Source organism: Adiantum capillus-veneris, chromosome 1 (assembly GCF_014529385.1).
Source record: "Adiantum capillus-veneris isolate H3 chromosome 1, ASM1452938v2, whole genome shotgun sequence".
Taxonomy (NCBI): domain Eukaryota; kingdom Viridiplantae; phylum Streptophyta; class Polypodiopsida; order Polypodiales; family Pteridaceae; genus Adiantum; species Adiantum capillus-veneris.
This window is the reverse complement of record NC_140931.1, coordinates 33514306-33586394: the sequence shown is the minus strand read 5'-3', so window position 1 is coordinate 33586394 and position 72089 is coordinate 33514306. Positions and strand designations below refer to the sequence as shown.

At 42.5% G+C, this 72089-nt stretch overlaps 1 protein-coding gene and 1 pseudogene across 2 annotated transcripts; one reads left to right on the top strand and one right to left on the bottom strand.

Moving 5' to 3' along the window:
- The first annotated feature begins 16196 nt into the window (after positions 1 to 16196).
- On the top strand, positions 16197 to 27060 carry LOC147464528 (glucose-6-phosphate/phosphate translocator 2, chloroplastic-like; annotated as a pseudogene).
- A 1379-nt stretch (positions 27061 to 28439) lies between these two features.
- LOC147464527 (uncharacterized) lies at positions 28440 to 70926 on the bottom strand. Of its 2 annotated transcripts, none has more exons than XM_086515394.1 (16): positions 70507 to 70926; positions 69896 to 70133; positions 69676 to 69804; positions 69117 to 69324; positions 68885 to 69031; positions 68732 to 68806; positions 68405 to 68476; positions 68022 to 68093; positions 35773 to 35844; positions 33733 to 33804; positions 33407 to 33478; positions 33249 to 33320; positions 33017 to 33160; positions 32732 to 32803; positions 32481 to 32627; positions 28440 to 28912 (listed from the first exon to the last, which is right to left on the bottom strand). In XM_086515394.1, the coding sequence occupies exons 2-16, from the start codon at positions 70076 to 70078 to the stop codon at positions 28821 to 28823; spliced, it is 1629 nt and encodes a 542-aa protein (XP_086371520.1). In that variant the 5' UTR covers positions 70079 to 70133; positions 70507 to 70926; the 3' UTR covers positions 28440 to 28820. The 2 variants fall into 2 exon arrangements, with proteins under 2 accessions (XP_086371520.1, XP_086371512.1); XM_086515386.1 differs by having other exon boundaries at positions 28440 to 29016; positions 70507 to 70924.
- Positions 70927 to 72089: the final 1163 nt, after the last annotated feature.

Sequence of the window (72089 nt, the reverse complement as noted above, 5' to 3'; positions counted from 1 at the left end):
ATACACTCGGAGAGTGAGACCTTCAAAACTACAAAAGTTGGTGAAGAAGTATGATGGGTCTACGGATCCACATGACCATGTGGCCTCTTTTAGCTAGGCAAGTATTGAGAGCGGAATGAGTTTCAAACTCTCATACTCAAATAGAAGGATTTGGCTTAACTCTCGAGGGAAAAACATTGTTATGGCTTCAGAGCCAGGAATGAAAAGGACTCTCCACAGCTTAAAAATGGACTTTATTGCAGCATTTTCTAAGATGGGTCCAAAGCATAGCACGGTCACACACATTAATGCAGAAAGAGAACGAGTCAGTGGGAGACTGTGTGAACAGGCTTAAGCAATATGTTGCAAGATGTCCAAATGATGAGAAGCCAAGACAAAAGAGATTGGTCTCAATCTTTTTAGCAAGCTTGCAAAACAAAATGTTGCATGCTCATTTATACATCAAGAGACATAAGCATTTCAATGAGTATTGCATAAATGCGATGGACTTTGAGGATAACATGGATAAATCCAGTAACTCAAGTCAAGAGGATGAGCCTAGTGGTCAACAATGGCCAAGCACTGCAATAGAGATCAACCCATTGCATAAATGCGATGGACTTTGAGGATAACATGGATAAATCCAGTAACTCAAGTCAAGAGGATGAGCCTAGTGGTCAACAATGGCCAAGCACTGCAATAGAGATCAACCCAAAGCATATTGCCAACATTGTTTTTGTGAGGAGGATGGGACAATTGTATCATCCTACCACATTAGGTCGAAGAACGTACCTACGAAGAAGTGGTGTGATAATAAATTGTACTATTGCGCACTATAAATATGCACCAACGCCTACACGGCCATGCATCCTCTGTGTGTGTGTGTGTGTGTGTGTGTGTGTGTGTGTGTGTGTGTGTGTGTGTGTGTGTGTGTGTGTGTGTGTGTGTGTGTGTGTGTGTGTGTGTGTGTAAATGAACCCACAAAGGGCCCTTTAAGACATGTATATATATAAAATATCCCCCCCCATGCATTGTGACAACCCTAACGGGGCCCGGTAGGGATATCAAATACCTAGTGAGGTTTTTGTTGGTTACCAGGTTACAAAAATTGGCTAAAATGGTCACATGTGAAGAGGTGAACAAGTTGTTCACATGAGTTATTACCATAAAAATCCTAGTGATCATGTTAATATGCAATTTGATGAGGCACAAAATTCAAAAAATAGGTTGACTACAATGAGAAGTGAATATGATGATATCATGAAGAATGTTACATGGTCTTTATGTGATTTTCCTATTGGTACAAAGTCCATTGGATGTAAGTGAGTTTTCAAGTTAAAACAAGATCCAGCTGGCACTGTTGATTGCTATAAGATGAGACTTGTTGCAAAAGTTTATGCTCAGTCAAAGGGCATTGATTTTGATGAGACTTTTTCACATACTTGTTGTATGACTACCATTCCTAGCATTTGTGCATTGGCAGCTCATAATGGTTGGAATGTACATCAATTGGACATGAAGACTGCATTCTTGAATGGAGATTTACATGAGGAGGTGTATGTTACGCAACCTCGTGGTTTTGTCCAAAAAGGGCAGGAAAACAAAGTGTGCAGGTTAAAAAAGGATTTGTATGGTTTAAAGCAAGCTCCACAAGCTTGGTATGAAAAGATTCATGCATATTTGATTGTACATGGTTTTTAGAATAGTCCAACTGAGAGCATAAAATGTGCGGATGACGTACACCTAATCATTGCTCTCTATGTTGATGACATGCTAGTCACAGGACCAAATGAGAGTCATATTGCTGATTTTAAGGCCTATTTGAATGCCCCTTTTGAGATGTTGGATTTGGGGCATTTGCATCATTATTTGCTTTGCGAGATGGAGGTATTGTTTTGTGTCAAACAAAGTATATTGAGACATTGTTACGTAGATTTGGCCTTGAGGACTGCAAGCCTATTGCTACTCCTATGGAGACAGGTTTAAAGCTTAGTTTTCATGATTTTGGAGATCATTTTGATGTCACACTCTATCAAATAGCTATTGGTTGCCTCATTTATGTATGCATTAGGAGGCCTGATACTCAGTTTTGGTCTCACAAGTGAGGAGGTTTATGCATAGCCCAGGGTCTTAGCATTGGAAGGTAGTCCAATGGATCTTTCACTACTTGAGTGGCACCATACATCTCGGGCTGTTCTATCCCAAGGAGGGATCATTGCCGCCAGATTTACATGCATTTTTTTTTTACTCTGATTGGGCTGGTTGCTATGACACAAGGGTATTCACAAGTGGTTTTTTTTCATGCTTGGTAGCTCATGCATATCTTGGTTGAGAAAGAAACATCCTACTATGGCCACTTCTAGTTGTGAAGCTGTGTACATGATAGCTTTCATAGCTACAGTTGAGTGTGTATGGCTCAGACGACTTATGGATGATTTGAGTGTTGGGGATAGGATTTTGCCACCACTCTCTACACTGACAGTTAGAGTGTATTGGTAGTTGCGTGAAACCCAATTTCTCATGCTTGAACAAAGCATGTTGAGATGCATTATCACTATGTCAGGGAGAGACTCTCAGTGGGAGAGATAAGCTTGGCCTATGTGCCAACACAAGAAAACCTTGTCGATCTTTTCACAAAGGTACTTCCTCTTGAGAAGTTTGAAGCTTTTCGCAAAGCTTTGGGCTTGCTCCCCTTTGTGGACTGATCTACGTAGGGCATGGCACTTCACTATACATGAGTGTGAGCTCTTGTTCATACCATCATTCCCATGGGGGATTTGTTGCCATATATTGGCAGTGATGTCTGTGAACACACTTAGGACCGTTGGGGCACTTTTTCCCTCACTAGGAGGTTCTTCCCCCCATGCATTATATACACGGCGTCACTCTAGGGCTAACTTATCTTTGTACTTGCACACTATCAATACTACTTCATGTGTTGTGTGCTCTAGAGCTTCTTCTTCTTCTTTAAGCTTTGTGTATGCATTTTTGCAATCCTAAATCCAACACTTATATACACATACATTGTTTGGGATACAAACGTAAAATCAACATAAATATAGTTTTTACTAATTATTTCCATGTTTATTTCGATGGTGATGTTGGATTGGAGCATGAAAACTAAGCATTGAAGAATGATGATCCTCTTATAGTCAAGTCAATATTAGATAAAGTTGGAAATATCCCATTCCCATTAAAAAAGTGGGGCCCTAGTATACTTATTAAATAAGTTTTCAAAACCATTGCATGTATCGTATTGTTGGAAATCTCTTAAAAAGTAGAATCTAGATCTATAATGTGCGACAAATTTGAAGTTAGCATGCTCAAGTTATGGACAAAACAATTTCTAAAATTGATTCCCATTTTGTGAGATTTTTCCCAATTTACCAAATGATCTAAGTGCAGAACGCATGGTGTTTGGGTCCTACACAATAAGCGCATCCTTGATATGAAGAGAGAGAGAGAGAGAGAGAGAGAGAGAGAGAGAGAGAGAGAGAGAGAGTAGAAGAGATAAAGAGCGGGCTTTCTCCCAAGGGGAGGGTTTTGTTTTTTCAAACTTTTGAATCTTAGTCACACAAAAGGATGTTCTCACTAGGGCGGCTTGTCGAAATCTTTTTTTCACCAAAACCCAAAAGCTTATCGAGTGGTCACCGAAGCCATGTCAAAGTGCACAAACTCGTCAAACTTTGCCAGACACCCATGGCAAAAAGAATTAAATTTAATTTCGCAATTATCTGAAATGCCAAATTAGTGCGAAATTTAGTCAAAATCCAAAAATTACTCAAAAATCCTCTAAAAATACCAAAAAAAATTTACAACTTTTGAAAGTCATTTGCAATCACATTCAAACACTTTTGACACGTACAAGCAAGCCAAAAATAGCATTTTTTTACAAAAATCCTAATTACGACAAATCATCAATACGGTCCCATAAAATAGCAAAACGAACAAAACTCGACCAATGAGGGCACCAAAGTGCTCAAAATCATACCGCGGTTATGCATCCAAAATAGTTTATCGAGATCATAATTTATGAAATTGCTACAAAATTAATTAAAAATTAATGCAAAAATTTGTCCAAATTTTTTACTACAATTATCCAAAAAAATACCCAAAAACTTGTTGAAAATTCCACAAACATAAGTAAATGGTGCAACCAAATCAAATCTCAACTAGAACCTCAATTCAATTGCCAATCAATTTGAGTAATAAAAATCAAAACTCAGCAATTAAATCAGTAAAATCATGTCAAAAATTAGCACAATTAAAGTGTGAAAAACCCTATTTTGAACTCAAAAAATAAGCAATTAGTCATTACACACATAAAATTTGCAATCAAATATCAAATTAATCATGCACATCAACCAATTTTTATGCATACACACACGAATAATTGATAGCTTTTACCAACTTTTAGGTACACACACACAAGAATTAATCATGTCAAAATTTCAAATTGAACACAAAAATGTCCAATCAGCAATGACCATATCACAAATCAATCATCACATTTGCAAAATCCTTAAGCACACATAGATTTTTTGGGGCGCACATAAGGGAAAATTACACACACCTAAAATTAGGCGTACATACTCAATAAGAGTGCACCCACACTTAATTCTAGTACACACAATTTAAATTGACCATTCAAGCATGCATTAGGTAAATCAACAATGCAAATTACCTCATGAAACCATCAATTTATGCACATTTGATTCTAGAAAAAATTTAGCATTACGATGACATGCAAATGCACAAATTAGAAGTCCACAATCACCAAATTGGCAACGGCTATACAAACCGTACAAATCTTGAATCGAATGGCACCATCCAATTGCCGATTGCCCGATGTCTAGGCCAATTTTGTCAAAGCTCCAAGCCCTAATCTTGCATTTCAAAATCAACAAGTGGTTAAGTGATTAGCACAAATTAGTATTGTTAAAATAAAATCCAAGCCTCTAATTAGGAAAATATCAAAGCATGAGCACAAAATGTTGGTCCAATTAGTAGAAAACTAGTGTGTAAGTTAGCAGAAATTAGTGAAATTAACAAGGGGTTGTTGAAAAATTAGAGTGTGTAGGCACACGATATGGTATCCAATTAGGGGAAATTGAACACAATCCCATGTGCACGCACATCCAAAATCCACAAAATAATAAACACACAAAGAAAACTATTGAAGAAATTAGTGACAAAACTTACTCGATTATGCCATAATTATACAAGCATAGGCCCATCGATCCCCGGCAACGGTGCCAAATGTTGGGGGTACCATCACAGTATAGCTCCAATGACCAACACATAAATGTCAATCCGGAGTGATGAGCTACCCGACTAGGACATGGAAACACACACAATTAGTGAGCTAATCATGGAAACACGATCGATAACTCTACGAGGTGAGCTTCTTGGCCTAAGGAGGAGCTAAGCCACAAAGATTGGCAATCTCCACATCCACTTCTCTTCACCTTAAATCAACCCAATCACGTACACTAACGATTGCAATGACGCACACATCACTAATCCCATCATGCAACACACTAATCACAAGTGCACACACATAGATCTATTGAGCATCCACACTCCAATCAAACCTATATGCACACACAAAGAATAGAGGGCAATCACACAAGATTAGATCAAGATTAACCACTAATTAGTCAAGATCTAGCTAATCAAAGATAATAATAAGAGAGTGAAAGAGGCATCGTGAAAGAGAATTAAGCATTGATTAGTGTTAATCAAGTCACATGAGCAAAGAGAAGCTCAAGGACTCCATAGCCATATACCTCATGAGCTCTAACTAGAAGTGGTCTTAACAAATGAGGCTAAGAACCTAATTCCATTTACACACGGCCTTATGTACCTAGGGTTAAAATATGCAATGCCTGGGTGCCCAAGTCCTTTAGGGATCCACAACTTACTGTATCTGCAACCTAGGCACACTAACCGACATGTACTTCATAGCTTGGAACTCTCATTGAGTCCGTAAAATGTTATTATGATGACTTTATATAAATCAAGAAATTACAATACATGGCCGTTTTGGAAAAATGTGAAAAATGTGTAACTCCAATCTTTACTTCTTTTTTGCATTCATCCTTGATGTGCATTTGCAAGGCTTGGACCTTTAGCACCTTGTCTTAACTCACATTGGCTTAGTTAACACGCTATGTCTATAATAACACACGAATGAATATTCATCTCTCTCTCTCTCTCTCTCTCTCTCTCTCTCTCTCTCTCTCTCTCTCTCTCTCTCTCTTAAATCTTTCAACTCTCTCACACTTAGAACATATCTTGCGTAGTATAGACATCAGCAAATGTGTAATCATTTATTTCTGTTATAATAAGCTATTTTGAATTTTGTCTACCATTTGTTTAATTTTGATTAATCTGTTTATTGTTGTCCATTTTGGAAAAATGTGTGACTCCAATCATTACTGCTTCTTTGTATTCATCATTGATGTACATTTTCAAGTCTTAGACCTTTAGCACCTTTAGCACCTTCTCTTAACTGACATCGGCTCAGTTAACATGTAGGTAGGGGGGGCTTTTTTTCATTTCAAAGAATCTATTTTATAATAATATAGGAATGAATATTCATTTGTCTCTCTGTCTTAAATCTTCCAACTGTAGACATCAGCAAATGTGTACTCATTTATTTCTCTTACAATAAGTTGTTTAAAATTTTGTCTACCATTTGTTTATTTTTCATTAATCCTTCTATTGTTGTCCATTAATCTCTTCTGAAGCTGAATTTTATTTGTGTGTCTGATGCCAAACATTGTTTTAAAAGACATAGCTCTTTTACTTATATCCATTAATTATATGAGATATGAAATTGTTAACCCTCACGGCTCACGGACACCCCATCACCTACGACGAACGTGTATTATGTATTTGGTAGAGTCAGGTACCGGGCTTGTCGGACCGATAAGAAAAGGGTAAGAGTGATCGCCGATGAGAGGCGCACTCTAACTGGGACATTCAAGGGATTAGTTGGCTAAGCATGGGCGCCCAAGTGTGAATGGGGTGAGCTCATATAAAAGCCAACTAAACCTAAAATTCACTCATTCTCTCATTTGTGCAATAGAAGAATGCTCTTGCTCCATCTCCATCTCCATCTTCTTCTTCTTCACCTCCTTGTGTGTGTGTGTGTATGTGAGAGAGAGAGAGAGAGAGGGAGAGTGTGTGTGCGATCGAGCATTACGAAGGCACGACGGCGGTGAAGCGGTTGAGCGCGGCACGACTGCAGCTTCTTCTTCATCGCGGCGAGGAATCCACCACGAAGGCGAGCGTAGAGCGGTGAGTGACACACCCTTTGCTCTCTTGAGCTTGCTAGTTTAGGCTTGTTGTGTGCTTGGAGCCCTCTACGGCTCGCACAAGGTGTATCGGCAAGTCCCTTGCTTCGACAGTGCGGCAAGGAGCGCACATTTTTGGCGCCGCTGCCGGGGAAATGCCCTACACTAAGCTCGGTTAAGCACTTTACGCTTTCTTGTGGTGCAATTTCTATCATAGGAAAGGCAGGGAATGAGTGTGTGTAGTTGTGTGGAGATTTTTGTTTTTTGCGTTTTCTACGTTTTCTGGTTTGCACTACACAGTTAGCATTTCTTGCGTTTTTGCATTTTCTGATTTTGTCAAGTTTCAATTTTTGCATTTTCTGCGTTAAATTTTTTGCATTTTCAATTTCTGCAATTTATGCATAAAATAAAGAAAAAATAATTTAAATTTTTTGAAGAAAAATTCCCGAAAAATAAAAACGCGAGTGAGTGGAAGGTTAAATTTTCGAAAATAAAAAACGTGAGTTATAAAAATGGACGGGTTGGTTTGTATAAAAGATAGATCGGGATAAGCCCAAGCCCAAGCCCACAAGCCCAGGCCCAGGCCTCAGTCCTCAGTCTTATGATATATACTAGATTCACTCTTATATATATACCCTACTCCCTCAAGAGGGAATGAGAGCATGTGGGACAAGTCCTCCACTCTCCTCCCTTCTCTTCCCACTTGCACCCTTAGACTTTCTAGTTTGGGCTTAGTTCCCTACTGGAAATTGACAGTTTTAGGGATTCCGAGGGTATAGAGTGACCAAACGGAGGGCTGTAAAGCACGGCACGACCCTTTGACCGAAACGCTTGTTTTGAGCTATCATACGCTCTATTCTATAGCCGGGTCAGAAAAAAAGGACCAAAAAGTCAAATTAAGGAAAGACTTGGGTTGCAAAACACCCAAAAATACTAAGTGAGCAGCCTTCATGGGCACTCACTGGCACTTCTAGGGGATCAAGTCATATGAACCTACGCTCTGGACGAGTGTTAGAGCACGATCACATTGGTAGTGCCTCTGTTCATACGGACACCCATTACCCATCCACGATAGGCTCTAGACCCTCAGCGGGGACACAAGGTAGTGCCACCCAAGACCCTAAAATAGCCGCTAGTGATTCCTCCTCCGACTCAGAAATCATGGAAGCATACCCTACCCAAAACACTGAGAGAGAAGGCCATGCACCTCCCGAAGCTCCACAGCCTAGTACTAGTATGTTTAGCCGTTTCATGGAAACATTAGGTAGAGCTACTCGCTCGGAACCTGATGCAAATGAAGCACACGAAGGGGGTGGGGAAATGGACTCTCCTTTCACATCGCACGTGGACCCCACACCCCCAAAGAGTGTCCATATGGATATCCTACCTGGGATGACTGCGTCGGACAATGTGGATTGGGTCCACCTAGCAGCAACCATAGACACTTGGGGAAATAGGGGGACGACCTGGGTAACACCTGAGGGGGATGAAATGCCTGTACCCTTAAATATGCTACAAGCAATGCATATCGCTTCCGACAAGACTCATCCTAATGTAACGAAGAAAACATACAAGTGGGTCCCTAAAGCTTCTTTAGTGACCATAGCTAGTGCTAAAAAACAGAAGCCTTGTAAGAAACGTACCACTCGCTCCAAGAAAAGTAAGCAAATGTTGCGATGGATCCCTAAACGACTATTGGAAGCCCAAGGCTACTATCAAGGAAATGATCAAATCTAGGTGCCAAAACGTAGATTGTGCTCTTACCTATCACCTGACCCAAGTGAGCCCAATCCCGTAGCTCCAAAACGGATCAATGATCGTGGAAAGAAAAAAATCACAGAATGCTACACACCCGCTCCCGAGCTAGTTTGGGTACCAAAGAAAGAACGATTTGTTCCACCTAGCTCAGAAACAGGAAAAGCAAATGAAGCTTCTAGCTCCTCATGTAATACATCCATAGAGGTAAAAGCTTCTACACAGCCTCCATCTATAGTACTGGACCTCCATGAAGCTACAAAAGAATCCACACCTCCCAGTGTTCAAGAATCACCTGATGAACCACTTCAATTTCGATCCTGGGAGAGTACCTTACCACCCTTGCAACTCGACGAGGCGCCTAGGGTAATAGAAAACTACTGGCAAAAATCCTCACCTATTACCAACTGGAACAATTGGTTTCAAAGGGTGACAAGCTCATTTCAAATGGTATGATCTACCCCAAGGAAGGGGGGAGTGTTTGTGGACATCCATCATTCACTTGCTTCCCTCTCAACCTTTTTCCCTGACCTCTTAATCTCCGATCTTAGGGAATGTACATATAAAGCTTTATACTCACAAAAAACAAAAAAAATAAAGAGCAAGAGCAATTAGCAAACGAGTATGCACATTAAAAGTCAAAACATTGACTCAGACCTACACATGTCATATCTGGTACAGTGAAACAGAAACCTATGCCATAAAACACCTTTGATCCTCATCACTTGAGTGATGGAGGGTAGGTAAGATTAGTACGATAGGAATGTTTCTGTTTTAGAGTTGAGAGATTAGCAAAGTTCTCTTTTCCCACTAATGTGCCTCCTGGAGGTATTCCTTTTGTTTCCTAGTGTGTACAGGAGCGTGTTGCTATTGATAGGATTTGGACCTTCATGGAATCTTTATCTCGACTCACACTTCAAATCAAGCGCGACCATCAACACAAACAGGTGTTTTATGTCCATTAGCATTGCCCTTATCTTTTTGCATCCATGTTTGTCTGCTTTGATTGTGATTGGTAGCATAATATTCACCACATTTGCTTACTATCAAACATTTAATTCAATGTAATGTTTTGTCATAATCACTTGTCTAGGTGTAAAAATCAAGCAGTCCGACTAAGCTAGTTTGACCAAGCTAGGTATTAGAAATCTTCTCTTCACCCCATGGGGAATGTCTTCCTAATAAGCAATGGTTACTTAGGTTCTTAATCCGATTTAGGCAGCATTGTGTGAAATGTACTAGGGCTTTCTAGTGGGCTTAACCCTATTGACCTTTAGCTTAAGTATTATAAAGGGAGTTTACTAATGTGATGAGCCTGGGGAGGGTAACAATGTTATATGACCCCCCAAAGTTACAAAATTTAAATGATGAAAATGAACAAACAAAAAATCAAAGTGCCACAATGTAAAATTTTAAGCTGGAAGAGAAATCCCTGCTTAAATTGGTACTTCACTCACATGTATCGCCTATGGTACTAGAGCCCTAGAGGTTCCCAGTGTGGGCGCTTTTCCTTGAAAAGCAAAAAACCCAAGGCATACAAAATAAGCACACACATCAAAATTGAATCAATGTGAAAAGACTTTGGGGGGTCAACGAAAAGGTAATCAGTCAGGCGCTGATTTCATGAGAAATTCCTTTTATGGTAGCTTAACTACAAGGTCTTCTAGATATAGCCTCTAGTCAGCCCTCGAACATGAATACTTGGCTCTCGCGATTAAACAACTTAATTGACCACAGATAATTAAGAAGCTTACCCATGGTATTAATATTCGATCTCTAGTGCCTTTCGATCGTCAAATTAGCGACCCCAGACTTGTTTAATTTTTTACCTTTACATCTGTTTATGCATTTGATTACATTGCAATTTAATGTTCATTGCTAACAAATTGTTTGAAATTCTTTGACCAATCAATTTGTCTACCTAAAACTGCATATGCTTTTTAAGAGAATGCAATTACTGTGCCAATGTTGTTTGATTTTGCAGTGACTGAAGAAGGCTAAGGACATTCATCTCAAATGCTCTTCCACCTCGACGAACCAGCTTCAACTCAATAGCTTCCGAGGACGGAATCTACATCAGGAAGGGGGGCATGTTAACCCTCAGGGCTCACGGACACCCCATCACCTACGACGAACGTGTATTATGTATTTGGTAGAGTCAGGTACCGGGCTTGTCGGACCGATAAGAAAAGGGTAAGAGTGATCGCCGATGAGAGGTGCACTCTAACTGGGACATTCAAGGGATTAGTTGGCTAAGCATGGGCGCCCAAGTGTGAATGGGGTGAGCTCATATAAAAGCCAACTAAACCTAAAATTCACTCATTCTCTCATTTGTGCAATAGAAGAGTGCTCTTGCTCCATCTCCATCTTCTTCTTCTTCACCTCCTTGTGTGTGTGTGTGTGTGTGTGTGTGTGTGTGTGTGTGTGTGTGTGTGTATGTGAGAGAGAGAGGGAGAGGGAGAGTGTGTGTGCGATCGAGCATTACGAAGGCACGACGGCGGCGAAGCGGTTGAGCGCGGCACGACTGCAACTTCTTCTTCATCGCGGCGAGGAATCCACCACGAAGGCAAGCGTAGAGCGGTGAGTGACACACCCTTTGCTCTCTTGAGCTTGCTAGTTTAGGCTTGTTGTGTGCTTGGAGCCGTCTGCGGCTCGCACACGGTGTATCGGCAAGTCCCTTGCTTTGACAGTGCGGCAAGGAGTGCACAGAAATCAACCGATTCCATCATCGTCATTCTACTTGCATTCAATGGAACTACTATTGGCATCATTAAGTGAAGCAGCCACTTACATGAGCTCAGGCAATTTGGAATGGTCAACAACAATTTGGGCATACTTTACTATTTAAGCCTATTTTGTTTTGCTCCAACAGATAATATATGTGTTGTCTTTTATGTCTTGCCTAGTCCATTGATCACATGCATGTAGATTCGCCACTTTAAGCAGTGTGCAAATGCTCATCATCCTAGTGTAAATTTGTCAATTTGGGCAACACTAGTTATCGATGAAGATTTGTCCATTTAGGTAGCACACCAAAAAACAATAGAATCACTACTTTAAAAAATCTCAGTGCGGTCCGTCGGTTTAGGCAGCACAAGTGTAGATTCGTTAATTTAGGCAGCACCTTGTCGTGTTGTGGCATGTATATAGTGGGAACGAGTGCTAAGAGATTAATTCTTGACTTTTAGATGCATGAGAATATTTTCCATAATGTACATATGCATTTCTAAGTATAAGTATAAGCTTTCTACCACATCCTAGTATTTATCTTAAGGGTAACATATTTTTACCTTCTCGCTAGTGGGAAAAAAGAGTTGGTGCTTTCATTCTACCATCTCATTGTTATCTCATACTCTAGATAGATACTATAGCTAATGTAATTCTTAATATAAATACATTTCATATGTTTTTCATATTTTTTTCATATTTCTACTAATAGGATTTTATTTTTATATACCTAAAAGAAGAGGAATCTACTCTAGGAGAAGTGGACAAGGCTTCAAGGGCCATCTCTATAATTCAAAGAAAACTTGAGAGGAAGAGGACACACACTTGTCCTCACCTTTGAATTATGGGGATATGGAATGATTATATTTGCCAAGGTGGAAGCACTAGAAGACATTGAAAATATTATTCAATGTACAAGTGGGTGATGACTCAAGAAAATAGGGCCTAATAAGCCATGTGGAGGTGTGGACTACATGCAAAAGGAAGGGCTATGGGACCTAGGGGAAGACACATAAGTCCTCTCCACAAGAGCCAAAGAAGATTTCAAATTTGACTCTCTCTCTCTCTCTCTCTCTCTCTCTCTCTCTCTCTCTCCTACTTTTTGAGGTAACCATTTCTCTCCTCTATTTTTAGTACCAAAAAATGACCCTATGACCAATAAGTATGACCCAAGGGGCTTAAATGGGGTCACTTATGGATCTAAAACACTCACACACACTCAAAATCAACACTACTAACTTTTTCTAACCTTGTTAACAACATCACAACTTTTTCTACCCTTGTACATTATCACTTAGCAATTATCACCTACTTGGATCCTAGCTAAGGTAACCACCCACATAGCTAGGGGCATCTTTTAGGCCTAGTCATCGCTTGGGCATCATGCAAAAAACCAAGGTGGTGGAGAGAAGGCTTCATCATCAGTGCACCATCATCTTTGAAAAGATTAATTGCAATTAGCACTTAATCCCATCCTAATCAAGATTCACCTTCACCTATAAAAAGGACCCTCTTCTTTCTTGAAATTCATTCAAGAAGGAGTGAGAGGATTCATGTCAAATTAGCCTTTAGCCCTACACTTGCCTTTGAGGAAGGCTAGCTAAACTTGTAAACATCAACTCTAAATAATCAAGGCCAAAGTCTTCTATCTCTTGCCATCTTCATCAAATTGGCAAAAACTCTTGAAGGGGTTGATAAGTAAGGTGTTTTTTTCTTTGTTATTTTATTGATTTTTTGTTTTTCATCTCCAAGACTAATCTATATCTCCATGTGTTCTACTACTTCTACCTTTACTCCTATCTCCATCTCTCTTGTGTCCTAATTGTTTCTTTTGAAGGAATGCAAGCAACAACGCTCTATCAACAACCTTCTTGTGAAAAAATACTAGTGCACAAGGTATACCTCTCTCTGCTACAAGTACAACTCTCCCCGAAGTATCCTTATTGTCCACAGATAAGAGTAGGGCTTGGGAGGGAAACTTCTTTTCTTTTCATTTCTCTCATATCTACATTTTGCACATACTAGAGTTATCATAGATGAATAATCCACATGATGCAAATTTTTATCGCTTCCATTCTGTGTGATCTATTACAATTAACATATGGATTAGTCATAAGGTATACTTTCAACAATGTATAGTGTTTCTCTTTGGTCCAGAAAAGCTCAATGAAATACTTTTTTCATCGGATCCCATCATACTACCCCTTATAGACTATAAGTTTTTTTTTTACATAAGTATAGTTATCTTGCTATGAACCAAGAGGATTTGTACACAAAATTAATCCCAATCACTTGACCAAACATATATATTATGGTAAGCATAAAATTACAATCCCAAAGAACAATTTGTAGCATGTTTGGTCGGCAAAGATTGAATGCCATTAACTCATCTGTTAACCCTTTCATATTACCCATGATAGAATACGACCATAGCCTTGATGTTTTTATCTTTGTGTTGTTTTGATGCTCTTTTGTATTCTTTCTTTGTGTGTGTGAATGCAAGAGATAAAGAGTGGGGCATCTTTGATTGCACTTCCTCCCAAACCCTAGACTTCATAGCATCTATGGTATAACTCCTTTATATAGTTTTTGGAGTTCTCTCATAAACTCTCACAGCCAAAAGCCCTCTTTCCTGGCAAGACCGCAAACTTCTCGACAACGTTTGATTGGTATCGATTTGCCAATTTAGGCAACACCAATCACAAAATCTATTTTGATATATTCTATTTCTTATACACAATTTGACCATTGTTTTTGACAAGTTTGCAATATTCTTAATTTAGTAAGCGGAGGCCAGTTACTTCCTAACAGAGAGGTACGTAATGAAAATTGAGACTTATTTATTGTAGCTAGCAGGTGGTAAGAGCATGAGTGAGCTATGGGCTACAAGAAAGGATATCACATTTATGGACATTTCATTAAGTTCTATTTATGAGCTAGGGTCATTATTATGTCCGAGTGAACAATTTGTATCTTTGTTTGAGCATTCAAGAAATCTATAAATAAATGTGTGCAAGAGGAAAATGCTCACTCTTGCACAGGGGAGATTGCACCCAGTGCATGTGTCTTTCTTCTCCTCTATCATCTCTACTCTCTTGTCATTCCGGTGTAGCACTCCACTCTAGGAGGTGCACTTGCACATGCTCTCCTTCTCTCTCTCTCTCTCTCTCTCTCTCTCTCTCTCTCTCTCTCTCTCTCTCTCTCTCACACACACACACTCTCTCTCTCTCACACACACACACATACACACACATCGTGTGGAGCTTCAATTATGAGTATGTGTGGTACGTGAGGTATGCAAGATATGTTCATTTATCGCTTGTAGCGTGTTGTTTTGTGTATCTTCGCAGGCCCTCTACGCTCTCGGTTGTGTAGTTAGTAGGGGCAAAAATATTCATGATGAAACTATTCGCCATTGCTTGTTGGGTAAGGATGTCGTTTTAGGCACTGCCTTGGTTGACATGTATGTTAAATGTGGTCTGCTCTTGAAATCACGAAAAGTGCTAATGAGATTGGAAATACAAGCTCTTGGAATGCATTGGTTGTAGGGTATATTCAAAGCAGTCAGAGGCTAGAGAAGCATTTGATTGTCTTCAATGTATGCAGTGAGGGTCTTTCGTTGAATGCAGCTACTTATGCTTGCATCTGAAGGTGTGTTCCATTACAAGGAAATTTGATATGGGGAAACAGTTCACGATGAAATAGATTGTCGAGGGCTTTGATACATGTTGTAACTTGGGTCCTTCATGATGCAGCAACATCCTAATTGTGATCCCTTTGTTTTTTGCTATGTTTGAAATTTTTTTCTCTCTTTGATCGCACTCTTGAAAGAAGAATTTTGGTTGTGGTCTGTTTTTTTTATAAGTGACTCTGTTGGCTTGGTATTTGTGGCTAGGTAAATTATTGCGACTATGTCTGTGAAAGAATTTGGAGGTTTCTCTACTATCAATGCTCAAAAAACATTTAGTTGTAACTCATGCCTTTATGATTTGCATCTTGTATTTAAATGTTCTTTTTATGCCATTTTCCATGTAACTTCTTTATGCAAGTAAGTTGCAAAGCTGTCTTACATACACATCTCTTTTGATATGAAACAGAAAGTTGTCAAGGCAAGCTATACTATAACGATGGGGGAGACACTCAATTCAAATGGATCATTTTCAGCCCATGGAAAATCTTGACCTCAACCCAAATTACTCCTCAATCTAACTTGTTATCGAAGCCCTTGCTTAGAAACATGTGTATTGTTGTGGATCAAAGTTTGTGTAACTTGGCTCGCAAATCTTTTCTAGCACCTGATGTCATGCAAGGGTGTGATCTCTTGTGAGAACATGCTTGGCACTTCACATTAAAAAATCTTCAAAACATGTGCAAAAGCTTATAAAGCGGGGAACTCATATGCATTTTTTGAATGGTCATTTGAAACTATTACTGATGCCAAAGAGCGGGTCCGATCAAGAAGGAAAACAAAGGGTGAAGAATGGTATCTATTTTGCAACATGGTGGGCATTGAATGCGGCCTTCAATATATATAACAAGAAGGTGGTGATTGCTTTTCCTTACCATGGCTTCTGTCAACACTCTCGCTTGCCGTCGGCTCTGCAATCATGCTTGCCTCGTGGGCAACAAGTCTTTGTCAAAACTCTTGATGTTGGCAATGAATTTTGGAAAATTCTTGCTCTTGTATGGAGGAGATCAAAGATACCACGGTTGACCATGTGCTAAAATGCAGAAGGAAGACGAAGAAGATGTTTCGGATGAAAGTGCTAAATATAGGATTCTTCCAATCAATATGTTTTGATCATAAGGTGTGTTATGTATTTCCTATGGATGTGTGGATGCAACTGTATTTAGAGCTATGGAAAGAAGCTATAGAGATCAAGGAATTTGTGCTAACATTACTTTTTTGAGGGTGGGTGCTTGTCAATTATATAGAGTGTATTAGCTTGGATCACATCAATGTTTAGATTTGTAGTGGTCTACGGTTCATGTGTGTGCATAAATTCTTATTGTTGAGGGGAGTAAAGAGGATGCTTTGAAACATAATAGTCTAGGCTTTACATCACTTTTAAACTTCAAAATAGGTGCTTTGAAGTTACAAGGAAGTTTTTAGTCGTGTCAAAGGCTTTTGGCTTGGATTATTTCATAATTTTACGCCAGAATAATTGTGTGGTGTAACTATATAGCAAGCCGTGAACAATCACATCTAAGTGAAAAAATATGAATGATCATAGAAATGTCTTTGGGTTATGAAGAGTTAGTATGGGTTTCTGAAGAATATTAAAATCTTTAAGAATTAGTCTATTTTCACTTATAGCTCTTTGGGCCAACCTTTGTCGACAGGTTGCATTGGCGCACACAATTGGCCATGTTGTTTCCACTCTAAGCATGGCGAAGGTAGATGTTCCATTGACAATATCATAAAAAGTGTGGAGTTTGCCTTCCATATGTTGTTTTCATGCTTCTTGCTTGGCGAACACTTTCCTATTCTAGTGTATCTATCTTTGATTCCCATTACTGGAGGTTGTGGTCTTGCGGCTTTAACAGAACTTAACTTCAATATGACCAATATTGTCCAACTCACATTTGAAAGAGGCAAATGACTTCCTCATGTTGTCAAATGAGAAAGACATCAAGCTTTTGTAGATGCTTAGTTTAACCGGGTGATTGCTAATGTTCATGAGCATGCTATTCATAGGTTTTATGGGACCAATTTGGCATTAGTATTTCACAATATCACTTCCAAAAAGGGTATGAAGAAGGGAAAGTTAGTGGGGGGTCAACTACTATGCATGCCTCTCAATGCTCCCATTGGTATTTTTGACTCCTTTCACCTTTGTTGTGGAAACTCTCTCTCTCTCTCTCTCTCTCTCTCTCTCTCTCTCTCTCTCTCTCTCTCTCTCTCTCTCTCTGTCTGAGTGACGACATTGACAATTTAGTGACGGCCTTGTGAAGTATCATATTTGAAGTTTTATTGATGTGCTTAAGTGTATGTATTTTTCAAGCAAACTTCTTGCAACCTCTAATGGCTAGCTAGACTATCTATCTAGTGGCTATCTAGACCTTCCAAAGTTTAGATATATTTTGATGTGACTTTCTTTGAGGGATTAACTAGCTTTAACTAACAATTTGGAATGTAGCTTTGAAAAAAAGTGGCATGTTCTTGAAACTTAGTAGATACTTGGTGATCTCTTTACAACCCTTGAATTCTCACCTAGACCTTCAAATAGGTGGAGTCTAATAGAGTTTTTATAAGTACACCCCTTGATTACCTATAGTATAAATTTATTTGGAGAGGTGGTTGACACACTCTCTATGGACCCTATCTCTCTCTATGTTGGCACAAAGTAGGAACCAGGAGGTTAAACTAAACTTGGGAAAGGCTATTGACTCTCTCTGTCTCTGTCTCTCTCTCTCTCTCTCTCTCTCTCTCTCTCTCTATATATATATATATATATATATATATATATATATATATATATATATATATCGTATAGCATTCAATAATGAATGTAACCAAATTGGCCTATTAACTTGAGAGTAGCGGAAATTAGAGAGAGTACTTTTTGTGAAATTACTTTGTGAGCATAGCAAGTGAACGTAATTGATGGTAACAACATAAACATAGCATTTAATAAACTTGGCATGAAGAATAATTTTGCAAGAGAGAGAATTTAGAGAACATGACAACAATTGAGGATCGGATTTATGTGGAGCCGGTCCCCCCTCCAATAGGCATTTGTATTATGATTTCTCCCATCAAGAGAGACTTGTTACAATACATCTTTGTGTTCCTTATGACCTAGGTGATGCAATGAAGATCGAAAGCTTCATGCATCACAAGTATAACATAAACTTTGTAGAAAGCATTAACTATCCCGAGCCTCAGTCCCAAGACCTCAAACACCTTCGAAGGTGGAGAGAGCTAGCAGGGAATGAGGGTAGGGAAGAGGAAGAAGAAACATTTCATAGGAGAAAGAATTAGTTCCTCACTTATCATCACTCTTCTTGCTAGCATATATAATACCATAGTAATGAAGATGGAGAAGATGGAAAGCTTAAGCATTGAAGCATGGCTCTTGGTTAGATTTGCATTTCATAGCAGTGTTGGTGTAGGCTCTCAACCTCTCTACTTGCTTGGAGAAGGAGAGGGAGTTCTTGCACTTTTCACTTCACACAATGAGTGTGTGTGTGTGTGTGTGTGTGAGTGTGTATGGGAGAGTATACCCCCTAAGCAATCCCCTAGCTTCCTTGGTCGACCCCCCCTTGTAGCTCATGCTTGAACCTCATTGGACCCCTCCATGCCTAGCCAAACACAAGCAGGAGGTAAATCAAGTAACAATGGTAGCCTTGGGACAAGTGTTCCCCTTTCCCATTTGAGAGAGAGGACTTGATAAATGTAAAAATAATTAATCAAATCTTTTAATTTATCATTGACCCCTTGGGTGACCAACCAATAAGTTTCAGGCACACCATGAGGGCAACATGAGGAGGTGCTTAACAAGTGTCCCTTTTGCTTTCTTTGTACCAAGCATGCCTTGTGTGAGTGTGTGTGTGTGAGTGTATCTCATCCCCCCTCTTGTAGGGCTCGCCCCCTCCTTGTAGAGATTAGCTTTGACTTTTGTGCCACTTCAAGCCCCTCAACCTTGGGCCTGGTTCTCACCACAAGCTTGGCCCTTAAGCCCCTCAAGCTTGGGTTGGGTTCTCACCTCAAGTACATCCCTTGCATCTCAAGCATGACAAGCACCTCAAGTATCTCAATCATCAAGCACCTCAAGCATCTCAAGCATCTCAGTCAGGCACGTCAAGCACCTTAGTCATCAAGCACGACAAGCACCTCAAGCACCTTAAGCTTGGGCCGGCGGGTTCCCACCTCAAGCTCCAGCCCTAGCTTACCTATGATCAAAGGACTTTTACACTAATTATTGGAGGTCTTCAATGAAGCTAACCCTAAGGTATTATGCTCCATTGGTTAGCCTTGCTCTTTTATAGACCATCTCTCATTTGGACCCCTTTACCATTGGCCCTGTGTTGAGATAGATTCATAAGCACATGTCTATATCTTAACCCTTGTTCCCGTTTATTTTCCCATAGTAAATGGTCAGTTTAATATGAGAAAATCATTTGGGTTGGTTAGATATTAGATTTTATAACATTACCAATTTTACTTAGGGAGTAGAGGATCCCTTTTTACCCTACGACATCTTTCCAAGATGGATGACTAATCCATTTGGTGCTTGGGAGATATACTCTTTAGTCCATTTCATTTTCCCAAAGTAGAGTGACAAATTCTACTTGGTCTTTGAGAGACTTCGTCATCACAAACATGATTTTAAGCATGCATACTATTTGAATTTGTGCACAATTAAAATAGAAATATTCTTATAAGACGAAAACATGGGTCATTCAAAAGAATTTTGTACATTTGCTTACTCTAATGTAGCATTGTAAGCATTGACAAGGTTCATACTATCCTTAAGTTGTATTCCTTGCATCCATCTAGCATCTTCAAAAGGATAATTTTTGAACTTAATAAGATATTGTCATATAATCTTACCATGTCGTAGTACCTTGTCTTCATGCCAAAGGATAGCTTCGGGTTGTAGCACCTCTTCTTGGTCTTCGACTTTGGGAGGGTCTTCAATAATTGGTTCACTTGGTGGATCTCCTTTGTAGGGCTTAAGTAGGCTCACATGAAAAGCATTGTGTATGAGCCAATGGTTGGGCAACTTGAGTTGGTAAGCCGTCTCATTAATACGTTTCAAGATTTGGAAAGGACCATAGCATCTTAGCATAATACTTTTGATGGCCCGTAGGATTTTTGCCCGTGGTTTGCCTCAATCAAGCCTTAGGAAACTTAAGTAAGAACCAATCATTTTCTTTGAATGTTAAGGCCCTTCTGTGCTTGTCAGCGGTAGCTTTTTGCCTTTGTTGAGAGATGGATATAACCTCCTTAATCTTTTGAAAAGATTCTTGTAGGTCATGGCTATACTCATCGACAGCGAAGATCTTCCCATGTACTTTGAGTAGCAAGGGACTTTTAGGTCTTCCCTCAATGATCTCAAAAGGTGCTTTTCCCATAGAAATATGTACAGTATTATTTCTTCAAGAGATAAGTAATTTTTCTATTTTTGAGTATTGATCTACTTTTGTAACATAAGTCTTTAGTAGATCATGTATCGTAAAATTGGCTATCTCACTTTGGCCATCCGTTTGTGGATGGTAGGCTAACGAGAAATTCAATCTTGTTCCTAGATTTTCAAAGACACCTTTCCAAAAATTAATGGTCATTCTAGGATCTCTATCTGACACGATGGATGTTGGTAATCCATGGTATTTGAAATGAAGAGAGTTTCCATTTTGGTGTGCCTTAATAGTCTTTTTCACAAGAATAAAGTGTGTTTGCTTTCTAAACCTATCGACTATTGTCCATATTCCCGTATTCCCATGGATAGACTTGGGTAATCCAAAGATGAAATCCATGGATATATTCTCCAATGGTAAATTTGGGATAGGCAATGGCTGGAGTAATCCAGGTTGCTTCCCTTTATCATACTTGGTCTTTTGGCATACTACACATTTTGAAACATACTCTTTTATGTCCACTTTCATGGCAGGCCAATAGAAATATGTCTCTACTCCTCGAAGAGTAGGTTGAATGCCTCTATGCCCCACATAGGGAGGAGCATGGGATTCATACATAACTTTCTCATGGAGGGAATGGGTAACATAGAGCCTATTGCCATGGAGAAGATAACCATCCTGCAAGGTGAATGGTTCCTCTTTCTTTCCAAAGCAAGGGCTGACATTGTGTCTCTAAAGTCAGGGTCAGTAGCATACTCATCTATCATGGAGAATAGATCATTGTGAGTAGCTATAGACACCACATTAACTTTTGGTCGTCGTGAAAGTGCATCAGCCACTTGATTGCGCTTACCCGCAATGTGAGCAATATGAAAATTAGATTGCAAAAGAAAATTTGCCCACCTCATTTTTTTGTCGGAAAGTTTGGTTTGTGTCATGAAATACTTGAGACTTTGGTGGTCGGTTTAAAGAATAAATGGAGTCCCCAATAAATAGTGTTTCCATGTGTGTAGGGCATGTAGAACAACTAAAAGCTCTTTCTCATAAATGCCCAAGACTTGTTCATCGGTATTGAGCCTTCGGCGCTCATATGCTACAGCATGCCCTTATTGAAGCAAAACTGCTCCAAGGCAATCACCACAAGCATCACATTGGACCTCAAATGGCTTTGAGAGACCTAGAAGCATGAGGACTGGTTGGGAGGTAAGCTTTTCTTTGAGCTTATCAAAAGAATTTGCTCCTTAGCACTCCATACATACTTAACGTTCTTCTTAGTTAAGTCATGTAGTGGTCCTGCTATTTAAGAGACTTTTGCTATGAAGCGTCTATAGCATGCGCACATACCAATAAAGCTTCTTAGCTCATGTAGATTCCTTGGATTAGGCCATGCTTTTATTACCTCTAACTTTGATGGATCCATACGGATACCATCTTGAGAGATAATAGGACCTAGGTATTGAATCTCTTGAAGGAAAAATTTGCTTTGCTTTTGGTTGAGAAAAAGCTTGTTCTTCCTCAATGCTTGAAAAATCACTTGGAGATATTGCTTATGTTCCTCCAAAGACTTGGAGCAGATGATGATATCATCAAAGAACACTCCAGTGAATTTGCGGTAAGGTCTAAAAATTTTCTCCATTAGACGACTAAACGTAGTTGGTGCATTAGTCAAGCCAAAAGACATGACTAGATATTCATAAAAGACCAAACGTTGTCAAAAATGCGATCTTTAGGATATCTTCATCCACTATCCTTATTTGATTATAGCCACTTTTAAGGTCAATCCTATTGAAGTAGGTAGAGCCTTTTATGGATTAGTGCTCGATAGTCCACACACATACAGTATGTACCATCTTTCTTTTGTACTAAAAGGACTGGAGAACAAAAGGGAGAGTAACTAGGCCTCATCATCCCTTTGTCTACCAATTCATGTACCTGCCTCATGATCTCCTCTTGTTGAGCTTGTTAGGCGGTGAGCTTCCTGGAAGGAGCTCAATGCGATGGTCATCATCCCCTCGTGTTGGAGGTAAGTCCATAGGGATATCGTCGATGAATACATCTTGGAATTCTTTTAGAAAATTAGACAAGTCTAACTCCTCTTGATTCCTACCATTTACATTTGATGAACATTAGGATCTTTTAGAGACTCTTTGGCAAAAATCATGTACGCAGAAACTCAGCTCTTCATTGATTTATCAAAAGCGGGAGGATTTACAAGTAGAATAGTGCAACTACGCTCACTAGCATCTATATACATGTTTTTCCTCCCTTTAGGTGAAGTAGATTCTCCTTTTAGGGAGCTTTCGAAGCCATGTGATTAACCATGGCGCCCCTATGATAGCATCCTCATGTTGGAGTGGAGAGATGAAAAAGTTTTCTTTGTCGACATAGCTTTGGACATGAAGCCTCAACTTCCCAATCAAGGGAGTAACGGAGGCTTGCTGTCCCTTGAAAGTTGTGTCAGTCATTACCATATCTCACATCTCCAAATCTTGAATGCCCAACTTGGTGGTCAACTCCGTTGATATGAATTTGTGAGTAGAGCCAGGGTCAAACAAGATGAAGGCATCATGCTCCTTACCTTTTTCCAAGCATAGGAAAGTGATGATCCTTTGCAATGAACATCCTCTTTTGGAGCTTTGATGGTGGAAGCCCTAGGAGTCTCATTGCGAGCATTCTTCTTGGGGCAAGAACAATAGCCATCCCCACACTTGAAACACTTATGGTCGTTGCAAAAAGCTTCAAGCTCTTCAAGAGAGAGTTTTTTTTTGCCTTTGTAAACTCCCTTCTCCCTTGACCGATTGTTGTTGTTGTTGTTGGAAGTGCCTTGGGAAGAATTTTGAGCATTGGTTTTTCCCTTTGCAACATTTTTGTCTTTGTTTTCCATGGGCTTGACATTCCGTCTAGCCCCTTGATGGAAATTGATGCGTGAAGCAACCATGGTGTGAGGGATTACTTCCTGATAGAACTAGGCTACTGAGAGTTGATTGATTCAGCCATCTCCCGCACAGAATTGTTACTTTTGCTCAGCAAAGTCTATTTTTTTGAAAGACAGTAGCCTTGAGATGTAAATCCCAAAACTTGTCTACATACTTGTGGATAGACTCATGAGAGAGAAGGTTCAAGATGCGCCATTCGGTAAGCACTTTGTCTTTTGCATCACTTGCAAGAAATTGCTTCATGATGGAAACTCGTAGAGTTTTCCATGTCTTTGGGGCTTCGTCGTTGCCATGAAGGCTAGCCCACCATTGACGAGATGATTTTTGGAAGTGCATAGCTACATGGCGTAGCTGGGAGGACTCTGTGAAGCCCTCGTCTCCAAAAGCCGCATCCAATTGTTGGATGAAGGCCAACACTTTGTCAGTAGCACCAAAGGTGCCATCATAGGTGAGAAAAGAAATACTCTTTCCTCCCTCTTTGAACTTCTTTAGTTTTTGTGACCTTCGCCATGCAGGGTATGATTTACGATGTCCTCCCCTCTTGTATTCTCTAAGAGAATATCCATAACTTTCGTCGGAAGAGGAGGAACATGAAGAAGAAGAAGAAGAGGGTGACCTCTTTTTTGCCCTTTTCTTCCTTTGTTTCCTCTCTTCCGTTTCGGAATGACGAGGAGAAGGACTGTGTGTTAATCTTTTCCTCTTGGGAGGAGTTGGCGATCATCGAAACCACCATCTTCGTGGAGCCACATCTTCAGAGGAACTTAAAATTTCATTGCTTTCTTGCTCTTTGGATTCCTCCTCTCGTATATGGGAGAGAGTCTTCTTTTGGGGGTCTCTTTAAGAGGCCTTCTAAGCTCTCTCTCCACTTGGAAAGGAAAAAAAAATCCCATAAGCGCGAAGTTGTTGAGTAACTTCGTCTTGCAAACCAAGGTTGCCCATAGCTGCAAGCTAGTTACGAGATAATTTACAAACATTGGGGAATCATTATTAGCAGCTTCATGTGCAAAATCAAAGCTATCAATGTTCATTCTACTCTCTTGATTATTGTCAGCTATTGTAACAAAATTTGTGTACGTACTTAGTGTATGCTTTGGCAATTCAAAACCTTAGTTGCCACTCCTCTTAGCCTTTGAAAATTGGCTCTTAAGTATCTATACCCACGACTCTAAGTGGTTAATTATAGAGAGTAGTGGAGTAGGTCTAACATATTAGAGGCCGAGGGCTAGCTCCTTTCGGACTTCTTATGGCTCAATAATGGTAAAGCCGTAGGTCTATAAAGAATCTGTTATTAAGTCCAAAGCTCCCGAGGTGTGCACCATATCCCACATAGTGGTCTCAACAAAACCAATAATAGATCCCAATTCCACTTGCCCTAATATAATCAACAAAATCAACCATTTATAGGCTACTTAAGGACCGCTCTTCTTAAGCAAGAAAAGAGAAACCAAATACTCTGATACCAATGTAATGGAATTGGCCTATGAACTTGAGAGTAGTGGAAATTAGAGAGTACTTTTGTGAAATTACTTTGTGAGCATAGCGGGTGAACATAATTGATGGTAACAACATAAACATAGCATTTAGTTAACTTGGCATGAACAATACTTTTGCAAGAGAGAGAATTCAGAGAACATGACAACAATTGAGGACCGGATTTATGTGGAGCCGGTCCCTCCTCCAATAGGTAGTTGTATTATGATTTCTCCCATCAAGAGAGACTTGTTACAATACAATCTTTATATTCCTTATGACTTAGATGATGCAATGAAGATGGAAAGCTTCATGCATCACAAGCATAACATAAACTTTGTGGAAAGCATTAACCCTTTCGAGTCTGAGTCCCAAGACCTCAAACACCCTCAAAGGTGGAGAGTGCTAGCAGGGAATGAGGGTAGGGAAGAGGAAGAAGACACATTTCATAGGAGAAAGAATTAGTTCCTTAGTTATCATCACTCTTCTTGCTAGTATACATAATAGCATAGTAATGAAGATGGAGAAGATAGCAAGCTTAAGCATTGAAGCATGGCTCTTGGTTGGATTTGCATTTCATAGCCAAGATGTTGGTGTAGGCTCTCAACCTCTCTACTTGCTTGGAAAAGGAGAGGGAGCTTTTCACTTCACACAATGAGAGAATGTGTGAGTGTGTGTGGGAGAGTATACCCCCTAAGCAAGCCCCTAGCTTCCTTGGTCAAAACCCCCCCTTGTAACTCATGCTTGAAGCTCATTGGACCCCTCCAGGCCTAGCCAATCACAAGCAGGAGGTAAATCAATTAACAAGGATAGCCTTGGGACAAGTGTCCCCCTTTCCCCTTTAAGAGAGGGACTTGATAAATGTAAAATCTTTTAATTTATCATTGGGACCCTTGGGTGGCCAACCAATAGGCTTCATGCACACCATGAGGGCAACATGAGGAGGAACTTGACAAGTGTCCCTTTTGCTTTCTTTGTACTAAGAATGCCTTTTGTGAGTGTGTGTGTGTGTGTGTGTGTGTGTTCTCTCTCATCCTCCCTCTTGAAGGGCTCACCCCCTCCTTGTACGGATTAGCTTTGACTTTTGTGCCACTTCAAGCCCCTCAACCTTGGGCCTAGTTCTCACCACAAGCTTGGCCCTTAAGCCCCTTAAACTTGGGCTGGGTTCTCACCTCAAGTACATCCGTTGCATCTCAAGCATGACAAGCACCTCAAGTATCTCAATCATCAAGCACCTCAAGCATCTCAATCCTCAAGCACCTCAAGAAGCTTAGTCATCAAGCACGACAAGCACCTCAAGCACCTTAAGCTTGGGTCGGCGGGTTCCCACCTCAAGCTCATCCCTGGCTTACCTAAGATCAAAGGACTTTTACACGAATTATTGGAGATCTTCAATTAAGCTAACCGTAAGGTCTTATGCTCCATTGGTTAGCCTTGCACTTTGATGGACCATCTCTCATTTGGACCCCTTTACCATTGGCCTCGTGTTGAGATAGATCTATAAGCACATGTCTATATCTTAACCCTTCTTCCCGTTTATTCTCCCACATAAAATGATCAGTTTAATATGAGACCTTTATGACAATGAATTTCTAAGTTGATAAGTTATCTCGGGAATGGATAACAACTAGGGATGGCTATTGACACCTATCTACAAACTAGCTATAATTAATGTTCTATATTTTTTTGCTTTTGGATGGTGGCAGGTAACATCTCTCCTCCTTATATCTGGAACATGGATGGTCAACTATGTCATTGTTAAATTTATTCTAGCTCTCAAAGAAACTCTAGGATGTTGTAAACTCTAAATATGAGTATCAATTATATCATGGTTTTGTCAATATTTCATTATATTTTTCTTTTTCTAAACCATTATATGACCTTTATTAATAACTTTGAGGCCTAATATCGATGTTAGCAACTGTGGGACTAATACTACTCACACACACAAAGTTATCTCCACACAATGTGAAGGCATGGACATCTTAGGATTACATATCTATTTATGTACTCAGTTAGACATAATGCTACCCCTCTATGAAATGAAACGGCTGGACATCCTAGGATTATGTATGCTACCCCTCTATGAAATGAAACGGCTGGACATCCTAGGATTATGTATTTACTTGTTTACTTATATACTCATTTAGGTATAATGTCTTTTATCAACTTATTATTACTTGTTGGCTTTTACTTTTGATAATACATGGTTGTCCTTGTTTTTACATTCCACAATGTGCATGGATTTACTGCCCTTGAGGGTTCTCTTGAATATTGATCTCTAATATTAAATTGCATGAGCAAGCAAGAAACATTCTTTTGAATTGGCCTTTAATCTGGTGAAGGTCATAACCCAAAATATATTCTTGTTTCACATATGCTGATAATAATGATCTTTGTATTTCTTGTTTATGTTCTTTTCTGCAAATTCATCAATGGATTCTTCATTGAGGGCTTTGATTGGCTACACTACCCTGGAGGGCACTCTTAATTGGTTAATACTAGCCTTCTTTGATTGATAATTGATGGGTTATCTTTGATGTCACTCTTAGCATCTTTCGAATATTCAAAATATTCGAGCATAGCTTGAACGATGGCTACGCTCGCAAGGACAACTTTCAAAACAATAATTTAGCTAACATTCTCACATTCAATGTGGTCGGTGACGATCAGCTGGTGTGCAAACTTGAGATTATGGTGTTGAGTAACCGTGTATTCATTGTAGCATTACTTTCTTGTATTTTCCGCATTCCTTTATAAAACATCTTACAATGCTCTTATTTTGTAGATGGAACCATCTTTCACAACGAACAAACTTGCACAGGCAACAAAATTACAACGTACATACCCTAAAACTAGAGCCTTTCAACCTCCTTCAATATGTGCTCTCATTAGCAAGTACTCCCAAAAAGACGAGTTTTAGTGACTAGCATTTTTTTTAAACAATCTTTTGATTGAATTATCATATGCATCAACCAAAGCTAATAAATACACCCACTTTTCGTCCTAAGGTGCGGCGCGGGCATAAACATGGTTGCACCCACTTTTCGTCCTAATGTTTTCAACACCACCTCCATGTCAAGTGTTGTCCATATAACCCACCAATATTCCGTCCACATTGCGAGATATGTGTGTCCACTCTTTCATGATATAGGCCCAAAATGAGGAGGTTTGCAATCACAAGACCTGCACATAGAAACACCCTCCATAACCTCCATGAAATATGTTGTGCCCCATACATTGCCCAACATTCCATATTAACTTTCGACACAATTTTCCATGCTATTAGCATGAGGAGGTTTGCAAATACAAGACCTCCAAATATGTACACGGGAATTTACAAGAATAGCTTCAAGCTATCCGACCTAGCTTGATGCGGGTAATTTAACCCAGCTTTGTAGGCGGCACCACCACCATCAGTTCCCTAAGTACTTACCAAGTGTATAAACCATATATTGGACGCTCACTATTTACATCCATAGACACTCATTCTAAAAGAGCTTCCACACAGGACATGCTTCTCAAGCATCAATTTGAACTGTACAGAAGATACAGCAGTAACTACTTTTTATATCCATGTCACTGGACACGTATAACTGAAAGATTTGGAAGAAAAGTTGCTTGAAGCTTTTCTACCGCTGGCATTGTTACTTTGCATGCCTGTAGTGCGAGGGAAGTCAAGTTAGAGAGGGATCTCAAATGTTGAAGCCCTGCATTTGTAACCTTTGTGTTTGAAATATTCAAAGAAACAAGGCCCGTCATACCTGCAACATATCAAGGCGCCAATGAAACTTGTAGAACATTCTTAACTCTTTACACACAAATTACTGTTGAGACAGGGCTGCACTCATGTATAGAAAGTCATAACATTCGGCAGACTCAGACCCTCTTAGAGAGGTAAAAGCTTCCCTCCCCAAAATCTTAAACAATGATGTTTTACCGATAAGCTAATGCTTCAAGGAAGTCAAATTTTGTATAGTAGTGCTGGTCATCTATCATAGCTGGTGGGTACCCTATGTGCACAAAGTATCTCTACATCACTGTGGCATGTATGAAAAAGGTAATGTGAACCACCACAGGAGGTGCGTAGTTCCATGCTATGTGCCCCTGATCCAGACTGAAGAAAACTGAAGTGCCGCCCACTGCCTGAGAAAGACCCCCTTACAACACTCTCCTGCTGCAGCTTTTGTATCCCAATGACTGCGCAAAGTGTGCAGTAGCTTCCACCATATCTGAACTGATGCGTCAGTCATCGAGATAATCCACAAAGTAATACTGCATATGGTGACAAAGACAATGCCGCAAGGGTGGAAGTCCAAATCATGCACCGTGGAATGCAGCATGTCCAACATGCCCATATTTCTATCCAAATCGGTAAGAAAGAAAATCGGATCTGTCCTTGTCCCCTCATACAGCAACTATGACCCCGAAAAATGTTAAGATGGCAGCCCCCCAGCTTCGCCCCAAGTTTGAAGTCACCAAGCCTCGTTGCAGACCTGCTTGGCATAACTGCCAACCAGACAAAATGAGCACACAGGCATAACCAGAAACAATGTCGCAAGCACTGAGGAGTCTGTGATACATCCCTGGCAAGTAGGGTCATGGCCAGAGCCAGACTGGGTAGCCCCCGAGCCAACAGGTACTCCCCCATGAGCTAGCATCTACATGAAGTATAAATGCGCCTGCTGATGCTCAAGTCCCAGATACATGTCCAAAACTGTGAAAGGACAGGACAGCATGTGAAATCTGTTGATCAAGCCAAAGTTGCATATGCAAGGATGATAGGTAGCCTTGTCAATATGCATATCCCAGTGCGCACAGAACAAGAGAGAAGCTCCCGGTGTCTCACAAGAAGGCCACATCCACACTCCTGGATCGCAAGCCAGCCCCGACAGTGGCAGATTCAGAACAGGAGTGGATACACAGATGCCCTCTTACCACAAGAACCAACTAAACGAATGGGCTGCATAAAAGATAAGGAAAGTGGGAAGAGTCCCCCAAAGCTCGACCTATGGTGACCCACCATCTAGAGGGGCCGAAAAGACAATGGAACCACACCATGCATAAACGGGGCAAGTAGGAGAAGCAAAGAATCCATCATGAATGGGCAAGTCTCTCTCCCCACAAGCTCAGCATGCCAAGCATCGGGAATAGCTGCCTCAATCTCAGCCATACGTACAGCAACCCCTCTGGGCTGCAAACTCCCGACTGATATACTCAGCATCAATCAAAGTAGCCTATAACCGCTGAGCATAGAGTGAGCTGGTATTTCATCCCATTTGGTCCAATCAATACCAGTCATCTCTGCCAACAGAGGGCCATCATGATCTCTGACATATATTTCCAAATCAACAGCCAAACATCTTGGCTTCTATCGATTACACCACCCCTCACCTCTCTGACAATAAGCACAGAGAACCTAGCTGTACAAGGAGGTGCATCAGTGCATAAGTAATGGACAACATCTCCAAGGACCGCCTGCATCCAGAAAACCAAATCAGGCACACTGCTAAAGGAAATGATATGAGAATGCCTTCCAAGGCTCATAACCAGGGAATAGACCTCTCCCAATGAACTTGGAAAGCAATGCACAACACTACAACTCCTGATCAATGATAGTCAATCCTCCCTCCGCCCTGGGCATAATGACAATGGGCCAAGCCACACATGACTAAGTGTCTCAAGCCTCGACCGAACGACCCCAGAGAAATTGCAGACCAGGGGGGTGCAGCTATGATAAGACTCCTTTGTGCAATGTCCAACAGGATGTAGTGTACCAAACTGTCGCAAGAAGGACCTGGTTCACAACGAAAGCCCTGTCTGCTAGAGATAGATGCATCGAGGACCAATGGCAAGGCTTCCTCCATATAGACTTCAGGGCTGGCTCAAACCGAATATATACAATGATGTCAATACTCACTTTAAATAACGACAGCTATGACCATTAGCTACCCAAGTAAAGTCATCCGAGAGACCCCAATGACACTCCTCTACACATACCAGAAACCTGTGGGACTTGTGTCACTACCACTGGCTAAGCAGAAAACTGAAAGTGTTCTACCCAAACTGTCAAGGGCATGTGCATCATAATCCGAGACAAGTAAAGTGTCATTTGCATACTCCTAACCCAAGAGCTCCCCTCAAGCCCCCCAGTCAATGGCCACACGGAGGGGGCAATGCTGTAGAGACTTGCCCTGTAGATAGGGCGACATAGCCTCCGCAAAAAAGAGAGATACATATGGAGAAGGGGGCATCCGTACTGCACCTAACAGGATAAGCCAAAGCGTTCGTCTTTGTATCCACCAATAGCAACCGCACTAGAGGCGGATCTATGGAGAATATATACCGAGAATCCATCGCGTTGAAAATCTCATCCGCTGCGAGGTACCCTCTAGAAAGTGCCAATCTACTCAATCATATGCCTTCTCAAAAATGAGGAGGACGATAGCAAGTAGCTGGCTAGATGTGACGCAGACCTGGTGAGAAAGTTCCACCGTGTCGCAATCACGTGAACCAATATCTTATACACAGAGAACATGAGTATGATAGGACTCCATCGGGGAAGACTGGAGGTTTCAATACATAGATACCAAACTCTCAATGGTGCAAAAAGAACTGTCAAGACAACTCATCCTCCTGGATAAGAGAAACTGTCAATACCACGAACTGCAGCCTGCATCTCAGTCATCATAAACAGTTTAAATAACATGTGACGCATCTCCTCAGTCACCACAGGACGTACATGTGACCAAAACTCCTCTCTGGCAGAGGAAACTGAATCTTCCGTGAAGAGGGTATCATAATAATCAGAGGCCATAGCCATCAGGGTCAGTACGCAATGTGTCAGACTAATCTCTAGGCACTCACAGAGTACTCTGAGCAAGGTGCTCTCAGAAGTGTGACAAAAAACCTTATTCATCCTATCTGCTTGGGCAATCCAAGTCAATATCAAAGCATGATAGGATTTAGCAAGAAAGTAACTGCCCTCTTAGTTGCCCTTGGTAAGATGCCTCTCAACTAAATAACGCAATCTTATACGGTATACCCTGCAAAACATTATGCATGATGTGCACTCGGGCTTTGCTTTGTCCTACAACCATATTTTCCATGCAAGCCAAATTAATAGTCCTGTGTTTGTGTGAGAATCGTGCTAAACAATGCATTTCAAACCCAGTTCTCAATGAATATAACTAGTTCTCGCTTTGCTTAAAACAAAGAGAGCGCTTACCACTGAGAAACTCTAGAGAATGGTCTGTAATAAGGAAGTTCTGGGACAAATTTAACGAAGTCATAGCCGTGAGGTCTCTAAGATTTTTTACACCAATATCAGATATGCCACCTCCACAAAGTTCCAAAGATTGCAGCTTCTTGAAACCTGGAAAAACATAAAACCCAGTCCATGCTCATTTGCAGAATGTGCATGTTTTTGTCTTTTCGACAAAAAATAAACAGGTTTCTAACAAGATAGTAAAGGATTACACTTCAAGCAGGCTGTTCCATAATCTGTAATCCTAGCTCCAAAGAGGTCCAGATGCTTTAAATTCGTCAAACCTGATAATGTGGGAAGTGATTCAGAATGAGCATAAGTTAATCTATAAATAAAGCTAGCAAGAAGATTTTCTCTATCAGATAAGCCATCCGCTGCCTAAACAGTAGGCCATCGAAAGATAACCATAGCCACAGCATTTAGCAGTTCAGTAGAATTTCCTATTCGAAGATGCCAAGGCAGATGTTCATGAATAAAAAAGAAGTAAAGAACCTTACCCGTTAGAGCAGCTAGACCCGTGTCCGTCACTTGTCGGACATCAAGATTAAGAGAAGTCAGAGACGTCAATCCTGCTAAAGTCCCTAGACCATTGTCTGACACATTTGTGAAAGACAGGTTCAAACTCTCTAGCTTCTCCAAGCCTGCCAATAATGGGAGGACAAACAAGTAATCGTTTAGTCAAATAATGTATCTTAGATGAATTTGGGCACATTGTAAACAAGAGGACACCAGATATGGAACGAAGACCCAAGCTGCCAACATCGGAGTCAGAGACGTCCAAACTCCTCAAATTCACCAGATCTGTCAACACCATTGTTCAAGGCATTAATTACTTTCTTCCTATCTCACACCAAGCCACATGAATGGTGCAAGACCCATACAAATACCTTTGAGAGATTCGAGGCCTGCATCGCCAACTTTGCAAGAATCCAAATTCAGCTCCTCCAAATTTGTCAGGCCTTGAGTTAAAACAAATGTATGAAACACCCATCAGTGAGATGTACTCGATTACAGAAATAATCCATGAACACATTTCAAAAGTAAAAACACACCCTAAATCCACTATCAAGAAAGCTGACAGAGAACATAAGTGCTTGGTATACATAAAAGATAAGGCATTTAAACTATGCCTTGATCTCCATACTGTCCACAGCATTCTGCATAGAGTAAGTAATTATATAGGGAGAACACATACAGTAGGATGATTATGTACCTTTTAAGTAAGCCATCCCTGCATCAGTAACGTCATTGTAGGCCAGATTTAGAATCCGCAAGTTCACAAGTCCTACAAAAGCCCACTTGACTACTTCATTCTGTGTCATAACAAAATACCTAAATTAACTTGAACTAGCAACCTCAACTCCCTTTGGCAATACCCAAAAGGAAAGTGCAAGGTATAGATTCATGGTAGACATCCACAAGACAATCTAACCTTAAGTTGCATCATGCATATTAAATACTACGACATCCCCACTAACGTAGTCAGTGCCAAATAGTTACGGTAGAACAATGTAGCAATATATGCCTCCATGAAAGGTCTGTGTTCTGGGTTTTTTAATGGCTCTAAGAACGTTATTCCTGTAATAAGCAACCTTTCCTCATTTGCTGTATAACCCCTATCTTTTTCTCCCTTTTTTCCAATTGCCAAATATCGATATCATTAATTCTTTCAAAATCCATGGGCTTTGTATCGAACATTCCTTCTAATATGGAGAATAGACCACAGAGTGTCTGTTTGGGTCTGACTCGTTTAATCCTACCATGTAGGTGACTCAATTATGATGCACAATGAAGCCTATGTATGCCAGTTATGCTCCTACACTCACTCATAAAGGAGAAATGAATAAAAGGATGAAGAGTTCCCCCCTTACTGTCACAATTTCGGATTCAGCAAGAAAAGCCTAATCCTACCATGTAGGTGACTCAATAATGATGCACAATGTATGACAGTTATTCTCCCACACTCACCCATTAAGGGTAAATGGGATAAAAGGATCACAAGTTTCCCCGTTACTCTCACAACTTCGGATTCAGTGATCGCGCTCACCCCCAGGAAAGGGTAAAACAACTCCATGACAGCCTTATAGTCAACTTGGAGGACAATGACAGCCTCAAATAAGTCTTGCCCTTGGCAAATAATAATGTTCCGTGACTACACATCCATGTTGGCATGGGCCACCAGTCCATGATGGACAAACACTAGTAAATTTGAGAAGACAAAACATTTCCACCTTAGTCCAGCTCCTCATCACTTCTAGGTCCATCCTCTTGAATGTTTGAAATTTTAAAGCTTCTATCTTTTCTTCTCCCTTCTCCAATTTCTCCTGCTCTTCTTCTTCATCTTCTTCGTCTTCTTCTTCTGCTGCTGCTGCTTCTTCCTCCTCCTCCTCCACCCCCCCCCCCCCCCCCCCCCCCCCCCCCTTTCCTCTCCTCCTCCTCCTCCTCCTCCTCTTCCGTAATCACATCTCCTCTCCTTCTTCCTCTTCCTCTTCCTCCTCTCCATAATCCATATTCCTCTTAAGAAACAACACCCACCTTATCACAAGTAGTGAATACAATGGCCTTACTAAAAGGAATAAGGACCAATTAAAAAGGCTCGACCAATGTAGTACATTGAATTTTTTGCCCTCACACATTCATACACTTACGTAGACATACAAATATCATTACTTCAGATTAGAAACATAGATATTAGATATTGTAATCACCCGCGGGACGGATGGCAATGCGTGATATAGCATCAATGACGAATGGCAAGCTTATTTGCTGGGCTGGCATGGCTCTGCCAGTAATCATACAAGATGAAAAGCACCTGCAGCATTGTGTGATCCACAAAACATGCACACAAGCAACCACATACTCACACACACCACAACACAGCAAACCCCACCCCCACTTGAACAGACAAATCCAGCATAGCAGCCAACAGCACACAAAAGACAAGCAAGAAAAACAAGCAGACATACAACAACAAAAGCAGAGCTACAAGATCCCTCCCTCCCCTTGAAACACACTCTTCCCCTACCTTGAAGAACACTCCCAGGTAGTTTTCCTATTCAAGAAGCATTTAGATTTGAGAGGTTAAAACCATCAAACAATTTGCATGGGTTTTAGTTTTCTGTAGCAAAAGATTCAGAGAATACAAAAAGATATTGGCTTTGAGCTTGTGAGACAAACAAAATCGACTCTCGGGGAGAGAGAGAGAGAGAGAGAGAGAGAGAGAGAGAGAGAGAGAGCATTTTTTTGGTATTACCTTTGAGCTTTTTACAGCAAAGATCTGACAAACCACAAGATTTAACATTGAGAGTCGTCAATGATTTAAGGCCTGAAAAAAAATCCATAGCTACTCATTATCCTACAACTCAACTTGTCAGATTACATACATTCAAAATCAGGTGAATAACTAGAAGTTCATATGTGCTCCAATATGAGTTTATGCAATTACAAAACCAAAGGCAGTCCACTATGCCTTTTTATGCTAAGAATATTTCCAACTGAGTACAATGGAGCTTTACTACAAAATTCATTAGAACAGCAATGACAATTAACAAACAACAAACCAAGAAATCTACTGAACGCTATACTAACCAAACAACAAAGAAAACAAGTTATAGAAGACCAGAGACACAAATCCAAACTCGACTAGTTCATCTCTGCAACTACTTCCAGCAAGTGGAAGTGGAAAGAGACTGAACTACTGATCTCTGCACGCTTTTAGCACTTCTGTAAGGTGCAGCGGAATGAATGTTGTTGTTTCTCAAGATGAGTGCTCCGAACTGTGCTCAAGGTTCCTTTTTCTTATGAAAGGGAGAGCCTTCCGTTCTTAATGAGAGAGTGCAATGATCACAAACAAAGTGAATGGACACTATGCGTGCAAGTGTATGAGATGGAGAGATAAAGAGAGAAGAGAATATGACACCAGAGACGTTGTAAAACCCTCCTCCGAAGGCCCCACTCTCGTTGGCGAGAGTGGTCTACTACACAAAGTGGATGCATGTGACCGATCCAAGTCTAGGCTAGATCGATGACGACGACGGTGATGGCGACTCTTGGCGAGACCGATCTAAGGGCTGAAAACTGACGCTTTTGTACTGCTGTCCAAATACGCTACTGGCTTAAATCTGAGGCTGATTTGCTGCTGTCCCAAAAACGCTAATGGCTGAAATTGTCTGGCACCAAAAACGCTGATGAGGGCTGGTCCTTGCGGTTGAAATCTGCTGGTCTTTAGGGGGGTCAAAGGCTGAAAACGCCAGATGACTGGGGGTCTTCTGGGCGAGAACGACTTGATGGAAAACGCTAGGAAGCTGGGGTTCTCTGCCTTGAGAGAAAACGCCAGGGGCTGAAATCGCCAAGGTTGGGTCTTGCTGAGAAGTGTCTCCAGAGGGCCTCTTGCATGTGAATGCCTGATGCTCTCCTTCTTCTTCTGCCAAACAGTGCTAGTCTAGGTTTGCTTATATACAACTTAGTCAATTTGCTTTACCTACTTTCCAACAAAAGTCACTTAAATTAATAAGTGAAAAATGTCAAAAATAGGGAAAATAGGTCGGGAAAATTCCCCTGAAGGATTCTGATGGATCCTGATGGGAATGCTTATGATCATGCTGTGTGCAACCAGAGGATATGTATCTACACGATGACTGGGCATGCACGGTCTGCGAACAGACTCACAAAAGTGCCAGAACACTTGCTAATCTAGACTGACTGGACTAACGGAATCCTTGTCGTGCTGTAGCTTGTCCATGGACACATAGGGTTGGATGTGTCACGTGACAACCCCTCCTTTTCAAAGTGAGGTACTGGTACCGAACTGTATGGCGTTGAGGGAGATCGCCAATAGCATCCGGAATCCTGGAAGGGACTCTTCGCCGGCCCACTCTGATGTGTGGGTCGTGCGGTACTTGAACTTCATAAAAGGTATGCAACGCTTGCTTCTTTGTGCAGTGCCGAAAGCGACACAGTCTTCTGTGGCTCCTTCCATGCTTCAACTTCGTCGAGAGTCGTGCTTCTTTCTTCTTCAAGAATCTCCATGGCTGAAAATTCTTGAAACCATTTCCAACACAAAACCATGAACATACATATTCCATATAAAGTGAGTGGAAAAAATCTTGTCGTCCTAATAGATTGTGCATGCAATGTAGATGAACAAAGAGACGGAGTGCCAAACCGTTCACCACACACACGCAAACAATGAGATCGAATCTCTCTCTTATGATCTAAAGCAATCAACTGTGGCAATTCACAACGGAATGCCCATGCTTGGTGCTCATACTTTCATGTGCTCTTTCTACAAATGTGTCATGCCAAGGAAGAGACATGGAATGTGACTTCCTTGAATTCATACTTTTCAGCTTTTCATGAATAATCCACATACATCCGTGCTCATTCATGAGTGGAACGTGCTCAACATACAATATGTCATGCCTAGGAAAAGGGATCACATAAAGACGCTGACTAAAATACAAGAAACGATCATGAATGAAACACTTGAATAATGCCTGCGTATGAATCATGCGAACACATAATACTTCCTGTGAGGGTTCTTTGGACCTAGGCTCAAGAGCCAAGATCGATCCTTCGTGATTGAAGGAATCTGCAACAAGGTTAGCTTCGCTAGAAAAAGCATCAACTAACTCCTCATCCTTGTGAACAATCACGTCATCTTCATGCAAATCATCATGCTTGTCATTGTCATTCAAATCATCATGCTCGTCATTATCACGCAATTCATCATGCTTATCATCATGCAAATCCTGTGTGTCGTGCTTTGGAAAAGAAGAGACTAAGAGAGTCTCCTTTTCCCGAATCTCTTGCATCTGTGCCTACACTTGAGAAAAGAGTTGCAACATCTTCGTCATGTGTCGGTCGTTCATTGCTTTTCTTGCTTTGTTCTCGCGATCCATTTCTGCTTTTCTTTCTTCGTGCTTACGCGCTATGGCTACCATTCTTTCTTTGTATTCACGGTCCATGGCTGCCCTTCTTTCTGTTGTTCTTGCTTTGCGCTCGCACTCCAAGGCGATGCGTTGCGCTTCTCGTTCTATCCTCCTGTCCATAATCATCTTATCGAAAGCCACCATAGGAGTTAGTGCAATCCTTGGCGTAGATGGGGAAGGGGGAGGGTCAGAAAAACCTCTTGGTGGGGAAAATTCTTCTTCACCACCCTCATGCTCATCACGTCCATGCGAAGTATCCATTCCGCTTCGAGTGATGACCATCCACTGAAGTCGTGGGTTCTTGTGGTCTTGGGTTCACGAGGAACTTGGGTTCTTGTGGGTCGTGGTTCTTGGGGTTCTTGATTTCCTGAGGTTCTTGTGATTCTTCTTTCGCTTGCAATCTGTGTTAGAGAAGGATATTCTCTTCACCCGAGTTCTGCTCTTTTCCACAAGCGCACCCCTTGGTGACCTTGCGCTCACACCAAGGTTGCTTTTTCCCACCTCACGTCAAGTGGCCGACCGCTAAGTGCACGGTCCGCTCACAATGAGTGAAAAGAGGCACAAGGGGAGGCTGGACAAGCCCTTCTTTCCTGGAATTCCTGTCACTCTTCAAAAACACGTTTTGGAATCGGCACGCCCAAGTGAACTTGGGTTCGTGCGACCTCAACAAGCCAAAAAAAATTAGTGGTTCTTGTGGTTCTTTCCTTGAGTGATACAGAACACTATCAAAGCTCTGATACCAATGTAAGGTGCAGCGGAATGAATGTTGGTCTTTCTCAAGATGAGTGCTCCGAAGTGTGCTCAAGGTTCCTTTTTCTTATGGAAGGGAGAGCCTTCCGTTCTTAATGAGAGAGTGCAATGATCACAAACAAAGTGAATGGACATTGTGCGTGCAAGTGTATGAGACTGAGAGATAGAGAGAAAAGAGAATACGCCACCAGAGACGTTGTAAATCCCTCCTCCGAAGGCCCCACTCTCGTTGGCGAGAGTGGTCTACTATTGATTGCACAAACCGGTACAAAGTGGATGCATGTGACCGATGCAAGTCTAGGCTAGATCGATGACGACGACGGTGAAGGCAAGACCGATCTAAGGGCTGAAAACTGACGCTTTTGTACTGCTGTCCAAAAATGCTACTAGCTGAAATCTGAAGCTGATTTGCTGCTGTCCCAAAAACGCTAACGGCTGAAATTGTCTGGCACCAAAAACGCTGATGTGGGCTGGTCCTTGCAGCTGAAATCTACTGGTCTTTAGGGGGGTCAAAGGCTGAAAACGCCAGATGACTCGGGGTCTTCTGGGCGAGGACGACTTGATGGAAAACGCTAGGAAGCTGGGGTTCTCTGCCTTGAGGGAAATCGCCAAGGTTGGGTCTTGCTAAGAAGTGTCTCCAGAGGACCTGTTGCATGTGAATGCCTGATGCTCTCCTTCTTCTGCTGCCAAATAGTGCTAGTCTAGGTTTGCTTATATACAAACTTACTCAATTTGCCCTACTTACTTTCCAACAAAAGTCACTTAAATTAATTAGTGAAAAATGTCAAAAATAGGGAAAATAGGTTAAATGCACTAAAAAATTCCCCTGAAGGACTCTGATGGATTCTGATGGGAATGCTTATGATCATGTTGTGTGCAACCAGAGGATATGCATCTACGCTAAGTGACTAGGCATGCACGGTCTGCGAACAGACTCACAAAAGTGCCAGAACACTTGCTAATGTAGACTGACTGGACTGACAGAACCCTTGTCGTGCTGTAGCTTGTCCACAGACACATAGGGTTGGATGTGTCATGTGACAACTTCGAACACACTGAAATACTTTAACTGAACTGAACTGACAAAACAATGCGATAGGAGATGGAGAAGAAGATGACAGAGCCCGGTGCACAGCCTCGCTATTGTCCCCACCCGTGCTTGGGTATTTGTTACTCAAGTTGATCGGAACAACCGGCAAAGAGGTTCTCTCTCTCTCTCTCTCTCTCTCTCTCTCTCTCTCTCTCTCTCTCTCTCTCTCTCTCTCTCTCTCTCTCTCTCTCTCCATGTTGCCTGCTCTCTCCAGCTCTGTATGCAGTGAAAAACCCTAAAACAGACCTGCAGCAGGTGAAGAAACCCTAAAACAGACCTGCAGCAAGTGATGAAACCTTAAAACAGGTTCGCAGCAGGTGACGAAAACCCTAAAACAGGTTCGCAGCAGGTGACGAAACCCTAAAACAGCCCTCAACAAGTGGCGAAAACCTTAAAACAAGTTCGCAGCTGGTGACAAAACCCCAAAACAGCCCTCAACAGGTGGCGAAAACCCTAAAACAGGTTTGAAGCAGAATTGCAGAGAATGTAGATGGGTGTGGCATAAGCATGTATGCGCGATGTGGCAGCGTAATACACATGTATGCATAATGAGGAAACACGCATCTGCATAGTGTAGTCTTCGCTACCCTTTTTTCTCTCTACCTCTCCCTCTCCCACTGTGCTTCTCGAACATGAAGAAGCAAGCAAACAAGGACGACCCTTTGGAGCAGGCCATTAAAAAATGCAAAGAAAACATGTGTGAAACCATCAACAAAATTAACCGCCACCTCCTAGGCACAATAAAGACGCTCGAAGAACGCGTGTCGGCTCAGGAAAGCAAGATAAACACACTTGAAAGTCGTGTGACTGCGAGGATGTAGAGATTGCATTACTCAAGAAGGAGCTTGCAGAGGTGCAATCACGAAACACACTTGAAGAGGGAGAGCTTCAACCCTTAGTATTTGAAGAGCTCAACACGATCAAAGAGCAAGTGCAGGCCATCAAAGAGTGAGAGGAGCAATACAAATAAATGACGACTTCTTGAGTGGATGTTATCACAAAGGCTCAACAGAAAGCGGATGAGGCCGAGAAATAGATCGAGGTTGCCAAGAAAGTGAAAGGCAAGGAGACAACATTCGGGGGTGGTGTTGTGGTTTTCTACCACTGCTCGTGCACTTCCTGAAAAGAAGTCTCGCTCATATATTTTGCAAATTTTGGGTCCTTTGCAAAAGTGAGCATCATCTTTGTTGCATCGCCGATCAATTGACAACGCTCCATCTCTCGTCGCTCCGCCTGAGTAGGCCGAGGCGGGCCATACTCCTTGCCGGAATCTTCGTTGTGATCCCTTCCCGCATCTCCGGATGCAAAGGGAGTCGACTCATCCTTGCGTGAAGCCATAGGTGCTGCGGAACAAAAAATTGGGATCGGATTTCCCATAGAAGAGAAATCGGCCGCGCTATGATACCACTGTAATAGACTTGGACACTCCAAGTCAAGAATCTACCGCGACAACACCAAATAACCACTTCAAAACAGTTCACAATTCACAATTTGATTTACACTCGCCCGGCAGAGTTCCATGCCTAGAGATATTGGCCAAAAGACTGGCGCCCCTTTCGGTATTTCCTTTTGTATTAATCTGAGTTCAAAGTACAAGAGTGGTTGGGTCGCACTCTCAGACTCTGCGTCCAGATGCTCTCCAGAGTGGGAGCCCAAACCACTTATTTATTTGTTTACAAGGGATGCCAAAAGCAGAGCCCCAAAAGCTTAAAATCAAAAGCCTAAAAATAAAGCAAAGGCTCTTTCTCTCACAAGCTCTCTTGAGCCCATCAAAAATAAAGCAGAAGCTTCTCTCTCTCTCTCCCATCCTTTGCGTAGGAAAAAGCAGGATAAAAAAAAAACTGTCAAAAGCAAGATCTACCGCAGAAATCAATTTCTGCAATATCCGCCGCAATTTGCAGACGTCCGTACTACTGCCACGTGTCATGCCCAAATTTAGGGTTAGGGTTTCTTGCAGCATTTAGGGGTTCCAACAGTTAGGGTTTTTGCATATTTTTAGGGTTAGGGTTTCTGCTCTCGGGCGGCCACGTCATCACTTTGTGACATATGTCCCTGATCCCCGCAACCAAAACACTTCCCCTCTTTGAGGTAGTCTGCTCTCTGTTCCTCGGTCAATCAAGGTCGTCCATCCTTCTCTTTTTGGAGCTTCTTCTTCTTTCTATTGTCGTTTGTTGAGTTATGTCCAGTCCTTGGTGTCAAAACTTCATCAATGGGGTAGGTCTGGTTACCCAAATGTATCGAGAATCCCCGCTTAGCATGTCCCATCAGTTGTTGTATGGACTCAGACTTTTGCTCAAAGCAGTAATCTCATATCTCCTTAGGGAGTCCACAGCAAAACCGCTCGATTTGCTCTTTGAAAGAGATCTTAAACGAAGAGGTCAGTAGAAAAGAATCCCAAAATCTTTCACAGTAAGCATCCAAAGTGTCACCCTTGGTCATCTGAAGATAGTTCCAAGCGGTTCTCACATTTCGTTCGTACTCCTGGGTCAACCAAGAAGAAATAAAGAGCCGTTTGAACTTTAACCACTTGGTCGAGGCTTTTCTCCTCAAAAGAAGAGTGGGTCACCATGATCCTGCATTTCCCTTCAAAAATGATGGTGATCTCCTGATCTTGGAGTGCTCTAGGTAGTGCCCTCCACAGAAAGCTATGTCAAACTGCTGAATGAAAACTAAAGCCTCGGGAGCATCTCAAAATCCGGAAAAGGATTCATATTTCACTGATTGTCCACGCTCGTTAAATTCTTTAATCTTTTTGCTCGTCTTCGAGAAAATCATACTGGTTGGCTTTGTAAAAGTGTTTCATCGGAGTCCAAACTGTCACAGCGGGAAAGGATTCAAATTTCATTGACTGCTCACCCTCTTTAAATTCCTTAGTCTCTTTGCTCGTCTTCGAGAAATCATATTGGTTGGCTCTGTGAAAGTGTTTCTTCTTTGCATAAAAATATGACCATCGGAGTCCAAACTTTCAGAGGATGACTCCTCAATAGAACTGTCAGAGACGGGTCGAAATATGATCTTCTTTGCCTTTTTCTTGTTCTTTCCAAAACTTTGATTCTTGCTTTGCTTCTTGCCCTGTTTGTCCTCCTGGCTCGAGTCGAAAGAGGAAGAGCTAGAAGAACTGTCAAAAGAAGAAGAAGAAGAATTGGGTAGTCCTTCGAAAGGTACATGCTTCTTCTGTTTTCGTGCAGTTGCAAAAGAAGATTGACGGCCCAAGTAACCGGGGTAGTCAGTCCCCTTGTTGCGCTTCTTCAATTGCTTCTTCGATGGCTTCTTCACGTCTAAAAGTTGGTTGATTCGGTTTTCGACGACATCATTAAGTTCTTCTTCAGTGAAGATCCTAGGAATAGGAGGTTTCTTAATTGTCGGTTTTATTGGTGACCCAATGGCTTTCTGCCAATGAGTGTGCACTTCATCCATTGGGTGCCATGTCAAAAATTTGGCATATTGTGGATCCTTGGCATACTGAAGCATCTGCTTTGCACACTCATCAACCTATTGTTGACGTTGCATCTCCATAAGCTGATATTGCATAGGCCGAGGTGGCCCGTACTCATGCTCTACTAATCCACTTGAAGTTTCCGTACCGCCTCCTGTTTTCGAGGTGGCCGGAGGAGTCGCCTGATTCTTGCTTGAATCCATGTGTGTCACGAGAAAAGGGATAGGATCTCCCGGTAGAAGAGAAATCGATTGAGCTTTGATACCATTGTAGCAAACTTACACTCCAAGTCTAGAATCTTCGCTACACGAGAGAGAATTCACTTAGAACACTTCACAAAATCAATCACAGTTAAGTTGAGTCGTCACGTCCCAACGTAGTTTCATGCAAAGAGAGATTGGCCCCAAAGTCTAGCGCCCCTTTCGGTATTTCTTTTGCATTAATCTTTGACAAAAGTACAACTCCCGAGGGTCCTCTGCTCTTTGACTCAACGTCCAGATGCTCTGCAGAGTGAGGCCCTTGGGTTCCTTTTGTTCTTAAAAGGGATGCCAAAAGCAGAGCCCCTAAAGCAGTAACTCAAAAGCGGTAGGCCAAAAAGTAGCCACGCTATTCGCGAAAATCTGTACAATTGTGCCTGTTAAAGCAATTTACGAAAATCCATACATTTTGCCGCGTCAGCAGCTAGCGCGATTGCAGCGTCCATACAGCCAGCAGCCAATTTGTTTTTTACTGCCTAGTGTCCCTGTCACAAAGTGATGACGTGGCGGACAGCAAAAACCCTAATTTCTGCCAGAAACCCTAAAATTCCTGCAAACCCTAATTTTTGCCAAAAACCGGAAATCGCGGAGGCTATTAAAAACAAAAAAAAAAAAGGGAAAATAAAGAGCGACGCGAATTTTGCTTATCCCTTGTAACCTTTAAATTAGTGGTGAGGGCCTCACTTCTCAGAGCATCTGGACGCAGAGTCTGAGAGTGAAACCCTAACCGCTCTCTTGTACTTTGATGATTGATTAATACAAAAAGAAATACCGAAAGGGGCGCCAATCTTTGGGGCCAATATCTCTAGGCACGGAACTCCGCCGGGCCAGTGCAAATCTATTGTGATCTGTGAATTGTTTTGAAGTGGTTATTTGGTGCTGTCGCGGTTGATTCTTGACTTGGAGTGTCCAAGTCTGTTACAGTGGTATCAAAGCACAGCCGATTTCTCTTCTACGGGAAATCCGATCCCCGAATTTTTTTTTCCGCGGCACCTATGGCTTCAAGCAATGATCAATCGACTCCCTCTGCATCTGGAGATGCGGGCTGGGATCACAACGAACATTCAGACAGAGAGTATGGCCCGCCTCGGGCTACTCAGCCGGAGCAGCAAGAGATGGAGCGTCGTCAATTGATCGGCGATGCAACAAAGATGATGCTCAATTTTGCCAAGGACCCGAAGATGGCAAAATATATGAACCAGACCTCTTTGGAAGAGGTACGGATGGAGTGGCAAAGAACCACAAGAACACTCCCGAAACCCGCTCTCAAGAAACCTTCTGCCTCCAAGAAAATATACGGAGAAGGAACTGGAGAACGTGGTTGATGCACGGATTGCTCAACTTTTTGACACGCAAAAGAAAGCCAAAAAGTACGGCAAAAAAGCAGAAGAAAAGCACTGACTTTCCAGGGTTATTTGGGTTGTCAATCGACTTTTGACAAGGCAAAGAAACAAAAGAAGCGTGTTCGATTTGAAGGAGTACCCAGTTCTTCTTCTTCTTCTTCTGATAGTTCTTCTAGCTCCTCGGATTCGAGCGAAGAAGACAGAAAAGGTAAAAAGCAAAGCAAGAAACAAAGCTTCGGAAAGGGCAAGAAAAAGGCAAAGAAGGCTACATCTCGCCCATAGACTGACACTTCTACTGAGGACTCGTCTACAGACAACTCAGATTCCGATGACGGAAAGTTTTATGCGAAAAAGAAGAATTTTTACAAAGCCAACCAGTATGACTTTCTCAAAGATAAAAGCAAGAAAGTTTGAGAGTTTAAGGAAGGTGGCCACTCGATCAAGTATGATACTTTTCAGGATACTCAAATGCTTCAAAGGCTGTCTTTTATACAGCAGTTTGACATCGCTTTCGCGGGAGGACGCTATTCAGAGCACTCCAGGATTCGGAGAGCTACCTCTTACCTTAAGGGGAATGCTCGTACTTGGTGGTCCACGCTTCTTTTAACAAGAGTGCGCCAGTTAAATGGCTGAAATTTAAGAAGCTTTTTATTTCTTCTTGGTTGACGCAAGAATATGAACGAGATGTACGAGCTGCTTGGAACCATCTTCGGATGACCAAGAAAGATACAATCAATGCTTATTGTGAAAGATTCTGGAGCTCTTTTCTACCCGCCTCTTCATTCCAGAAGATCTCGTTCAGAGAACAGATTGAGCGATTTACCTTGGGTCTACCTACAGAGATCCGAGATCACTGGTTGGAACAGAAGTCAACTTCTATTCAGGAGTTGAGTCATGCGAAGCGGGGCTTTGCCATTCACTCTGGCAGTCTGACCTACCCCATAGATGAGGCCATGACACAACGAGCCGAACAGACTTCTGGGAATGAAAGTAGAAAGAAAAAGAGCAACCGAGAGAAAAAGGATGCACGACCCAAGCTTACTCCTGAGGAGAGAGCTCGCTTCATCAGAGAGGGGAAGTGCTTTGGATGCGGGGAACCTGGACATATCTCCACGAAGTGCCCTAAAAAGGCACAGAAAGAACAGAATGATAAAGACGACGACAGGTCTAAGAGTTCAAGAGCAGCTGAGGAATGTGGCAGAAAAGGCAAATAGAAAAGCAGAACTGATACCACATGGCGTGAGACCTGCACGGAATCTAATGAATGAAAGTACAAACTTTGCCGCTTTTGGGGCAAAGTGAAGGATCAGGAAGCTCTTTTGAAGGAGCCAAGGCCAACATCTTTTCACTTGGAATTGGCGGCTCGATTTGGAATTACGTCCGACAGACTGATGCCACAGACAGAGGTAGTTCGACTGGCACCCGGATGGGATGTTGCCATTACAACGAGCATTGGCAAACTTTGTTTGCAATGACAGGGGTGTTCAAGGCACGCGAGTGACGTTCTACTCAGGATCCCTTGGTACCACAAGAACTACGCCGTGGTTGACTACCGGGCCAAGAAAGCGACTTTGATAAATGAAGGGCTTAGACATTGTACTTGATGAACTTCAGTTTCTTACTCATTCTTTTGGGAGAGAACTGAACGATGGATAAAGGTTGAATATGTTTTGACCTGATCAAAAGAACACCAAGATTTTTCTCCACACTCATGCCGATTGTTTTCCAGAGGGCCTGAAGGTAAGACCATTGATCTGATACCTGGAAGCACGCCACCGAATCAGCCACCTTACCGTGTGAGCCGAGTACAGAATGAAAAGATTATGAACCCAGTGAAAGACCTCTTGGAAAAGGGTCTTGTCCAGCCTAGTACTTCACCGTATTGCTCTCCAGTGTTGTTGGTTTTTGAAGAAAGACGGATCTTGGAGAATGTGCATCGATTATAGCACTCTCAACGAAATCACCATCAAGAACAGATTTCCGATTCCTAGGATCGATGATATACTCGACAAGTTACAGGGATCCTCGTGCTTTAGCAGGATTGACTTGAAGAGTGGATATCATCAGATCAGGATAGCGCCAGGAGATGTCTACAAGACAGCTTTTCGGATGACTTTTGGGTTATTTGAGTTTTTGGTGATGCCTTTTGGCTTAACCAATGCTCCTGCGACTTTTAACCGGATGATAGACTGGATTTTTCGAGAGTACAAGCTATTTGTTGGCACTTTCTTTAACGACATCATTGTTTTCTCCAAGAATGAGGCAGAACACAGAGATCATCTGCTTCAAGTTTTTCACGCATTACGAGATCACACGTTAGTGATTAATGCAAAGAAAAGTGAATTTTTCCTACCAGAGATACACTTTTTGGGACACATTGTGTCAGCAGGAGGAGTGCAAATGGACCCGGCCAAGATAGAGACTATCCGTGATTGGCCCGATTTGAGGAATGTCCATGAAGTTAGAAGCGTCTTGGGACTGTGTTCGTACTACAGGCGGTTCATACGAAACTTTGCAGAGGTTGCTTCCCCTTTGCATACCTTGAGACAGAAAGGAGTACCTTTTTCGTGGAGACCCACAGAGGTGACTGCCTTTCGAACATTGAAAGAGAAATTGACTACAGGACCTGTTTTGACTTTGCCGGACTTGCAAAAGTCATTTGAAGTATTATTGTGATGCTTGTGGTCGTAGTCTGGGTACGGTCTTGATGCCATGTCATAGCTTACGAGAGCTGTTTGTTCTCTAAGCCGGAGATGACAACACAGATTTATGAGAAAGAGCTATTGGCGGTTATCCATGCTCTTACTCAGTGGCGGAATTACCTACTCGGAGCGGATTTTACTGTCTTTACAGACCATCAGAGTTTGCGCTACTTCTTGTCACTGAAGCAGCTTTCGGAAAAGCAGATGCGGTGGGCGAACATCTTGTCACAGTTCCACTTCCACATTGTCCATGTGCAAGGAAAGAAGAATGTGGTGGCAGATGCTTTGTCTCGGAAACCGTTGGTTATGGCTGTTTCCGCGATACATCATAGGAGCTTCGAGGATATGGTCGATCAGTATGCCACAGATACAGATTTTGCAGATATTTTCACACAGATACGGGATGGGGAGACAGTAGCTGGATACTCCCTTTGGGAAGGCTACTTGATGAAAAAGACTATGTTGTGCGTTACACAGCCGTTGAGGGAAAGGGTTATGACTGAATGCCACTGTCCACCTTTTACGGGTCACCGCGGCATTGCTACCACCATGAAGGGGGTAGAGAGATACTTCTTTGGGCCGAGACTGAAGAAGGATGTGGAAGAGTTTGTGCGCAGTTGCTTGGTATGCCAGAAGGTCAAGTTTGACAGGCATAAAGCATAGGGATTGCTACAGCCTTTACCCATACCCACCCGCCCCTGGGAAAGTATTGAAATGGATTTCATTTTTTTTGATCTCCCGAGAATACAGAATGATCACGATGATTTTCCGATTACATGGCACGCCTAAGACGATTGTCTCCGACAGAGACCCTAGATTTATGAGTTTGTTTTGGAAGGCAATTTGGGAGAACATTGGCACGCGGTTGCAGTTCTCGTCATCGTTCCACTTGCAGACTGACTGGCAATTTGAGATTGCCAATTCAGTGGTTTTACATTTATTGAAGTCTTGTATCTCGGATCAAAAGACTCAATGGACTTACCTTTGGTGGAATTTGCCTACAATAACACGATACACTCTTCGACGGGGAAGACGAAGGTTCCATCCTTCCTGAGCACGACAGATTAGATATTTGAAGCGGATGAATATTCGCGAGATTTGGATACGGCTTTTGCCAAGGTTCGCGAGACTTTGCAGGAGTCTCAAGAACGACAGAAAAAGGCAGCGGATCGCCATCGTCGCGACTTGAAACTGAAGGAGGATGATTGGGTGCTCTTACTTTTGAGAAGGCACGCCTACGAAAGAAAAAGGGAAAGGAGAGGCTTTTTCCAAAGCTTAGAATGCGATACTACGGACCTTTCCAGATCACTGACAAGATAAATGATGTCTCCTTTCGATTGAAACTGCCAGATACTTGGAGGATTCACAATGCATTGCATGTGAGTCTCTTGAAACCTGTTAAGGGTGATGTGCCTGATGATGGGGAGCCTGATGAGCAACCCAAAGTGGAAGAAAACGAGGAGATCCTTGTTCCTGAACAGATTTTGGCACATAACAATACGAAGAAAGGTAAAGTCCGAAGGCGGTTCTTGGTTAAATTCAAGAACTTTCCTGCATTTGATGCGAAGTGGATGGAGGAGGAGGACCTAGCAGATACTCCTCAGATTGTGAAACTTTACCTCGATGTTTTGGTTTAGCATAGTCTACTCCAAACGGAACCCAGAAACTCAGCTTGGCCGAAGATTGGGTGCAGTGGGATGCACAAGAGGGGAGTTACTCCGCTTCCTTGTCAACAGATGCCTCGATTTTGATACTAAAGTCACTGATGTCTCTTTGAGCTTCAGGGATACTGAGAGCTGACAGTATTCTGCTGGATGACTTTATGAAATGGAATTCCTGATAATGATATTGATTTGTTCTTGACTTCTTGTGAGTGCAGGAACTGATAGACGAAATGATTGGAGCATTTTGGTCTGATTGATCTCGAATAGACATGGTTGCAATAGGGGTTAGTCAATCGGACATCGTTGAGGTCCCGATTGGATCTAGATGTGATTGCTAGCTACATTGCCGATAAATCATGGTCTAAGATCCGAATGAATGTTGAATGTCATGTGATGTCCTGTGATGTCTAGTGATGTCCTGTGATGTCGTGTGATGTGACTGTCGATTTTGTACATGTGCTAGATGTGTGTTCCTAGTACCTAGGTACTAACAGTCAGTGTCTGCTAAGACGGTTTATGGCTTTTGTCGGTTTTGCAAGCGTAATCGCGGTCGATTACAATGCTTTCAAGAGGGGGGTATGTCACAAAGTGATGACGTGGCGGATAGCAAAACCCCTAATTTCTGCCAAAAACCCTAAAATTCTTGCAAACCCTAATTTCTGCCAAAAACCGGAAATCAAGCAAATAAAAATAAAAATAAAAATTTTTTGAGAAAATGAAGAGCGACGCGAATTTTGCTTTTTTTTTATAAAAAAAGAGAAAAAGACTCTCTAAGAGAGAGAGAGAGAGAATGATGCTTTTGATTTTAAAAGCTTTTGGGGCTCTGCTTTTGGGCATCCCTTGTAACCTTTAAATTAGTGGTAAGGGCCTCACTTCTCAGAGCATCCGGACGCAAAGTCTGAGAGTGAAACCCTAACCGCTCTCTTGTACTTTGATGATTGATTAATACAAAAAGAAATACCGAAAGGGGCGCCAGTCTTTGGGGCCAATATCTCTAGGCACGGAACTCCGCCGGGCCAGTGCAAATCTATTGTGATCTGTGAATTGTTTTGAAGTGGTTATTTGGTGCTGTCGCGATTGATTCTTGACTTGGAGTGTCCAAGTCTGTTACAGTCCCTAGGGCCCCGTCAGATGGAACCCTATAAGTTGGAACTCATAGGGTCATGCCACGTCATCAGATTGTGACAACAAACCAGAAGAGGCTTTACTGCTGCTACTTTGTGGATTTCCGCAAAGCGTCCCACGGCAAAGGCTCTTTCAACGACTCCAAGTTTGGGGATACCTTCGGAGATGATATGGGCCATCTATGCTCTCTATATGAGAGTTTAGGAGAGTTCGTTGCCCAGGCAATCTGTCAGAGTCTATTGCTAGCACCATTGGTGTAAAGCAAGGATGCCCCCTCTCCCCAACCCTCTTCGGACTCTACATCGACGAGATCTCCGACTACATCCTACGAGCGAGAGGGGTAGGAGCAGACATAGCAGGTACCACAATCCACATTATGCTATATGTTGATGACATTGTACTGATTTCGAAGTCACAAGAGGACCTATAGAGCCATCTGAGAGCTTTGGATGAGTTTTGTACAAACAGGGGACTCACATTAAATCTTGGGACAACCAAGATCATGATCTTCCACACCTCCAGAGTAGTTAGAGGAGCAACCACATTAACAGCAGCAGGACCAATAGAGGTGGTCACCGCCTACATCTACCTGGGAGTCGCATTCACTTGCAGTCAAAGGCCCTTCTCCATGGCACAGGCCGCCACTGACAGACTCACCAGAGGATATGCAGCATTGGCCATGCTAGAGTGGAGATGCCATCAGGCACAAAGGGGTGGCTATTCAACACATTAATCACTCCAACCTAATGTATGCAACAACTGTGTGGACACCCGGATTGACAGATAGCCAATGGGCATGGATTGAGAGACCATAGATCTATATGATTTCTCGCCTATTTCGAGGCAAGCCCACAGTGCCAACGGACATAATCAGGGTAGAGCTTGCCACCCCCCATGGTAGTGGAGGCACTCTTCCAGACGGTCTGCTTCATCCAAAGAGTGAGCTCCCAACCGACAGACCCACACGACGAGCATTTGAGTGAGCTATACACATATCAGAAACTGGATACGACAGAGCATGGTACATAGATTAGAGCATGGTTCGGAGCACACTGCCAAGACCTGGAGAGTTTGCCACCTCTCCATCGACTCCCCCGAGCTTCATCTCTCACGTTGTGAGAGAAACATAGGGATTGGACAGGATCTCTATATCAAATAGACTTGTCCAGCGGAAGATGTCACACTACAGAGACCATTTTCTTACCAAACTGGAGGACGGGTTCATACAACGACCATGCTATATGGACACCTGTATGCCACACAGCTCACGGGTGGCCATAGGTCAGCTCGAAGTGTTATCACCCAGATTAGAGATCGAGGTGGGGCGAGCTCATGACATTCCCATGGAGGAGAGAGTGTGTAGAGTATGCAGAGAGGAGGTGAAGAGCATTTTGTTCGCAGATGCAAAAGCTTACGTGGATATCAGAGGCCGATACAAGCCATATTCAGAGGGAAGCCTACCTTCCTAGATATCATGCACTCTCGAGATCAGAGACACTTGGGGCGCTACTTGCTAGAGATACAAAGACATAGGGACACACTTCTGCAGCCACCTACAGAGACCTCAAAGGGGGGAGACAGTCACAGCTTACAAAAATTTCTTTCAGTGTCACGTGACACATCCAACCCTATGTGTTCGTGGACAAGCTATAGCATAACAGGGTTCCGTCAGTCCAGTCAGTTTAGATTAGAAGCGATCTGGCACTTTTGTGAGTCTATTTGTAGACCGTGCATGCCCAATCACTTAGTGTAGATGCATATCCTCCGGTTGCACACAGCATGATCATAAGCATTACCATCAGAATCCATTAGAATTAGTTGGGGGAATTTTCCAATGCATTTAGTCTATTTTACCTATTTTTGACATTTTTCACTTATTAATTTAAGTGACTTTTGTTGGAAAGTAGGCAGGGCAAATTGGGTAAGAAAATATATAAGCAAACCAAGGTTAGCACTAAACAGCAGATGAGCAAGGAGAACAGCAAGCCATTGGCGATAGGTTCCCTCTCTCTCAGCAAGACTCTCCAAGCAACCCTTGGCGATTTCCCTCACACAGGTACCCTAGCGTTTTTCATCATCGCTATCAACTTTCCCCCCCTTGCGTTTTTCAGCAGACACCTGACCGCATCCCACCCTTGCACCTAGCGTTTATCATCATCGCCAGCAGGCCTGTTCTCTTGGCGTTTTCAGCATTGACACGCAGCAGATGTTTCCAGCACCAAAACGCAGCAGTGACATCAGCGTTTTTAGCAGCCAAACCTGCGTTTTTCAGCAGCATAAAAACAGCCCCGAAATTCAGCATTTCAATTGCAGCAGATTTCGGCAGTGAGCGTTTTGGGACAGCGGATAAAAACATTCAGTTTTCAGCCCTATTGTCGGCCTCGCCATCCCCATCGTCATCGTCGACATAGTCTAGACTTGCATCAGTTTCATGCATCATCATTGTACCAGTTTGTGCAATCAACCGTAGACCACTCTCGCCAACGAGAGTAGGGCCTTCGGAGGAGGGTTTTACAACAGTCTCTGGTGTCGTATTCTCTTCTCTCTCTATCTCTCAATCTTATACATTTGCATGCATAGTATCCACTTACTTTGTTCGTGATCATAGCACTCCATTAAGAACGGAAGGCTCTCCCTTCCATAAGAACTAAAAGGAACCTTGAGCAAAATATGGAACACTCATCTTGAGAAAGGACAACATTCATTCCGCTGCACCTTACATTGGTATCAGAGCTTTAGCAGTGTTCTGTATCACTCAAGGAAAGAACCACAAGAATCACAAGTTTTTTTTAGCTTGTTGTGGTCGCACGAACCCAAGTTCGCTTGGGCGTGTCGATTCCTAATCATGTTTTTGAAGAGTGACAGGAATCCCAAGAAAGAAGGGCTTGTCCAACCTCCCCTTGTGTCTCTTTTCACTCATTGAGAGCAGACCGTGCACTTAGCGGCTGGCCAATCGACGTGAGGTGGGAAAAAGCAACCTTGGTGTGAGCGCAAGGCCGCCAAGGGGTGCGCCCGCGGAAAGGAGTAGAACTCGGGTGAAGAGAAGATCCTTCTCAAACACGGTTTGCAAGCGAAAGAAAACCTCAAGAACCTCAAGACCCTCAAGCACCCAAGAACCCAAGACCCTCAAGAACCCAAGTCCCTCGTGGACTTAAGAACCAAAGATCATAGTGCATGGTCATCACCCGAAGCAGAATGGATACTTCGCATACACGTGGTGAGCATGAGAGAGGTGACGAAGAGTTCTCCCCACCAAGAGATTTTTCCGAACCTCCCCCTTCTCCATCTACGCCACGAGTTGTACCAACTGCTATGGAGGTGATGGTCAAGTCGATGTTGGACATGATGGCCCAACAACAAGAAGCCAATCGCGAAGCGACTCGCCTTGCGATGGCACAACAAGAAGCGAATCGCATTGCTTTAGAACGCGAGCGCGATGAACGAAACGAAAGAGAAGCACAAAGAAAGGAGGAACGGGAAGCTCAAAAAGCGGCCTTGGAGGCCGAGAGTGAAGCTCAAAGAGTGGCCTTGGAGGCCGAGCGTGAAGCTCAAACAGTGGCCTTAGAGGTCGAGCGTGAGGCTCAAAGAGAACTACGCACTCAAGAATTGGTTCGACAAGTACTTGCCTCGAAGTTTGAACCAGCCAAAGATCCTGGGAGTTCCTCAAGTGGCGCAAGCCACGATGCGGATTCCAACCATCCAGTCACAGAGAAGTTGACTTTCAGTAAGTATGATGGTAAGATGGATGCTACGGTTATTCATTCTTGGTTGCATCAATTTAATGCTTATTTTGCAAAGTTTTGACGGCAACCATGTACCTTGCCGGTGATGCCATCAATTGGTACCACGCACGGCAAGAGGCACACTTAGCCGCGCACCTAGAGGAAGCCGACGAATTCATGCCCCTGTCCTTAAGTTGGGCTTATTTCCAAGACAAGCTCAAAGCGTGGTTTATGCCTCCTCAGTACCTAGCACGATTGAAGGAAGATTGGCGCAATCTTAAGCAACATTGTAACAAACTTGGACACTCCAAGTCAAGAATCAACTGCGACAGCACCAAATAACCACTTCAAAACAATTCACAGATCACAATAGATTTGCACTGGCCCGGCGGAGTTCCGTGCCTAGAGATATTGGCCCCAAAGACTGGCGCCCCTTTCGGTATTTCTTTTTTGTATTAATCAATCATCAAAGTACAAGAGAGCGGTTAGGGTTTCACTCTCAGACTCTGCGTCCAGATGCCCTGAGAAGTGAGGCCCTCACCACTAATTTAAAGGTTACAAGGGATGCCCAAAAGCAGAGCCCCAAAAGCTTTTAAAATCAAAAGCATCAGTTCTCTCTCTCTCTTAGAGACTCTTTTCTTTTTTTTTTATAAAAAAAAAAGCAAAAGCAAAATTCGCGTCGCTCATCATTTTCCACAAAAAATAATAATAATAATAATAATAATAATCCACCTCCGCGATTTCCGGAATTTAGGGTTTTTGGCAAAAATTAGGGTTTGCAGGAATTTTAGGGTTTCTGGCAGAAATTAGGGTTTCTGCTGTCCGCCACGTCATCACTTTGTGACATACCCCCCTCTTGAAAGCATTGTAATCGACCGCGATTACGCCTGCAAAACCGACAAAAGCCATAAACTGTCTTAGCAGACACTGACTGTTAGTACCTACGTACTAGGAACGCACATCTAGCACATGTACAAAATCGACAGTCACATCACACGACATCACAGGACATCACCAGACATCACAGGACATCACATGACATTCAACATTCATTCGGATCTTAGACCATGATTTATCGGCAATGTAGCTAGCAATCACATCTAGGTCCAATCGGGACCTCATCGATGTCCGATTGACTAACCCCTATTGCAACCATGTCTATTCGAGATCAATCAGACCAAAATGCTGCAGTCATTTCGTCTATCAGTTCCTGCACTCACAAGAAGTCAAGAACAAATCAGTATCATAATCAGGAATTCCATTTCATAAAGTCATCCAGCAGAATACTGTCAGCTCTCAGTATCCCTGAAGCTCAAAGAGACATCAGTGACTTTAGTATCAAAATCGAGGCATCTGTTGACAAAGGAGTGGAGTGACTCCCCTCTTGTGCATCCCACTGCACCAGATCTTCGGCCAAGCTGAGTTCTGGGTTCTGTTTGGAGTAGACTATGCTAAACCAAAACATCGAGGTAAAGTTTCACAATCCGAGGAGTATCTGCTAGGTCCTCCTCCTCCATCCACTTCACATCAAATGCAGGAAAATTCTTGAACTTAACCAAGAACCACCTTCGGACTTTACCCTTCTTCGTATCATTATGTGCCAAAATCTGTTCAGGAACAAGGATCTCCTCGTTTTCTTCCACTTTGGGTTGCTCATCAGGCTCCCCATCATCAGGCACATCACCCTTAACAGGGTTCAAGAGACTCACATGCAATGCATTGTGAATCCTCCAAGTATCTGGCAGTTTCAATCGAAAGGAGACATCATTTATCTTGTCAGTAATCTGGAAAGGTCCGTAGTATCACATACTAAGCTTTGGAAAAAGCCTCTCCTTTCCCTGTTTCTTTCTTAGGCGTGCCTTCTCAAAAGTAAGAGCACCCAATCATCCTCCTTCAGTTTCCAGTCACGACGATGGCGATCCGCAGCCTTTTTTCTGTCATTCTTGAGACTCCTGCAAAGTCTCGCGAACCTTGGCAAAAGCCGTATCCAAATCTCGCGAATATTCATCCGCTTCAAATTTCTAATCTTTCGTGCTCAGGAAGGATGGAACCTTCGAAGCAGTTTCAACAATCTCTCATGGCGTCTTCCCCGTCGAAGAGTGTATCGTGTTATTGTAGGCAAATTCCACCAAAGGTAAGTTCTTTTCCCATTGAGTCTTCTGATGCGAGATACAAGACTTCAATAAATCTAAAATCACTGAATTGGCAATCTCAGATTGCCCGTCAGTCTGCAAGTGGAACGATGACGAGAACTGCAACCGCGTGCCAATGTTCTCCCAAATTGCCTTCCAAAACAAACTCATAAATCTAGGGTCTCTGTCGGAGACAATCGTCTTAGGCGTGCCATGTAATCGGAAAATCATTGTGATCATTCTGTATTCTCGGGAGATCAAAAAAAATGAAATCCATTTCAATACTTTCCCAGGGGCGGGTGGGTATGGGTAAAGGCTGTAGCAATCCCTATGCTTTATGCCTGTCAAACTTGACCTTCTGGCATACCAAGCAACTGCGCACAAACTCTTCCACATCCTTCTTCAGTCTCCACCAAAAGAAATCTCTCTCTACCCCTTTCATGGTGGTAGCAATGCCGCGGTGACCCGTAAAAGGTGGCCAGTGGCAATCAGTCATAACCTTTTCCCTCAACGGCTGTGTAACGCACAACATAGTCTTTTTCATCAAGTAGCCTTCCCGAAGGGTGTATCCAGCTACTGTCTCCCCATCCCGTATCCGTGTGAAAATATCTGCAAAACCTGTATCTGTGGCATACTGATCGACCATATCCTCGAAGCTCCTATGATGTATCGCGGAAATAGCCAGAACCAACGGTTTCCGAGACAAAGCATCTGCCACCACATTCTTCTGTCCCTGTACATGGACAATCTGGAAGTGGAACTGTGACAAGATGTTCACCCACCGCATCTGCTTTTCCGAAAGCTGCTTCTGTGACAAGAAGTAGCGCAAACTCTGATGGTTTGTAAAGACAGTAAAATCCGCTCCGAGTAGGTAATGCCGCCACTGAGTAAGAGCATGGATAACCGCCAAAAGCTCTTTCCCATAGATCTGTGCTGTCATCTCCGGCCTAGAGAACAAACGGCTCTCGTAAGCTACGACATGGCCTTCTTGCATCAAGACCGCACCCAGACTACGACCACAAGCATCACAAAATACTTCAAATGACTTCTGCAAGTCTGACAAAGTCAAATTTGGTCCTGTAGTCAATTTCTCTTTCAATGTCCGAAAGGCAGTCACCTCTGTGGGTCCCCACGAAAAAGGTACTCCTTTCTGTGTCAAGGTATGCAAAGGGGAAGCAACCTCTGCAAACTTTCGTATGAACCGCCTGTAGTACGAACACAGTCCCAAGAAGCTTCTAACTTCATGGACATTCCTCAAATCGGGCCAATCACGGATAGTCTCTATCTTGGCCGGGTTCATTTGCACTCCTGCTGTTGACACAATGTGTCCCAAAAAATGTATCTCTGGTAGGAAAAAATCACTTTTCTTAGCATTAATCACTAATGTGTGATCTCGTAATGCCTGAAAGACTTGAAGCAGATGATCTCTGTGTTCTGCCTCATTCTTGGAGAAAACAATGATGTCGTCAAAGAAAGTGCCAACAAATAGCCTGTACTCTCGAAAAATCCAATCTATCATCCGGTTAAATGTCGCAGGAGCATTGGTTAAGCCAAAAGGCATCACCAAAAACTCAAATAACCCAAAAGTCGTCCGAAAAGCTGTCTTGTAGACATCTCTTGGTGCTATCCTGATCTGATGATATCCACTCTTCAAGTCAATCCTGCTAAAGCACGAGGATCCCTGTAACCTGTCGAGTATATCATCGATCCTAGGAATCGGAAATCTGTTCTTGATGGTGATTTCGTTGAGAGTGCTATAATCGATGCACATTCTCCAAGATCCGTCTTTCTTCAAAACCAACAACACTGGAGAGCAATACGGTGAAGTACTAGGCTGGACAAGACTCTTTTCCAAGAGGTCTTTCACTGAGTTCATAATCTTTTCATTCTGTACTCGGCTCACACGATAAGGTGGCCGATTCGGTGGCGTGCTTCCAGATATCAGATCAATGGTATGATCTTCAGGCCCTCTCAAAAGCAATCGGCATGAGCGTGGAGAAAAAAAAATATTGGCGTTCTTTTCTTCAGGTCAAAACATATTCAATCTTTATCCATTGTTCAGTTCTCCCAAAAGAATGAGTAAGAAAACTGAAGTTCATCAAGTACAATCTCTAAGCCCTTCATTTATCAAAGTCGCTTTCTCGGCCCGATAGTCAACCACGGCGTAGTTCTTGTGGTACCAAGGGATCCCGAGTAGAACGTCACTCGCGTGCCCTGAACACCCCTGTCATTGCAAACAAAGTTTGCCAATGCTCGGTGTAATGGCAACATCCCATCCGGGTGCCAGTCGAACTACCTTTGCCTGTGGCGTCAGTCTGTCGGGCGTAGTTCCAAATCGAGCCGCCAATTCCAAGTGAAAAGAAGTTGGCCTTGGCTCCTTCAAAAGAGCTTCCTGATCCTTCACTTTGCCCCAAAAAAAAACGGCAAAGTTTGTACTTTCATTCATTTGATTCGGTGCAAGTCCCACGCCATGTGGTACCAGTTCTGCTTTTCTATCTGCCTTTTCTGCCACATTCCTCAGCTGCTCTCGAACTCTCAGACCTGTCATCGTCTTTATCATTCTTTCTGTGCCTTATCAGGGCACTTTGCGGAAATATGTCCATGTTTCCCGCATCCAAAGCACTTCCCCTCTCTGATGAAGCGAGCTGTCTCCTCAGGAGTAAGCTTGGGTCGTGCATCCTTTTTTTTTCTCTGGGTTGCTCTTTTTCATTCTACTTTCATTCCCAGAAGTCTGTTCGGCCTCGTCTGTGGGGTAGGTCAGACTGCCAGAGTGAATGGCAAAGCCCCGCTTCGCATGACTCATCAACTCCTGAATAGAAGCTGACTTCTGCTCCAAGCAGTGATCTCGGATCTCTGTAGGTAGACCCAAGGTAAACCGCTCATCTGTTCTCTGAACGAGATCTTCTTGAATGAAGAGGCGGGTAGAAAAGAGCTCCAGAATCTTTCACAATAAGAATTCACTGTATCGCTCTTGGTCATCCGGAGATGGTTCCAAGCAGCTCGTATATCTCGCTCAAACTCTTGAGTCAACCAAGAAGAAATAAAAAGCCTCTTGAATTTCAGCCATGTAACTGGCATAGTCTTGCTTAATAGAAGCGTGGACCACCAAGTACGAGCATTCCCCTCAGAGTAAGAGGCAGCTCTCCGAATCTTGGAGTGCTCTGAATAGCGTCCTCCCGCGAAAGCGATGTCAAACTGTTGTATAAAAGACAAAGCCTTCGAAGCATCTGAGTATCCTGAAAAGTATCAAACTTGATCGAGTGGCCACCTTCCTTAAACTCTCGGACTTTCTTGCTTTTATCTTCGAGAAAGTCATACTGGTTGGCTTTGTAAAAAAAAAATTCTTCTTGTTCGCATAAAACTTTCCGTCATCGGAGTCTGAGCTGTAAGTAGACGAGTCCTCAATAGAACTGTCAATCTCTGGGCGAGATGTAGCCTTCTTTGCCTTTTTCTTGCCCTTTCCGTAGCTTTGTGTCTTGCTTCACTTTTTGCTTTTTTTCTGTCTTCTTCGCTCTAATCCGAGGAGCTAGAAGAACTGTTAGAAGAAGAAGAAGAAGAACTGGGTACTCCTTCAAATCGAACACGCTTCTTCCGTTTCTTTGCTTTGTCGAATGTCGACTGACAACCCAAATATCCCGGGAAGTCAGTACCTTTGTTCTGCTTTTTACCGTGCTTTTTGCCTTTCTTTTGCACGTCGAAAAGCTGAGCAATCCGTGCATCAACCACGTTCTCGAGTTCCTGCTCCGTATATTTTCTTGGAGGCAGAAGGTTTCTTGAGAGCGGGTTTCGGGAGTGGTGTTGTGGTTCTCTGCCACTTCATCTGTACCTCTTCCAAAGAGGTCTGGTTCATATATTTTGCCATCTTCGGGTCCTTGGCAAAATTGAGCATCATCTTTGTTGCATCGTCGATCAACTGGCGACGCTCTCTCTCTCGCCGCTCCGCCTAAGTAGGCCAAGGCGGGGATACTCTTTGTCTGAATCTTCGTTGTGATCCCAGCCCGCATCTCCAGATGCAGAGGGAGTCGACTGATCATTGCCTGAAGCCATAGGTGCCGCGGAAAAAAAATTCGGGGATCGGATTTCCCGTAGAAGAGAAATCGGCCGTGCTCTGATACCACTGTAACAAACTTGGACACTCCAAGTCAAGAATCAACCGCGACAGCACCAAATAACCACTTCAAAACAATTCACAAATCACAATAGATTTGCACTGCCCGGCGGAGTTCCGTGCCTAGAGATATTGGCCCCAAAGACTGACGCCCCTTTCGGTATTTCTTTTTTGTATTAATCAATCATCAAAGTACAAGAGAGCGGTTAGGGTTTCACTCTCAGACTCTGCGTCCAGATGCCCTGAGAAGTGAGGCCCTCACCACTAATTTAAAGGTTACAAGGGATGCCCAAAAGCAGAGCCCCAAAAGCTTTTAAAATCAAAAGCATCAATTCTCTCTCTCTTAGAGACTCTTTTCTTTTTTTTTTATAAAAAAAAAAGCAAAAGCAAAATTCGCGTCGCTCATCATTTTCCAAAAAAACAAAAAAACAAAAAAATTAATAATCCGCCTCCGCGATTTCCGGAATTTAGGGTTTTTGGCAAAAATTAGGGTTTGCATGAATTTTAGGGTTTCTGATGTCCGCCACGTCATCACTTTGTGACAAACATGGTATGCCAGTCATGTCTTTTTCTAACCGTGTTTTGCAGCTCGTCACTCAATTACGCAAATCCGATGATGAGCGGAAGGAGGTTTTCCTCTTTGGGTTAGACGAATACATCAAGTTTGATGTAGAAGTCTTTGACCCCGCGGATCTCAACAAGGCGGTAGTCATTGCTCTCTCCCAAGAGATGAAGCACAACAAGGGAAAGCCTAAGAAGAACAAGACTTCTCAAGGAACCTCTCAGAATTCTCAGACCACGCAGAATGGTAAGAACAGTAAGAATGGTAAGAATGGTAATTCTTCTAGCCCTTCTTCCTCTAATTCCTCGGAAAAGAACTCTAACAATGAATCTAAGGGTAAAGCTAAAGCACCTGCAAAACCTAAGCTAACCCCATATGAAAAAGCTGCACAAGAAATTGTAGGAGGATACATCACGGCTGAAGAATAAGTGATTTATGCTAAGGAACGTAGATGTTTTCAATGTCACGTCAAGGGTCACATTAAGAAGACTTGTCATAAGAGAGCCCCACCTAAAGAACAAAAGGCACCCACAGCAACCACAAGCACTATAACACACCACCCTGAATCTTCTCATGACTCTGACACACACATTGATGAGTCTCTCATGAAGTGTTATGGTCATGTTAAGGGTCAGCGTTTTATCATATTGTTTGATCCAGACAGTATGCATGATGTGATTAGTCCCTCTCTTGTTGAGAGAGCCCGCCTTGAGGTTAGAAATCTCCTCTCGAGGTTTCTGGCTTCGCTCCTAGTATGGACTCTCTCATCACGAAGGAGTGCCTTGATGTGATGTTTACCGTTCAGCAAGCTTCTTTCAGTAGGAAATTTCTTGTGTCTCGTCTCTCAAGATGTGATATGATTTTGGATATAAGATGGTTTCGTGAACTCAACCCTCGCATTGATTGGGAGGCTAACACTCTCACTTTAAATGCCAAAACTGACTCCCCCCTCATCATTCGTGTTGAGGAGGGCTTGCATTCTTTGCCTCTCATCTCTAATGTGCAGGTAAAGCGTGAATTACGACGAGGAGTACAAGCGGCATTCATCTATGCTGCTCCAATTTCCCAGAGCTTTCACGCTCTGGCTAAGTATTCAGATTTGTTTACAAAGTTTAAACATCTCTTTTTGCACCTCGTCTCCCACCCGAGTGGCCGGAGAACCATCGCATGGAGCTTATGGAGGGGGCACAGCCTGTCAGTAAGGCTCCCTATCGTTTCAACAAGACACGGGAGGAAGAGTTAGAGCGATAACTCACGGAGTTGGTGGCTAAAGGATTCATACGCCCTAGTGTAAGTCCTTTTGCTGTCCCTATTTTGTTTGTTCACAAGAAGGATGGTTCGTCTCGTTTGTGTGTTGATTACAGGGCATTAAACAAGATGACCGTCAAGAACAAGTTTCTGATGCCTCGCATTGAGTATATCCTTGATAGGCTCAATGGGACAAAGGTTTTCAGCAAGGTCAATCTCAAAAGTGGATACCATCATCTACGAGTATTCAAGGGCGACATTTTCAAGATCGCTTTTCGCACCGAGCGAGGGCAATGGAAGTATATTGTTATGCCTTTTGGATTGACAGGTGCCGTGGGTACATTTAATCGTCTCATGGTAGGTCGTTTCGATGATATGGTCGGTGTATGTGTGTTCATCTTTTTGGATGATATTCTCATTTTTTCTGCATCGTGGGAACTACATGAAAGAGATGTCGAAAGGGTACTAACTCGTTTTGATGAGTGTCAGTTGTACATTGCAACTAAGAAGTCTGAATTTTCTCTTACTAAAGTCACTTATCTGGGTTATATCATTTCTGCAGAAGGCGTCAAGCTAGATCCCGCGAAGATGGAACAGGTTCGTAATTGGGATTTGCCCAAAACTGCATATGATGTGCATTCTTTTATTGGTTTATGTCAAGCATATAGTTCGCACATAGAGAATTTTGCACGCATTGTTGCACCTATGACTGATGTTTTGAAAGGGGTAAAGACTTGCCGTCAGCGCGTAGACTTGCCCGATGCAGCCATTAAGGCTTTCGTAGCTCTCAAGGTTACGGTGGACAGAAGCACCGTGTCTTATCCTTGCCTCTTGGGATGATCCCTTTGAGGTATGGACGGATGCGAGCAATGTCGCCATAGGCGCTGTGCTTCAGCAGCATGGTCGTCCTGTAGCTTTCCTTAGCCGGAAGCTCAATAGTACGGAAAAGAATTATTCAGTTTATGATAAAGAACTTTTGTCTGTCATTCACTCTCTTAAGCATTGGAAGCATTTTCTTTACGGTAGAGAGTTTACAGTGGGCACAGATCATCAAGCCCTCAAGTGGCTCCAATCTATGCCTAGTGCACATTGGAGTGATCCCCAAGCACGGTGGTCACAATTTTTTGAGCAATTTGGAGGTTTGATTGAGTATATGCCTGGAAAAGCTAACCCTGTTTTGCACATGCATTGAGTTGCAAAGGACAGATTTTGGCTCTAGAGTCAAGATCCACATTTTCTATTCAGGGTGAGTCGTTTGACAGCATGAAGAATCAATATGCGGATTCCGAGTTTGGTAAGCATTGGTTACAGGCTCTTGCTTCCCAAGGGCCAAGCAACTATCTCATTCGTGATGGATTGTTGTATTTTCGTCAACGTTTATGTATGTTGCCCTCTCTCAGGCAAACCATATTGCATGATGCACATTCTCTCACGGGTGGGCACAAGGGAATGAACACCACTTTGGAAAAAATTGAAAAATTCTTTTGTTGGCGTAAACTGCGAAAAGATGTGTTTCATTATGTCACACAGTGCACTCTATGTCAAAAATAAAAGCTCCTCGGGGTAAGCAGCAAGGCCTCTTGCTTCCGCTGCCTATTCTCGATGGACCTTTTCAAGATATTTCTATGGATTTTGTGACTAACCTACCACCAAGTTTGCATTCAAGGAACACTCAATGTTTGACAATTATTGATCGTTTGAGCAAGTTTTGCATATTGATTCCTTGTAAAGCCACAGTTACTGCACAAGATGTAACACGGTTGTTCATTAAGCATTGGTACCCCCTCTATGGTTTGCCAAAATCAATTGTTTCAGATAGGGATGTTAAGTTCACGTCCAATTTTTGGCGCGCGCTCTTTGAAAATTTTGGGCACTAAGTTAAATTTTTCATCGGCTTTTCATCCACAGTCAGATGGTCAAACAGAAATTTACAATCAATTGGCTTTTGATGTTTTAAAGTTGTATGTGCATGATCAGCAGTCTCAGTGGGAGCTCTATCTCCCATTGGTACAGGCTATTTTGAATGACTCTTTTTCTTCTGCTATTGGTCGAACTCCGTATGAGGCAGCTTTTGGCCATCCGTTCCAGTCACTTTTGACTCGCTCGGTCAGTCAAATGCCTAATGCCAATGCTGAAAATTAGTCATTGGATGAGATTTCTGAGAGTGTGAAGCTTCGGCTAAGCAAGGCTCAGGAATCTTATTCAAGGCAGGCTAAGGATGTTTCGATCAAGGAAAGAGATTGGGTGTATTTAAGAATCATGAAGCAACGTCTTAAGCAAGTTGAAAAGAAGTGTCCAAAGTTGTCTTTTTGTATGTATAGTCCATTTCTAGTCATTATGCTGAAAGTCGGTCATTGGATGAGATTTCTGGGAGTGTGAAGCTTCGACTAAGCAAGGCTCGGGAATCTTATTCAAGGCAGGCTAATAAGAATGTTTCGATCAAGGAAAGAGATTGGGTGTATTTAAGAATCATGAAGCAAGTTGGGTGTATTTAAGAATCATGAAGCAAGTTGGAAAGAAGTGTCCAAAGTTGTCTTTTTGTATGTATGGTCCATTTCCAGTCATTAAAAAGCTAAATGAGGTTTCAATGAAATTGCAGTTACCTAACTCATGGTCAATGCACAACGTTTTCCATGTTTCTTGGTTGAAAACACCTCTAAAGGACATTTCGGAAGAAGAAGAACCAGAGATCATCAATGAAGCTGAAGTCATGAAGCCGGAGCAAATGTTGTTGCATCAGTTTCGACATGGTTCGAAGAAGCAAGTGAGACAATACTTTTTGAAGTTCAAGGATCGAGGAACCCACGAAGCGGTGTGGGTCGACGAAGAGTTTTTCAAGGATTATCCAAAGTTGTTGGCAGACTACAAGGAAGCCATGCACTTCGGTACCAGTACCTCACTTTAAAAAGAAGGGGATGTCACGTGACACATCCAACCCTATGTGTCCGTGGACAAGCTGCAGCATAACAGGGTTCCGTCAGTCTAGATTAGACGTGATTTGGCACTTTTGTGAGTCTATTTGTAGACCGTGCATGCCCAATCACTTAGTGTAGATGCATATCCTCTCGTTGCACATAGCATGATCGTAAGCATTCCCATCAGAATCCATTAGAATTAGTTAGGGGAATTTTCCAATGCATTTAGCCTACTTTACCTATTTTTGACATTTTTCACTTATTAATTTAAGTGACTTTTGTTGGAAAGTAGGTAGGGCAAATTGATTAAGAAAATATATAAGCAAACCAAGGTTAGCACTAAACAGCAGATGAGCAAGGAGAACAGCAGGCCATTGGCGACAGGTTCCCTCTCTCTCAGCAAGACTCTCCAAGCAACCCTTGGCGATTTCCCTCACACAGGTACCCTAGCGTTTTTCATCATCGCTATCAGCTTTCCCCCCCCGACGTTTTTCAGCAGACACCTGACCGCATCCCACCCTTGCACCTAGCGTTTATCATCATCGCCAGCAGGCCTGTTCTCTTGGCGTTTTCAGCATTGACACGCAGCAGATGTTTCCAACACCAAAACGCAGCAGTGACATCAGCGTTTTTAGCAGCCAAACCTGCGTTTTTCAGCAGCATAAAAACAGCCCCAAATTCAGCATTTCAATTGCAGCAGTTTCAGCAGTGAGCGTTTTGGGACAGCAGATAAAAACATTCAGTTTTCAGCCCTATTGTCGGCCTCGCCATCCCCATCGTCATCGTCGACATAGTCTAGACTGCATCAGTTTCATGCATCATCATTGTACCAGTTTGTGCAATCAACCGTAGACCACTCTCGCCAACGAGAGTGGGGCCTTCGGAGGAGGGTTTTACAACAATCTCTGGTGTCGTATTCTCTTCTCTCTCTATCTCTCAGTCTCATACAATTGCACGCACAATATCCACTCACTTTGTTCGTGATCATAGCATTCTCCATTAAGAACAGAAGGCTCTCCCTTCCATAAGAACTAAAAGGAACCTTGAGCAAAATATGGAACACTCATCTTGAGAAAGAACAACATTCATTCCGCTGCACCTTACATTCAGAGAGCTACATCCCTTCCACTCCCAGACCCACCAAGGGGAGTGACCCTTCAGCAGGATGAGGCGAGCCGGGCCAGCCACCCGCGGGCTACCAGAGGCCAGACCCCACAACTCCACCGCAGACAGATCGAGGAGATTTTGACTTGAGCACATCGAGCTGTTGAGGAGAGACGAGCCTAGATGATGGCTCCATGATGGCTCACCCAGAGGCATTCATTAGGGCAACCCTTGCTCCCGACCCTCCCATGTACTACATTTTACACCCCCCATTAGCACAAGATGGAGCTAGCTAAATTGATGCATTTGCATGGTTGTACTACCCTTACCATATAGACATGCACATATCCCTAGTACTAGAGCTTCACCCATCCCCATAGATCTCATTAGCCACCAAACGTCCTTTTCTCTTCTCTTTTATTTTGTACGAGTCCGAACTATTTTGTCTTTTCCGATAGACAGAGGACACACACACATGTATACTTGATTTGTCTCATGGGAGGCCTCACATAGACATTAAAAAGCTTTCTTTCTCTCTCTCAAAAGGCAAACATTTTTCTACTTGTCCTTTGGCTGATTCTACGTTTTTCTCCTCTACTTTTTGAACCACAAGATAAATATGCATTTGCCAAAGTTGCTTTTCCCCAAATGGAGGAATTGAGACACAAAACTTACAAATTGCGTGAAAAATTTCCTGGATTCCATCAGTCGTCAGAATTGGAGACGTGGTGCAGTCAAAACGGTGAGCACCCACAGTGCAAGACCTACCCAAGACTAGTATCCACTTCCGTAACTACCTTCGGCGATGCTTACAATGTTAATTCAAGACTATACTCAAGGCAACTCAATAAAACAAAGAATTTAAAAAGGCAAAATATCTACCACTTTCAAAGAGAGTAATACGCGTACAGTCAAAGACACCTCTTTAAAATCCATTAGCCTTGAAATGCCTTGGAAACAAGATCCATGAAGGCTCCTTAAAATGTCTTACTCTCTTTTTGATGTTACACTCAAGTCTCACGTCAAGATATTATTTATCAAATTTTGCCTAGAAGATTTTCCTTCTTGATAAGAAGACTATTTACGCAGAAAAAAGAGGGGTAAAATTACAAGAAAGCATTCTCCAAAATATCATTTAGCTTGTGATTGTACATACAATACACAAAACAACCATAAGGAACAGTAAGATATATATTTGTAAAGTTTGATGTATCCAAATAAAAACCAATATATCCTAAAAATCAACCATCATAATCACAAAAGGGCGCGTGAGTACAAAACTAATAAAGATGTATTCTCAAGCTTACAAATATTCAAGCCCAAACACAAGGATGTAAAGGCGAGAGAATAGAAAGTCAAGAAAATCATCTGACACGCTTTGCTCCCATCCTCCCTCTTTCACACTAAGAATCACCTGCAATTGTCTCCATACAAAATGGATAAATATGGCATCCTTCCATGTGCAGAACATGAAGATTTGTCAGGCCTGTATAACAAAGAAGACAAAAAAACAAAGGATCATACACCAGAACCTGAAGCAGCCTATCTTCAAGAAAACAAATCTTCAAAATTTGCAAACACGAGAAGAGCCACCCACACAATAAAGAGAGAAAAGGAGACAGAGAGATGAGATTGAAACAAGAATACTACTTAGCTACGAAAAGAATCACAAAATTCAAGAATAAGAACGTCACATAAACGTTGAATGCAAAGTAAGAAGTCCTGCAACAGGACAAACAGAGAAAGAAGAGGTTGAATCCACAACAAAACAGCATTTCAAAACAACTATATGCTTACCTCTCAAGCACATAATGCCAGAGTCAGTAACTTTACTTCGTGAAATATGCAACTCTTGCAAACCCAACAACCCTGTTTCAAACATGAAAATGTTTCTCAGACCAATTAGCCAAAACAAAGGTCAGCATTAACAGCAGGTAGAACCCTTGCCGCTAGCATCTCCAACTCCTTAATCAAAAAAATGTGATAAATTCTTGTTTTAACATTCTACTATCAAGTACATTTTGAGCATCTACATTCATCTGACACATCAAAAGCACAAACTAGGGACTTTCCTATTCTTGCTGTATGGCGCAGACTACTACATGAGCAACTTGCAAACCTTACCAACTAGGGCTTTCATGTCCTGATCATCAATACAATTGCACCAACCCAAATTCAACGTTTCTAGGTTTGTTAGACCTGTTTCCATCAAGACAAAAAATCAACACAGTGTCTTCGGCTGTCACAGAAAGAAATTACCAAAAAGGCAATAATTACCTCTAATGTGGCGTAGTCCACCATTAATTTGAGGACATCTTTCTAAATCCAGGCTTCTGAGGCTGACAAGCTCTGCCAAGTGACGCATTCCGGCCGCAGTGATTGCATTGCTTCTCTTAAAGCTCAAGCTTGTCAAATTCTTCAAGCCTGTAAGTTTTTGAGAATTGTAAGACCGGACCTGGAGACCCTAAGTGCAAATGCTACTAAAAGTGGTTAGTCCCTAGAACCTGACCTGCCAAATGCTGTAACCCTGCCTCTGAGATGTTGTCACAATAATTTAAACTTAAGCTCTGCAAGCTTGCACACTCTCTTATGTGCACAAGCCCTGTATCAGTCACAGGAGAGCTGGAGATATCTACAGCCAGAAGTGAAAAGCCCTGTGAACCAATTACTTCCAGCCAACTGTCTTCAACCCCAGGGTAGTAACCAAGAAGGACGTCCTTTCAGATATACAAAACAAACAGATTCAGCAGAACCTGACGTAAGAAAACAATAATGCAAACACATCACGCTCTGCTAGCGAAGAGCTAGTCAAGTCAGCAACCTCGCTACTGCCCAAGCAAAAGCCTGCTAAGATGTCCACGCTTGGATGGCTCTGCTTTTTTATACCTTTGCTTTCTTTTACGGGTGAGAATAGGGGGGTGGCTTAAATTGTAGAATTTACGTCCAACCACATTCTTTCTCTCTCTCTCTCTCTCTCTCTCTCTCTCTCTCTCTCTCTCTCTCTCTCTCTCATTTCCTACGCTATCTGGTTGATGGACTAAGTCAAAAAGACAGCCATAAGTGAGTACCTCTAAGTTGCACTTCTTAAAAGCCTTGAAGACTGACAAACTGAGATACCCTCTCTTGATTAGCTCATTCAAAAGCTGTTGACTCAAATCTTTTGGTAAAAGAGAGAAGGAATTGTGGCGTTCTGCCGTCTGACAAAGAAAACACGGACTCCTTAGGTTGCAAAGGATACGCAAACAAATTCATGAAAGGGTCGAACAACAGAAAAGTGACCCATGTCACCTCGCATGTCTTTAAGATTGTTTGCTCCAAGAGTGATGGAATATTTTTACATGACTTTTGTGAAATGTCCGACTTGATATTGAAAGAAGACCTATGAGGCCACTTGGAGCTAATGCTTTTGCTGAGCCTTGAGGAGCCACTTTCTTCGTCATGGCTCCTCTTGCGCGAGCAAGCCCCTCCCATGGGTTGCTTTGGCAACTGATCAACTCACATGGCGGAGTTCCTCTCTTATAAAAACCTACAAAAGACAACGGAACAACATGACAACGTGTTCATTCACAGCATGACATTTTGCCTTCAGAAACCTAATCATACCAGCAATCCACAACTCCTCCTGCACATGTAGCAACTCCAAATACACATCTTCTAGTGCTAAACTGGGCATTCTGGTTAAAGGAGCATTCTATTAACAATGATGAGTAAGGATACAAAGATGCCTAGCCCCTTCTTAAACTGGCATCTAAACATAACTAGCTTTCTAAACTGCAGCTGCAAGCATAACAATGGGGGCGTTGTTCTGCAGGGGTGCAAACCCAACCTCATGTTCCATTCTCTTGACCTCCACACCTCAATAGCAGCTTACGCAAAGAGTGATAGAAACCAACAACTACCTGTAATATGGGAACAGGAAAAACGATGGGGAAGAGCGGACACGAAAGGCTTTCAACGTCCTTTATCTCTGATTGATTTTTGATGAGATGGCCACTTCTACCTTCACTGACACGGAAATGGCTGCCTTGAGAAAGGATAACTTGAAAGCACAATCAAAACCCTATCTTTGAAGGAAGAGCTTGAAACAGGTTGCGTCCACGAAGGTGAGTCGCAACGACAATCCAGCAGATATCTTCATCGGCACAGAAAAGTACGGGCTATGCCGCTTGCAGAAGCAGGAAGGAGGAGGAAGGAGACTTGGAAATACGACCAACAGAAGAAGAAGATGATGGTGATGACGACGACGCAATTACAATATTATGCCTTTAGGCCTTGCTCCTCTTCTCTCTCCTCTTTCCGTCTTTGAACAGTCACTCTCCCTCTTCTCCATGTAGGTTTGTTGGCCGTGGCCCCATTGTTTTAGCACACCGTTTTCTATAAAAGTGCCTCGCTTAGTTCCTCAACTGGCCCACGTGGCACATTGCCATGTGGCCTCAGGCATCAGAACTTTGCAATTGTCCATGGGATCTTTGGGTAAGCAAAATCCTCTTTCATGCACAAATATATATATATATATTTCTTTCCACCTGTTTATTGGCACTGCCGGAGGCGGTTGCCAATGCAACGATTCGATTTGACTACAAAAAGTGTGGCCTCGAATTTCGCTTGCTTTCAAGAAACTTACTTTTTCCAGAAAGAGGGCAAAGGGGTGCACGTGTGTTTAAAGGGGGGACGGAGGCGCGAGGGAGGGAGAGAGAGAAAGAGAGGGACTTTTCTCAGGCGAGCACACTGCAGCAAGCAAGTAAGAGAGTGACTGAGCTACTTTTCTCAGGCGTGCGCATGCAGCAACCGATCTTGACAGAGTAGGTAGCATGCTCGTCTCAGAGTGAATACTTGGAACATATTCGACCGGTAGTGCCACTCGTCCTGCAGACGCCTTGTTTCCTTGCTCCATAGAATTCTAACTAGTACAAGTGAGATTCCCTTCACCTCCTGCAGAGTGGCAGCTTGCGACGACAGAAAGATTATCAAAGATATGCCACACCTCACAATACACACAAACTGATTCAAAATGAAAGAAAGCACGAAAAGTAAACATATCGTTTATTTTGTGGATTAGTAGATTTAAATTTTTGTCACCATCCACATGTGCAATTGCATTAATCTTTCTAGCCGTACATCAACATAAAGCTATCTCTTGCTATCACGTTTTGTAGTCCTAGAGCTTATTTGTGAGTGATGATTTGGATTCTAGCTCAGAATATCTCACACAACCATCATGTTGTGGGTATATTGGCATTTATAGGTCAACTCCCAACCAAACATGCCACATTACATACTTTGGCTATGGCGGTGCCATGTGTTTAGCATACGATGTCAAAAAAAGAGAACTGACTCAAAAATATCCACAAACATCTAAATAAATTTAAGAATTTCAGTTTGATATCCTTTCAATTTAAAACAAAAAACCTCTTTTTCAAGAATTTAGAAAACCTAATTTAGAGATTGTGGAGGTAAATTGACGATATTTGTAAGATTTTAC

Bases quoted from the DNA above. Each gene is read 5' to 3' on its own strand.
- LOC147464527 (XM_086515386.1), bottom strand. From the start codon at position 70,078: ATGGGAGGGGCTTGCTCGCGCAAGAGGAGCCATGACGAAGAAAGTGGC. The intron at 69,805-69,895 runs GTGACATGGGTC...TTTCTTTGTCAG, and splicing joins CAATCTTAAAGACATGCGAG to ACGGCAGAACGCCACAATTC. The intron at 32,628-32,731 runs GTAATCCTTTAC...ATGTTTTTCCAG, and splicing joins TGGAACAGCCTGCTTGAAGT to GTTTCAAGAAGCTGCAATCT.